Consider the following 70,811-nt stretch of genomic DNA (forward strand, 5'->3'; position numbering starts at 1 on the left):
CTAACAAACCTACTGATTGCTGCGACGCAACCAGTTAGTCGTTGCACATCTTTGAGACAAGTTGGCCGTTTGATACACAGGATTGCCTTGATTTTTTCCGGGTTAACCTCAATGCCTCTGTGAGAGACTATGAAGCCAAGGAGTTTTCCGGCTGGCACGCCAAAGACGCACTTCAGCGGATTCAACATCATCTTGTACCTGCGGAGGTTGTCGAAGGTTTCTGTGAGGTCGCTGATCAGGTCGGATCCTTTCCGGGTCGTGACCGCGATATCGTCGACGTAAGCGTGCACGTTCCGGCCGATTTGGTCCTTTAGGCACCGCTGCATCGTACGTTGGTAGGTGGCACCTGCATTTTTCAAGCCAAAAGGCATAGTAACATAGCAGTAAGTACCAAACGGGGTAATGAATGAAGTCGCCTTTTGGTCGGACTCCTTCATCCGGATCTGATGATACCCGGAATACGCATCAAGAAAACACAGAAGTTCCGCCCCCGTCGTCGAATCAATGACTTGGTCAATGCGCGGCAAGGGGAACGGATCCTTCGGGCAATGCTTGTTCAAGCCGGAGTAATCGATGCACATTCTTAGTATTTCAGTGTTCTTTTTGGGTACAAGGACGGGATTTGCGACCCAATCGGTGTGGATAACTTCTATTACAAAACCTGCCTCTAGTAACTTAGCTAGTTCCATTCCTATGGCGCGGCGCTTCTTATCTCCAAATCGTCGCATAGCTTGCTTCACCGGTTTAGCCCCCGGATTTATGTTGAGGTAGTGCTCAGCGAGTTCCCTAGGTACTCCGGACATGTCAGAAGGTTGCCATGCGAAGATATCCATGTTAGCGCGGAGGAACTCGACGAGCGCGTCTTCCTATTTGGGGTCCATGTTGGCTCCGACTGAAACCTGCTTGGAAGGGTCGCCTTTGATGAGGTCGTGCTTCTTGGTTTCGATCGCGGCCTTGAAGGAGGTCTTCTGTTCAGAGATCTGCTTCTTGGTGGTCTGCATCTCAGTCGGATCCACCGCGGCTCTGTAGCCTTGCAGCTCCTCTCCAGATATCACAGACTCTGCAAAGGCAGCTTCGCTTAACTCGCACTCATGAGCCTTTTTGTAGTCTCTGGATACGGTAATCATACCTTTAGGACCCGGAATCTTGAGCTTGTTGTAGATGTAGCATGCTCTTGCGTGGAACTTGTGGTAGGTGGGCCTGCCGAAGATGACGTGGTAGGAGCTCTTGAAGGGCACAACTTCAAACGTGATCTTCTCTTCGCGGAAATTGTGAGCATCGCCAAAAGCCACAGGAAGTGTGATGCTGCCGAGGGAATTCGCCTTCTTACCTGGAACCACGCCGTGAAACTCAGTGTTGCTGTGTTTGAGCTGTTCCTTGGTGAGGTTCATCCGCTCTAGAGTCTCCAGGTACATGATGTTCAAGCTGGCTCCACCATCCATGAGGCACTTGGAGAAGTCATACCCGTCTATGCGGGGACTTACAACCAAGGCGTAGCATTCTTTTGGCACAATGGCAGGGTGATCCTCCCTATCAAATGTGCACGGGACTTCCGACCACCTGACATACTGCGGCACAGCCGGAACTGTGGCGTTCAGGATTCGGGTAGCTGACTTGGTAGCGCAGACTGTTGGGGTTCCGAGGAAAGTGTGGTAAGCCCCCACGCTCTTTTTCTCGAATGGGTTGGATTTACCTGCGGATCCTACCTTGGGATCCGGCGAGTTATCATCCTCATCCATCGCCTCGGAACTATCTTCCTCTTTGTCCTTGTTCTTGCCCTTGCCTCCCTTGCCGCGTGGGCGGTGCTTCCGGGCTCGCTTGTATCCTGCCTCCGGGTCGTTCTTTAGATCATTGACCCACTTGCAGTTGCGGTTGGTGTGAGTTGACTTCCCTGTAACCGGATCCAGGTGGGCCAGGCAGGGCATGTCTCTGTACTCCTCGTAGGTTTGCGGGGCGCGGGATCCGCCAGCTGTGACCTCAGTGGCATGCTGCTGACCCCTGCCGGCTCCGCCTCCACGGCCGCGTCCTCTTCCGCTTCCTGAACCTCCGCGTTGAAACGCCATGGCGACCATCTCGGATCCGCCACTCTTCTGGTCATCAGGGTTCTTGCGCTTATGGCTGCTGCTGTTGCCGTTATCACGGTTCTTCTTTTGTTGATGTAGGGGGATTGCTGTAGCTGCGAGATCACCGCCTGCGTCATCATCGGCGGCAGTATGATCACTGGCAATGGAGATCATCTCATCCAAAGTCAGCTTGTTTGAGTTAGCCAAACGAGTGAGCGTATGCCTCAGCAATCCTCCCCTCTGCAGTCCACCAATGAAGGCGTACATGGCGGTGGTGTGGTCGACGTTTTCGCACTCGTTCCTGCATGCCAACCATCGTGTGAGGTAGTGTCTTGAGGTTTCTCCCTTCTTACGGATGCGAGGCTTGCAGGTCGCTTGCCGTGGCAGGTCTTTTGTAGGTGCCTCTGAAGTGTTTCTCGAAAGCGGTCTTCAGGTCGAACCAGCAAAAGATGGAGTTCTTCTCGAGGTCACTGAGCCAGATCCGGGCTGGACCTACAAGGTACAACTGGAGCATGCGGCAGGCGATGTTAGGGGTTCCTCCGGCAAAGGTTACTGCATTATAGTAATCCTCAATCCAGGTATCCGGCCTTTCGGTGCCATCATAATGCTTCAGGTTTCCGGGTAGCTTGAGATTCATCCTTGGCTTTGGTTCCTCTCGAATCATCCTGCCAAAGCACTTCGGACCAATGTAGTCGGTTCTGTATTCGTTAAGGCGTTCCCGTGCGTCGCGCGGGCCGTGGCGAGGAGATTGTGAGCGAGAGCGAGATCTCCGGCCGTCGCCTCCGCCTCCACCTCCGCCGCCACCGCTAGGTGGCGGTGAGGGAGACCTGCGAGGTGGTCGGTCCGATTTCTTGCTTCCACCTTCCGATTCTCCTCGGCCTTCCCGGTGCTGGCTCCGGCTTCTGTGGCTGCCTTCGCCATGGCGCTGGCTGCCCTGGTCGTTCCGGCTCCGGCGAGGCTCCGGGTCACGGCTCCGGCGAGGCTCTGGGTTGCGCTCCTCATTCCGACTCCTCCTAGGCTCGGGCTCACGATCGTTGTTCTGGTTCCGGTGAGGTTCCGGCGAGCGCTCCCTGTTTCTGTTTCTTGGCAGCACGTTGTCGCGGATAACAATCCCACCATGCCCTGGGGGCCTGGTGTTTCCGGCTGGACTACGGCGGTGAGGGGGTCGCGGGTAACCATTAGGCAGAGGAGAGGGGTTGCGATATTTGTCTCGTCCAGAGTACATTGCATCCTTTCCCTTTCTTGGATCTGACGAAGGCGTCTTTGACGGAACGGGGATCGGATTTGGGTGTTCCCTGATTTTTCTTCTGCGCTCCGAGGATCCGGTGTGTGATTCATCGTCGCGATGTCGATCGGCGCGAGTGTCCTTCTGCGCGGTAGATACACAGTTATCCGGATTGGATTCTAACCTGCGCGAGGTATCCGCCTTGCTTTGCTGCTGCATTGCTGAAGCGACAAGTTTGCAGAGGTAGTTGATATCAACCTCTTCGTCCTTCTTCTTCAATAGCTCCGCAGCTTTTAGCATGTTGTCCTTTGGGGTTTCCAGCGGCTGCTGCTCTGCGGGCGTGGCGAAGTTGATTCTGCGAGGCGGAATTGCTTCTCTAACGATTCGATCAGCCTCCGCCTGCGCATAAGTCATCTTTACTTCCCACTCTTCCCTCATGCTCTTGACATGCTCGAGTGTATCAGCAATTTCGCGATCCTGTCTGTCGAAGTGGTCCATCAAACTTGCAGCTTCTGCCCTCTCATCCCTTAATGCGGCTGCCGTATTGGCGAGCTTCTTGGCTGTGGCCAGCATTTCCTTTCTAGTGGCCTCTAGAGCCTCCGGATCTGCGGCGTCGCCCGAGGTTATAGGTTTGTTAAGAACTGCTCGTGCAACCATCTCTTCAGGTGACAGGAGTTCCTCCGAGGAAGAATCCCTGCGGGGTCGCTCCCGTGACATTGGAGATCCTTGGCGGGATGGCTGAGGGTCAGATTGGTTGGTTGCCTCTTCGATCAGGTTGTCCCAGTCACGCTACGGTTGCGAGAACCTGCTTAGGCTGGGCGGAGTCGACTTCAGGCTGATCACCGAAACCGTACTCCCCTAGCTTGCGGTTAAACTCGTCAGTATCCATGGAGGGGGTATCTCCGGAAATTGGGCTCAGATTGCCCAAAATCGACTCTTCAACCGGAGTTTCGCTTTCTCCGACAGGCTCAGCCTGATCCGGATCCGCGTCGTTTTCCGGTGCCTCTACCTGCTCAGGACCAGCTCCGTCTTTTTGAGGGGCGGTTCCGGCGGTATGGGCCAAGAAGTGTACGAAGTGGCACCTCTGCTTTTCTAACACCTGGGAGACCCAGGCGGATCTGCATTGGTCTTCCACCGTTGTTTCCTGCTCAGGGGCGGATTGGGTGGGCTTTGAAAATTCCAGATCCGAGGCGGAATCTTCCTTGGGAAGCTCCTGCATCTCAGATCGGATCTTCGCGACAGCGTCCAGCTCTGCGGTGGTCACGTCTGCGTTACTTACCAGTGGGTTTCCGTCGGAATCGACGGTTTCCCCGATGAAGATGTGTATGCCGCCAACTGGGACGATGGAGAGCTTGACGGGGTTTGTCCTAGCCGGAATCCAACACTCATCCGGAGGGACAATCGGTAGATTTCCGGCGTAGAGGACGCGCCCCACAGCGATGGTGTCGTCGTAGCTTCCCATGGCGGAACCCTCCCGGTTCCGGCCTCCAGACGCCACAGGCCCCACGGTGGGCGCCAACTGTAGTTGCCTAATCGACGGTACCCCGGAGGAGGGATCCTCACGAGGGGGAGAAGAAGTAGGGGCCATAGGGCGGAGTGCTCTCGGGACGGTGGTACGCGATTTACCCAGCTTCGGAACACCTGCACGATGACAGGGCCTACTGCTGCTTGTCTGGAATTATCTGGGCGCTTTCGCGTTGTTACAATGAGTTGTGCTTGTGCCTCTAGGGCTCCCGGGATCCGGCTTATATAGGCGCACGGATCTAGGGTTTACATGGAGAGTCCTAGCCGGAATACAAGTTACCTAACTACGGAACAATACCTTGCCGTGTACATCAAGGATCCGCCTTCCTTCTAGGCCGTGCTGGATTCGGATACTTTATGGGCCTCCACGGATCCGGCCTCCTTCGTAGGTCGGTTAAGATCCGGCTCCTCGTTCCTGGGCTGGACTTCATCCTTCACGATCAACAGCAACTGGGCCGCCCGATGGGCCACATGCCACCATCACCATCGGTGGGCCACCCGGGCTTGCCGGATCCAAGCCATGTCGTTGATATACCCATAAAGTATACCCACAACAGTGGCCCAGTCAGGGTAGATGCCATCAGCAAGATAATATGGCCTGTCATATGCATTTCCATTGATCTCATAGCTCACCAGGGGAGCTTTGCCTTGCATGAGCCGGTTGAAAACCGGTGATCGGTGCAACACATTGATGTCATTGTTGGAACCGGCCATGCCAAAGAATGAATGCCAAATCCATAAATCTTGAGATATGACAGCTTCAAGAATGACAGTTTTTCCCTCCTCATGCCCGCTGTACGCACCCTGCCATCCAAATGGACAGTTTTTTCACTACCAGTGCATGCAATCTATGCTGCCAATCATTCCTGGAAAGCCTCTAAACTCGTTGATAGACAGGAGCCGCCTTGTATCCTTAATAGTTGGCTCCCTACAGTAATACTGTCCGAACACGGTAATCACGGCTCGGCAAAACCTGTACATGGCCTCAAGACAGGTGCTCTCACCCATTCGAAGATACTCATCGAATATATACGCATCCATTCCATATGAGAGCATGCAAATAGCCGCGGAGCATTTTTGGTAGGAGGTGAAGCCTAACGCACCTGTTGCATCGCGCCTGCATTGAAAGTAGGGGTCGTAGTTTATGACGCCGCATAGAATGACCAAGAACAGGTCCCTTGACATCCTGTATCGGCGTCGGAACAGTTTTTCCGGGAAGATCGGATTGGTGAGGTGGAAATAGTCCTTATGGAGGCGGGTATGCCCTTCCACTCTGTTGCGCGGCAGGTTTTTGGAGCGCCCCTTCACAGAGCCCCGGTGCTGCGGCCCCGGGTTGGAGGTGAACTCGTGGATCATGGAGGCCACAGTAGTTGCCAATGTCTGCGTCGACTCATCGGACTCCTCGTCGGAAGAGGAGTCGACGACCTCCGCGCGGAACTTGTCCAACATCTACCACATGTCCATCTGCGTGGGTACAAACTGCGGATCAATGGCCGCGCACAATAGCGCAGAAAACATGAGTAAGAAACCTACCGGCGCAATTGACCGAACAGGTCGTGGGCGGCGCGGAAGGGCGGCGCAACCGGGAGTGTTTTGCCCGAAAACAGCCGGCAGGTACGCGGCGGAGCCAAGCTCAAGTACGCTCCTGCTCTCCCGCGCGGCAAGAACGCAGCCGACAGCGACTACTGCGGCGCTGCGACCGGACGGCGGCGGTGGGATTGGGGGTGGTGGCGACGCACTAGGGCAGCAAAGAAGGGGAAAAGAAGCAAATCGAAGCGGTCGATTTCGCTGTCCCTGACTTGCGGGACCAGGTAAGAAATGGAGGACGACCGCCGAGCGTCCGCAGAGACGCAAACCTGGCGCATATTTGGGCCAGGTTTGCGTCTCCGCGGACGGCCCGGTCACTTTGCGTCGCCCCGCTGGAGCAGCCCCAGACGCATTTCCGGTCACGACGGACGAAAAAGGTCGTTGAGCGTCCGTTTGCGTCGCGCCGCTGGAGATGCCCTGACTCTCCCTAAGCGGACCGACACAATAGGTATATCGTTTCCTCTATTATTCTGGTTTTGGGAACCTTCTCGAACCTTGTGGTTTGTTTTTTCATGGTTTTTTTGGTTCACTTGTTTTCTGGTTTCCTTTTTCGCTTTTTTCTTTTTCTTTTATTTTTATTTTAAAAATATAATCAATTTTTTAATTTGAACCTTTTGAAATATTAATTTTTAAATCTAAACATTTTCAACTTTTGAAGATTTTTAAAAACTTATTTGTTTTGAAATTTTGAACAATTTTTGGATTTGAATTATTTTTGGACTTTGAACTTTTTTTCAACTTTGAACATTTTTCGAATTTCCAACATTTCAAAATTCTATGTGCGACCAGGTCGGCACTTGCACCGCGCCGCACACCCCCCCGCGCGGTGTGGGCCTGCCCGGTTAGGCGGTAGGCTTTTGCATTTTTCTGTTTTATTTGTTTTTCTATTTCTTTTCGGTTTCTTGTTCTTTCTTTTTGTGCTTTTTTCTGTTTCTTTTTTTGTAAGATAAAAAATTGTTATTTTTAAAAAATGTGCACATTTGTACAAAATGTTCAACATCAAAATTTTTAAAATTATTCAAATTCTAAAATTTGAAAAGCATTCAAATTTGAAAATTTTCAAAATCTAAAATTGTTCAAGTTTTAAAATTGCTCAAACTCTAAAATTTGTTCAGATTTAAAAATGTACAATTGTTTTTAAATTTAACTTTTTAAATTATTCAAAGTATAATAATGTTAACATTTTTCTAATTTATTCAATTTAACAAAAATCGAGAAACTCGTGAAATGTTTTCTGAAAAATATTAGATTTTAAAAAACAAAAATATTAGTTCAAAAGTAGTTAAAAAAATAGAAAGAAAAAAAGGAAAAGAATCATACCCGTTCAATGGGCTGTGGCCCAACCAACCCTAGCGGACCTAGGGGTGTGCGGCATCATGCAAGGGTGATATCTATACACCGACCAGGTCGGCACCGGCCTGGCGCCACACACCGTGGACACTGCTATGGGTCGACCCATATATCTCGATTTTTTCACGCCCAATTTACGTGATTTTTTTTCTGGTTTTTCACGTTCTTGTCGGTTTTCAAATTTTTTGGTTTTATATTTATTATTTTCAAAATTTAAAAATGTTCAAATATTGTTAAATTTTTTGAAAAAGTTCAAATTTGAAGACGTTGAAATCTGGACAATGTTCAAATTTGAAAAAATTTCAATTTCAAAAAATGTTAAAAAAACTTTAAAATGTTCACATTAAAAAAGGTCATTTTTTTTCAAAAATGTCATTTTTTGTAAATGTTATTTTTTGTTCAAATTTAAAATATGTTCATACACAGAAAATGTTGAAATTTGAAAAAAAATCATGTTATGAAAGAAGTTCAAATTTATGAACACAAAAATAGAAACAACAGGAAAAAAAAGGATAATTCGAAAAAGGCAAAAAAAAAAACTTTGGACCGGCCAACACGAACGGTGGGTGTGCGGCATCCGCCGGGAATAGGAGCTATCATGGGCTGGTTTTGGTGCAAGCAGCTATCTGCTACTAACCCATATGGTAGTTGTCCAATTCCTCGGTAGCCCATGAAGTCCATTTTCCGACTCTGCCACCGCCGTCGGTATCCCATTGTCGCCGGCCAAGTTCCCGCCCCGGCGGCGGCACAAGCTAATCCCCGCTAGCTTCCATCGATCGATCTGAACGTCGATGCAATCCGAGGCGGCTCCAGCAGGAGCGTTGCCGGCGGCGAACCGAGCACAACCGCCCCCATTTGCAACACTCGCTACTCCATTCGAAATTCAGTCGTGGAGCCCGCCGCCGCAAACCCCACCTTCTCCCTGCTCGCGCTCGCTGCCCGTACACCTCTAGAGCGTAGAGCACTACACCTCACTGCGCATATGCTTCAGCCGCGCGGTCTGCAAGGCCGCTCTGGTGCTCCACCGTGGGGTTTCTACTGTTCCACTACACTGTCAGAGACCAAGTAAGGACCCTTTCCTACTTTCTTCCCTATAAAGTTTCTCCTGTTTTAGTATTGCTCGAATTTAGTTTAAGACATTTCAATCTGATAAAGTTGCTATGGATACTGAAGCAGAAATTTCCATTAATTGTAACATATCACCGAATCAGAAGAGTAGCAAAAAAACTAGGCATCTCATGACTGTGGTTCACTCTTTACAAACTGCCCGGTCACAAAAATGTAACCTGACAAACAAACTTGGACAAAAACGGGTATACGTGTAGTATAATCAGAACCTGTAGACTTGACATATACAAGACAACATTGGAATTTACAGTTTTCTCTTTTGTACAGTTTAGCTAGCCAACTAATCCTGCCATCTGAATAAACAGACCAGAGAAGAGAAGCGTGGAACCCTGACTCCGTGTTATGTTTCCGATGGCGGCGGAGCGGGTGCCTGTGTGCTCATCTTGCTCCTCAGCTCCTCAAAAACTTTCATGCTGTCCGCGTCGAAGCCTCCAGCAAACTGTAGAATGGTGAACGGTAAGTTCTTGATTCAACTCTCTGATGTACCTGTAAATGCTCATACTGTTGATATATAAACTTTAGATAGTTGTATACCTGATGAACCCGGAAAGCGAATCTGACACCCTGGAGAAGCAAGAACTCTCTGTTGTGCTCTTTCTCAGTGCCTTGCATTGCATCGAGCTCTGAGGCAACCCTCTCCATATACTTCTTTGCCAGCTGAACTGATGCCAGTTTGATCTACACAAACATGTTAAATTAGATTTTTTATTCAACTCTTGGTGCATGTTCTTACTAGAAACTTGTTCATCTTCATAAGGAATTAATAAACTTATGCAGTGCTCTTTTGAGTAAGGTTGCCAAAATAAGTTCAGTAACAATAGATATAGTCTAGAGAGGCACACCTTGCCAACTTTTCCAGAATCCGATAGCCAGTCAACTGGTATTCCATACTCCTTGTAGCGTGCGCTGGTCATGTCTCTTGTACGAAGAAGTGCATAAACACTCTGCTCCACTCTGTCATAAGCATGGCACGGTTATTTCATCGACACAATGATGTTGTCACAAATATTCTGGAATTTACTAGATATTGCTTATTCTCTCTCGTATTATTTATTGTTTCACCCTGAAGAACTATGCAATTTAGGAGAATACCTAGTTCAGAGGAGATACTTACTTTTCAAGCAGCGAATACATCTTCTTAAGAGCTTCTTCACATGGAACTTTGGGATCGTCGGCAAATGATGTAGCCTTGTTTTCTAATTTTTGCAGATCCGTATACTCGAAAGCAGCCTCTCTTAATGCATCAGTTTTGCTCTCTGGCCAATCAAAATGCTTTAGCACCGCTCGCTCATCAACCTAAAATAAGTTAATTGATGTTTTTAGTTATAGATCATGTACATAATACGTAATGTGGAAAAGTTTGTGGGGTCTTACCAAGAAAGATAACTCCTCATCCAGCCAATGTACAAATGCAACAACATCATCAATGTTCACGAATCTTGCTGCTCGGACTTCACCTGCTAGCGACTCAACAAAATCTCCTTGTGTCTCCACATCAGCTTTGACCTGAAAAATTCCAAGTTTTTGACAATGTTGGTCATTTCTTACATAGAATTTTTACTGACCGATTATAGTGGGCTGCACTAATAATGGATGACATGAATTTGGCAGGATATTTATGCAAGGTGGGCGTTGAAGATACTTACTGCTAAGAGGAACGTTGATCTGTTCTCAATCTCTCCGATCATGTTGCTTCTGTTATCAGAAACATTTGATGTTTTTGATCCCAAAGAAGTTGTGTTCTTAGCTTCACGTTTCATCAGACTCTGGTAGAACTCCACAACCTCCGGAGCACGGTGTACCTTGTCACCACCGGCAACACTCTTGGATAGAGAACCAGGAGGTGGTGGTGGAGGCGGCGGACCACCAGGTCTCCCAGGAGGTGGTGGTGGAGGAGGAGGTCCACCTGGTGGACGTGGCGGCAGCGGTGCTCCGCCTGCAGTGTTGGTAGCTCCTGAAGCAACAGCTGATGCGGTGGGAGGTGGACGGGGGACTCTTGGAGCTCTCTTCTCAATTTGGGCAAGCTTCAACTGGGTTACCGCCAGGGGATTGTTCTGGTTATCACTAGATTGCTCGCCGGATTCAACATTAGCTGCAGGGACCTTCTTCTCCTTTATTTGAGCAAGTTTTGGTGGGAGTGCAGCTCTTGGAGATGGTACTAGAGCTGAGCTATAGCCACCACCGAACCTTTGTGCTCTAGCTTGCTCAGCCTTCTCTTTGACCGCCTTCTCCCGTTCTGTAGCAAGCTTATGCCTGTCTTTGTAAGCGGGATACTTCTCATCAGCAAAACCTTCGACAGTCTTTGACATCAATTGGAATGAAGATGCAATATTCGCGTCATCCATTTCATTGGAATCTTGCTCCCTCTTTCCAAACGTTGTAATGGAGATACCATCTCCTGCATTTCTGATCATGAGAGATTCCAAGGGGCCCTTTGGTTTCTGGCTCCTCTTTGGAGAGCCACTGGTCAGGGACCGTGTCGGCGATGATAAATAGCTGCTGTCATCCTTGCTCCTCCCCCACTTCTTGAGTTTTTGCATCAGATTGGGCCTTTTGCTTAGGAAGCTGTATCTGCTGGAAGAACTGTCAATTGACATAGTGTCGAAGTCTTCGCTTCTGGGGGAAGAAGGTGCAGAAGAAGGAGCACTATCAAGGTCAGTGTCACCCTGGCCTCGTTCAGACCCATATTCCAACATTAGCTGTTTAGCCCTCTCCTGTGATTTTGGGCTAAGCGTCCTGTTGAGGTCACGGGCAGACATTTTTCCTGATGGTATCTGGTAGTTGCGGAGCTCGAATCGCAGACAAGCATTGACCCACCGCAGGTACACCAACTCTTCTACTTCACTGAATCTGTTCATCTGTAGGCCTTCCACTTGCTTTGTGAGGTCCTCATTTGTATGTCGCAAGTTGTTAATCTCATCTCTTGCATGGGCAACCACATCACTCTGCAGGGAGATGATATATCATTAGTACATTATTGGAAAGCATATCATGAAACAAACTATCCAATACTTGATATAAAATTTACTGGCTAGCGTTCTTGTTTTTTAGAAGTCTAGAATTGTTATATGGGTCTGAAATATAAGGCTATTTCTCAATATAGAAAAACACCTCAGCTGACAGCATGTTCTGTTGAACAGGGATGGAAATTGTAATTATCCTGATACTAAGCGGTTCAGTTCTTGTCCTGATGAGAATGTTACAGCGAAAACCATGCCATTATGTGCAAGAGAAGAGTCAAAATTTGCAGTCCTGGTCATGAAACTAATTGATTGGTTTGGTTTCTAGGAAGAAAAAGCAATATAAGAGAGAGCATATCATTTGTGATACCTTTTGCAAGTGAAAACAAAAGCAAAATACTAGTTTTGAACTAAAGACAAGCTAAGAGGATAGGCCTGTACGGATAGAGACAAATCCAGCAAATGTTTCAGAACCACTGCTAGTCTGCCACAAAAACTAGGATCCTCTAGGACCATGCAAATGATTATGCTAGAAAGAACTGCTGCTGAATATTGTGTCGTACTGTCAGTAAATGCGATTTTTCGTTACAAACTTTGCAGAGTAAGATTAATAAAGTACTACTCTCTACCTCTGTTATTTTCCCTTGTGCTGCATCCAGCTTCACCATGAGATCCCTCTTCTCATACAGCAGCTCCTTGTTCTTCCTCCTCAGCTCAAGGACCTCCACTTCCAAATCCTTGAGCTTCTTGAGCTTCCGTTCGATCTCCGCGTCCTTCTTGGCCACCTCCTCTTCCTTGGCCTTCAGCCCCATGACCTGTTGCTTCAGCAGCATCAGCTGGCCTTTCGTCTGGTTCGCCTCCATCTGTATCTGGCGCTGCAGCTCCTTGATCCTGGTCCTCGACGCCTCGAGCTCTTTCTTGGCTGCTGCGCCTCGGACAACGTCCTCCTGCAGCTTCTTCCTCTCTGCCTGCAGCGAGCTGATGGTGATGTTGAGCATGTCGACCTCCACCGTCTTGATCTTGAGCTGCTTCTGCAGCTCGGTGACGTCGGTCTCCTGCTCCTTGAGGCCATAGTACTCCAGCAGCTCTCCCTCGAGCTTCACCTCCCTCTCCTCCAGCTCCTGCACCAGGCTTCGCAGCCTCTCCATCTCGGCCGCGTTGTTCGCCATGTGGGCGTTGTACCGTGACCGCTCCTTGACGTCGAACCTGTCGCTCGGTATCGGGATGTCGATCTCCCCACCCAGCAGGCTCTCGATCTCTGAGAACATGTCGTCATCATCATCATCCACCGATGGAGCCGAGTTGATTATGCCGCTGATCGTCTTAACCTCTTCCGCCTCTTCTTCTTTCTCCCCCTGAAGCAGTCAGACAGAACAGTGAGTACAACAGAGTTTTTTTTTTGTAACTTGCATCTTCTATTTCTGGACTGGAAATACATACATGTTCAGAACCCCGAGCCCTATCCTTCCTCTTGCTTGCTTGGCCATTGTCTGAAACAAGCAATGAAGCAGAGCTTTAGCGAGAAATTCAGACACGAGGAGCCATCAGAGAGAGATGTACGTACCTTTGTTAGGCCCCTTCCCTCTCTTAAGGGTAAACGCCGCGAAGGTTGCTAAGACCACGAATCCCAATCGCACAAGCATGACTCTGTCGGCTCATCACTGTGCCGGCCTCAACCGTCAGGAGGGCAGAGACAGTCAGCTCTGGCTCTGCACATCAGAAAGCTTGCAAAAGCAGAGGTGGGAGGAGGAGCATGTGTGAATGGCCAAGGCGGCTAAACCTTCTCCATATCTCTAGCCTGCAACCGAAGACCACCGGAGGAACATGTGGCTGGCCTTATTCATCCATGCCATGCTGGCACCACAAATGTTTATCCCTAAGCTAAAACAAGCTCGTGTAGCACAATGAAGTCTGAAGCTTCTTTTCTCTCTGTTTGCGTGTGTCCAATAGTGTGGCACTTCTTAGTTAGTAGTAGCTGACAATTTTTTCATATGCTGATGGTGCCAGGACCAGGAGGAGAGCATGTGTATCTTGGTGGGCTTCTCTTTTGCTGTTTCTGTGATGCATAGAAGGCTTGTGTCTTTGGAAGATTGTGGTATGCCGTTGTTTCCTGTGCACAGAAATGGGTGGTGGCTGGTGTGTCTGGGTGAGGGTGAAGGGGGAGTTATAGTCAGATCGATGGTGATGTGTGGATAGGGGAGACGAGGGGAGTTATGATGAGAGGCTCGCACATAGGATGGAGCATTTGCCCTCTGCTGGAATATAATCTGGATAGTTGTTTTAACTAAATCAGTAGTACTGAACTATTCTGATTAATTTGTAAAAGACCGCAGAAAAATGGGCTTGATTGACCTGAGGCATGTTTCGTATCTCAACTATTGCATTTGTCCAGAAAACAATGTGTTTTTTACCTTCATTGGAATAGTTGATAAATCTAGAGGCTTGCATGTACTATGTAGTATTTGGAGCTCAGTAGCTAGTGATTTAACCTGATGAGCGTGCTCAGTAATAATAATATGGTACTTCGTACTATATATATGATATCTTTCTTCTAGGCCAGTACTCTAATAATTGGATTACTTATGTACAAGTTTCTTTTATCCAAAAGACCAAGCAATTGTGTGAGTCATTGATCGCAAGAGTTGAATCTTCGTACATGTGGAAGAGTTTTCCTTATTATGGTCGCTGTGACAACGCAGAAGTGGCATGGTTCTAGGACGCGAATTTTTGGCTCCTGGGTGCGCCAGCACCTGATTTCAACAAATAAAATCGAAAAAAATACTAAAAGTGATTTTAAAAATATGGCATAAATCATGTGTATGGAGTATGTATGTAAGCATGTGCGTGTCAAGTTTCAACTTAAAATATAAAAGTAAGTAGCCTACAGGAAAATAACAAACCGTACTGTTTATATTACGTATACTATTCACAGTATAACAACGTTTGATTTTCACTTTTTTGTGTGGACCACATACAGCCGTATTTTCTTATGAAAATTTTCACAGGTAAGTGTCAATATGAGATTTACGTGAGGGAATTATTTCAATTTTTTTGAACTACTTAAATAACGTTTTTTGAATTTTTTGAAATCAGGTGCGCTGGTACCTAGGTTCACCACCATATTTTCGCATGGTTCTAATGCTAAAATGAATCTCATTTGCAGGTTATTTTCCAATGGGCATACTGGATCCGGTCGTGGTCCATCATTATATAATTCTATAAAGACTGTAACACCACATGTTGTTTTCAGTGGTGTCCTTACAATTGGAGCATATAGCGAAGGATATATGTACCCCAAATGCATTCATGCATGACTTTGTAATTTTCTTTTATCTTACTCTAGCATTTAACTGTTCAGAGGCTGATGTGAAACTTGACGTGAATGTTTGAATTAACGAAAATGCACTTTATAAAAAAACATGTAGGACATATGGGTCTAGGCCGTACATTAATACTTGTAGTTCCCACACGGTTTACCTAGCTAATTAGCTATCAATATACAAAGGTGGGAGATAAGCCTCTACAGCGCACATAGCTTATTTGAACGTGTATGAATGGCTGATTTGTAGCACACGACTTAGTTTCGAAAATCGTGTGCGGCATGCATGGCTTTCACAAACGGTAATTCACAGTCGACCGACTGTATTCGGCTGATAGGAAAAGATCGGTGTTGTTTCACCGTCTGTGTTCAGCTCATTGCGCACACGTTTTTGTTTGGACAAGCAGTATGCTAATTGCTTATATTGCATATATTTTTACCATGATACAAGCATATATACGTGCAGAACCATGATACAAGCATACCTATGCCCAGTTGTACTAACAACACATAATAGTATGATGCTATCATTATATTTGATTGCATGTTCATCCACCACATATACATGCATTTTGACATATGTAATCATTTTTATCTATACAAGAGATGTACACAGTAAATAATTTACTTTTCTTAGTTGCGCCCTTGTCTTCGTGGTTTTGAAAGGATAATGTCTTCATGGTTTTGAAAGGATAATAGCACTACCGGCTGCCCAAGAGTGTGGTGACAGTATAGCCCTCTTGTTGTACCTCGTTTCAACATGAACTCCTTGGAGGAGTTGTTGATTTCCTCAAGTGAGGTGTTAATCTGTACTTCCTCCTCAAGTGAAGTGCAATTCCTAACCACCAAGTGAATACTGCACATAAGTATTATCAATGTGAGAATATATAAATACGAAAAAGCTAGAAACAAATAATGCAAAACAAATGGTTACTGGACTTAATTACCCAGGAATGCGACTGCTAAAAGTAGATCCTCAGCTACACCGAGAAGCAGACAAGCAAGAGGATTTTGCTGCAACTCGGGGACGAGAAGTACTGTCTCCGAAACAAACTATTTGTCACTGATTTTTTGGCAAAATGGTGCCTAAAATCTTTATAGGTTCATTGAATCTTCGACAAGTAATTCGAACCGGAGGGATAAGTGCTCCAAGAGTAACGGGCTCACTGTCTCTCACTCGAACTAATCAAAATGGAGAGCTCAACACTATGCAAGGATGTAAAAAGAAAGAACACCAAAGGTGTTCAAATCCTTCACACTTAAATTCCACCAAAGCAACAAGTGCTAGGAAGGAATTAGAGAGGGAGAACAAATGAGATAATCAACAAATGACTCCAACTTCTAGATCCCCAAGAGTTCCTCTCACTTAGAGGATGAACTGATTGGTGGAGATTGTAGATATAGATCCCCTCTTCCAAATCCCTCAAGAAGATGCAAGAATCATAGGAGGGAAGGAAGAGGAAGCAAGCTTTTGAGGTTCAACAATGAAGTATGAGAGAGAGAGAGAGAGAGTGTGTGTGTAATGGTTGACCTTACCCTCCTCAAGGAGGAAGAAGGGGTATTTATAGTCCAAGCGAGAATCTGCGACCCAAACTGGCGGCAAAATCAGCACAAACCGGCAGACCGAAATACTCGCCGGATTGGTCCTAGTGCAGTCTATCTACTGCGGTACTAGAGTCTGATTCCTTCTCCTTGACTTCTTTGCATGCAGTACTTCGACTCTAGTACTAGCTTCAAGCGCTTACTATCAGGGCTGGGCTGCGCATACAGAGCAGAGCGAACGAAAGTTCCATTCTCTTGACTAGATAGAGCCACAGTAAGGGAAGAACCCGGGAACTCAATAACCTCTAGAACCAAAGGAAGGTCTCCCGGAGAAGTAGGCGACGGTAGAAAGCATTTTTATTACTCCTGTTGAAGGAGGCAGTGGTCCAATTGGCTATTGAAGTCGGTGGATTCTGCCCAGAGTAATCTCTAAAATAGTGAAGCCAGTAGCAATGACTTCGTTTTCAAGCTACTGAAATGCACTTAAATGTTGCATTTTGATTAGCAAATTACACGAGCGATGCGGCGGCCATTAATATTTATCCCTTTAAATTATTGTTTCTATTCGTTGAACCAAGTTGGATCTGTGATACCAGGGTGGTGGCTTTAACAAATAAGCTCCAATTGATCCATTATTGGAGGTGGCCACCGGTGGTAGCCCTTAGGAAGTTCTTAACTGCGCTAATTCACCTCTTATTTCTCTTACAAACCCGCCTCCGTAGGGGCTTCAAGCGAGCACGTTTCGATGTCAACGAAGGTACGCCCAATTAGGGATTGAATTCTCTTAGAATTCAATCAAAAGAGCATAACGTCTTAGCTAAATGTCTGACATAGCGTCTGATCCCGGTGAATTGGGTTAGTTAACCGCACCCTTTGGTGAAGAAGGGGGTATTCCTAGGCACTAGTTATTTTCTTATGTGTAGACTTCGACCTTACAAAGTATGAGTCCGTGCCTTCCTAAGTTGGTCCTTAATTTCCAATGAAGTTTTGATTTTCTCGAGGGACGTAGCAAACTGTTTGGTTGGCTCCGAGCATTCTAAAAATAGAGTCCTGCCTGGACAATGTTGATAACGGGAAATCTCTAACCTCCGTGGTGGGTGTGAAGAAGGGTACAGCTAGAAAGCGAGAGAATATCTTTATGGATATGAGTCTGAGGCAGAAGTCTCTGAATGCGGGCCTGACGAACCTTTTGTACCAGGATCATCACGAGACTCTGAAGTAGTTCGGTCAAGTATAGGAAATTAATATAAGAATGAATAACTTTCTCAATGGTTTATTTTCTTTCTTTTATTTATCTTAATATTCATTCCATTCAGGCCATTCCAATGCTCGCAAGCAAGCACGAAAAAGCTTCTATTTCTAATTCTAAACGGAAACGCCCAATACATCGAAACTCATTATCCATGGAGTCGATAAAAAAAAAAAGTACCTAATCTAAAAGTTGTCTAGCTTTGCATACATCGCTACTTAATCGTTTAGTGGTTATCGATGAAATTACTTCACCATAGAAAAAATATTATGGAAGTATATATATATATTATTGGTTGCTTTTGTTTATGTCCAATTGGAAAAGTGGATCTTCCAAATTCATATGTTTAGCCTAAAGTACATAACTTGTGTTCCTCCCTAGTTCTTGCAAAGCCACCTAATCAAGCCTCACCTCATTTGTAGTTATAACATGTTCAGCTGAAAGCAAACTCCAAATAAAATAGGTTTACTATTAGTAACACATATACTTTTTTACCTTAGCTCTTTCTTTATTGTTCATTGAGCAGTTCAAATGCTTTGATTGCTTATAAGATAATAGGTGAAAATATTCTTCATTCGTTTCTTTTTTGAAATGCAAAATGGCATTCAAATCCATTCTTTCTCATAACTTAAGAATATGTACAGCGCAGAACAGAAAAGAAGGCAGATTTGATGAGTTGTAGGGGCGGACCCACTTCCACTGATTTCTTGCGGGAAGGTTCTATAAGGGAAGAAGAATCAGAGCTGTGACCTGGTAACCTTGATTTCTTTCGGAACGTCATTACGAGAGTAACAAAGAAAGAATAACGTAGATAGGAAGGAGCGAGCCCCAAGGATAATGAATTGGTATGCCGGGTGCTTACTTGAGCAAGAAGCCAAGTCATCGATAATCAAAGAAAGGTGTGAGTGAACGAGCCCAACTTTCCGATTCAAATATGACTCCTTTCCACTTTCAACAAATAGAGAAATCTCCGCTAGGCTAGCAGTGGGTAACCAACGTAGTGCCCCATTCGTTCCATGACATCCAATCAGTTCTCCTCGGATTCCAATCCAATCTCCCAATCAGTGATAAATAGACGGTCGGATGAGATCTCGAACGTTGTCCCTACCTACTGAGGAATCCAAAGTGTACGTAGAAAAAGAGAGTGTTGGAAATGCATCGAGGAGAACTTACCTTGTGAGTCACTACTCCGGCACTGGGCAGGAATACTACTAGCGAGGCTTATAGGCGGCTAGTTCTTAAAGAAATCTGTCAGCTATAACCTAGCCTATTGAATCTGGTACGCCCGAAGCACGAAACTAGATAGGTAGCCCTACCTACGACTAGAAAAGTATCGTATTTTTTTCTTCCAGTAAATCTGCAACTCATTCCTTCCATTATGGAATATCATTTTGAGTGTATTTTCCCTCTAAAAAAAAGCTTCGCCCTCACTTCACTGAACTTATTGGAAATGCCTAGGACAGAGTTCATTCACTTGCCCAGCAGCCCTACTCCTCATAGTTGATCCGAATTTCTATCCCTGATTGAGTCAATCAGGAAGAGGAAGACTTGATAAAAGATGAAAAGAAAGGATTGATTACCTTTTTAAGTCAAGAAAAGAAAGGAAAGGGCTATTTATGAGTTTATGTAGATGAAGTTTCAGATTCTTGGATGAGCGGAACATCTTTGAGACAAATCATCTCTACCCGGGTACATAGCTTCATCCAAACCATGGATCCACGAATTGTTGACTCGCTCTAGAAAAGAGCTTCGTAGTTGGGAGCTCTGAACCGATGATCGATATGGTTTCCTAGGATGAGAACTATGGTTTACTACTTGGCAATAAGAAAGTTGTTTTATCTTTTTTGAACTTTTTGAGGTGTTTTGCCTAGTCTGAATTTCCCCTTCTTCTATTTGATCAAGATGGATAGCAAAAAAGCATGAATAGGCCTACTGGGATGGAAGGAGAGAAGGACTGAACGAGAAAAGGAAATACCTCTTTGTTTACCTTGGAATGAATTGCTCAACTACTTAGGTAACGAAACGAAACGTTCATCTACGATCTTTCTTAATTAAGAAAAGATAGGACTGTACGGCAGTTCTCGTTAGTAGATTCGCAGAACAGAAGAAGAAGTTCACTCTGACTTGCGCACTACAAAAAGGCAGCCAACAACTTCGGACGTACTCCGTCTTTCGAGCCTCTGTTTAGCTTCAAAAGATAAGGCGCTAGTGCAACGAACGCTGCTTTGGTGCGTCCCACCCCAACTAACTAGTGCTTGACTTGACTTTCCCCCGCGCCCTATCCAATGAATAAGGAGAAGGCCGGCCTATCAATGACCGAGCCAGTCTGATCTCCTTTATACTTACCTCAAACAACGAGCGAAGTCGAGATGTTGATGAGAAAGGGGCGAGTCTCAAGGCCAAAGAGTGCTCTTTGAAGGTACTATGCATCCTTACGAATACAAGAGTGGTTTTTTTTGTTTTGGGTATAGCAGGACTTGAACCTGCGACCATTAGGTTAAAAGCCCAATGCTCTACCAACTGAGCTATACACCCGATTTTACAAGAAGGCTTGGTGCGGAAAAGAAAAGAGGGCGGCCTGGCCCCTTTTCTTCTTATCATATCACAAGGGCGCGGCTCTGTATGGGGCTCGTACTGTGGAGCAAGTCTGGGAGTCCTTTCCACTCATTGAGGATTCTATCTAAAAAAGAAGGTCAACGGGGGAGACTACAGTAGCTCGAACTCAGACTATCTACGAAAAAGGTAAAGTCGTCTTTCCTAGGGTTCGACCGAAAGGAGCTGTGTTCTATGGTTTGACGTTGTGGAGGTCCAGCACTCTTCTAAACGAAGAAAGAGGGGATTCGCGCTACCTCCTACTCCTACAGAAGATCGATTGGCGCGAACTTCCGATCGATTCCTTATTCATTGTTGCCGACCCTTACATCATCATAAAGAGAATCAAGATATCCCAAGAACCCAGCGGCGGGATGAATGACTAGCGCTCAAGAACAAGCAAGGGATGTGATCGAGTAGGTTCCTCTCTATTTAGATAGACCCCATCAACATGGCCATTCCCTTCTCCTGGTAGCAAAAACCCATTAGAGGTTTGATTCTCAAAAGAAAACAGACCAGAAACTCGAAACTATTCCTACTCGCCAGGTGGCTTTATCATGGGAAGCTCGAAGAAAGGTTTATAGGAAGCTCAAGGAGAGATCTTTATTCGGAGCAAGGGATCCTTGTTCGAAGCAGGCGCTAATAAGCAAAACAAGAAAGGGTTGGATGGATGGTGCATCCTTTATCTTTCTCCCGCGCGATTCAACTAAAGACTGGGCCGGTTTGAAACCGACACTTTGGTTTCCTCGTCGGATTGAGTCCATCAGGCTGGAACTATTCCATTTTCGTTGAAACAACTCTTTTAGCAATTCGGCGGCACCAGGCAATTCTGGCGGGCTGTCGGTTTCTGGGGCAATTTGGCCAGTCGTCAAACTTCAGTTTTCTTGAAAGAACTAAACTTTCACAAATTTCCTGAACTCCGATTAAGATGAAACCAATTTGGTTGGAAAGATAATAGAGCCCCCAAAAAATTGGAATATTAGGAATCGACGTAGGATATTTTTACACAGTTTTAGAAGTGAAACCTCTCCAAACTAAGAATCGGTAAAAATATCCAAACTCGAAAATGCAATAGACGATGCGTATGATTTCTATTTTAGTTGAACATGTGATTGTTGGAAAGCTAGCAACAAGCTCAAAAACCTCACACCGAGAAGCAACAAGAATAAGGGATGCAAAGTATGCAAAGAATTGAGCTCCCTAAGATGATGTGATCAAGTTACCCAACTGAAAGCCCATGTTGATAGTGTGACTATCTATCCTATAAACCGGTCTCTCAACAACCACCTTTAAAAGGAAAATCTAGCAAATCTACACCTTTGCCTTGCGCATTTCTCTTGATCCAGATGATGATGCTTCATGCTTCATCCAAGCGGAATGCACCACTTGATCATCGTTGATTCATGAAGACTCACAATTTGATTTGCCCCCCACCCCCCATGCACCACTATGGGATAGCTTCATCAAGGCATAGTTTCACATGTCCATTATCACCAAATTGTCAACAATCTTGAAGCATGTGACCTTCTCGAGATGCTTATCTTGAAATTGCCCTTCTCAACCTTGATGAACATCATCACTTGATGTCATCCTACACATGGGCTATATGAGATCTTGCTTTTGATACATGCCCATAAAGATACCTAATCTACATAGACAACACAAATACACATATGATGTATTAGTTCACAAACCATAATTGATAAGGCTTATCATGCCACAACGTTAAAACACATGAACATAACTAGCATGATTTAGGGATTGGTATTTCAGATGGCGCTGACTCAAAAAGAAACCTAAGAGATGGAAAGGCTTAATCTCCAGTAGTACACTTAGATCACATGATCCAATGTGGTATAATCTTTATGCTTCATGGGTTGACCAACTTGAATCTTATCTCTGCTCTTGGTCTTGGTCAACCTTGTATCTCTTCATGCTCTATCATAATATCTTGATCATCCATTGCTTAACACATAAGCTAGATCATGGTTAACTTGAGGTCCACATAAGAAGTTCATCTTCATTTATTCTTCTTGATCATATCATATTCTTCTCTTCAAATCGATGATCTTGATTTCAATACCCAAGGTATATCTTCATCTTCATGGCATCCACACTTGATCGAATCCAACACATGAATTACAAGAACTACCTATGCAATATTTCTTCATATAAACTCAATGAAAATATTAATCAATAAAAATTGTCATTAATTATCAAAAACACACGTAGGGGCAATGTACCTTTATAGTTATATGTAGTCAATTGACGAAACCTCAGGGGTATACAATAAATTCTTTTTCTAATTTTCAGGAAAGGTCTTTGGCTTGGTTCGGTTTATGCGTGTAGCGGGAAATGCTACACTGGTCGAACTGGATGGGAGCCCATATATGTCAACTAGTGTTTCTCATTGGAGACGTGGCTTGTGCAATTTTTCTCTCTCTATGCAAGTGTTTTGGATTGGAGGTGGCCTAATAGTTACATGGCCCATGACTTCGTCCGTCTCTATTTAGGTTGCACACAAGTTTTCACGTCTAAATTCAACCATCAATTTGACCAATTAAAACATATCATTAAATTCGTATAGAATAATTATTTTATCGACATAATTTTTATTGCATTAATATGTAGTATATGATAAATTATTGGTCAAGGTTAAAACATCGTCCATTGGGAGGGAGGAGTAAAAAGCAAGCTGATTCATCAACCCAATTGCAAGTATGATGGTTAAAAAAAGAAAAATCTAGCAATCTCTTGCCTATTGACAATGCTTGAATACAAGCTCTCCATGTCAAACCTTGCCCCTCCATTGAAGGCTCGCGCAGGTTCTTGAGAAGCTTTCTGAATTCTTTGTTGATGATAAAGCAATGTCCGGAGATGGATGTTGCTAAAGGAGAAAAAAATGATCATTTTGGAGACCCAAGGGTTTAAAATTAAAGAACTGGGGCATAGCAAAAAAGAAGGACATGAACCAGACATGGATACCACTTGAAATGGGGAAGGCAAAGTTGAATGTTAACGGGTCCTATGACAAGGCTAATGGATTAGGTGCGAGGAATGACGCTGAGAGACCACTTAGGCCAGATGATCTATGTTGCATGTTGTCATCTTGAGCAGTGCCGTGATGCCACATAAGCTGAACTTATGGCCATTGAAGTGGGTTTGAAGCTGGTGTTACATTGGGCGAACATGGAGCTCACTTTGGAGACAGACTATGCAGAGGCCTTTGAACTGATCAAGGAAAGGACACCAAACTTATCGGTCTATGCCTTCAGAGTAATGCAATTAGTGATTTGATCTGCGAAAGGAACACTAAAATAGCTAAAATTGGCAGAGTAGCAAATGGTGTTAGCCATGAGTTAGCTAAGGTAGGTAGAACTATTTTTTTTTGAGAAACACAGTACAAACGCAGGCGCTCACATACACGCGCATACACTCACCCCTATGAACGCACACACGCACACCCTACCCCTATGAGCACCTTCGGAAGACCGAGCCGGCGGATTGGATCTTGAAATTGACGAAGTCACCACAGGCGCCTCGCTGTCGACGGGAACGTCGCCTCCCACTGAAAGAATATTCCGCCTTTATGAGACACACAGATGTCAAACCTGGGGTTTGAACTCTGGTGGGCTGGGGGTACAACCACCCTCCTAACCACCCAACCTCAGGTTGGTTCTCTAAGGTAGGTAGAACTATGAAATGAACTTCACATTGGTTTGCAGATTTTCCTGTGGAAGTTGCAAAAGCCAACACCCATGATTGTAATTCTACCTTGATTTAATATAACTACTCCCCCCCCCCCCCCCGCAAAAAAAAAGTAGGCGTGTCAAAGCAGTCCGCATAGATGGCGATGGATAATTGAACTTTTAAAAAGAGCGTAAACTAAAATTTAGGAAGAAGGAGGCAGTTTCGGACGTGTGCCCCAGTCGCTCCATTCAAACGCCGCCTTGCCCACGTTCCGGCCACCCCCAACCGCCCACTTGCCGGCACGCAGACCACCGCACCGGCACCGCCACCCTCCCCGCGCGCCGCGGCCACCTGCTTCCCCCGCCGCGCGAGACGCGCTCGCTCCGCCCCCCGCCTTCCCCGCCGCCCAATGCGCGGCCCCGCCCGCGGAATAGGCAGCGGTGTATGGGCGGCCGCGCCCGCTCCCTCATCCGCTGGCTCCGTCACCACCGCTCCCGCCGCGTCTCCTCCTCCTCAGCCTCATCCTCTTCCTCCTCCCACCTGACCAATACAACCACCACCGCCAGCACCGACCTCCGCGCCCACTCGCAACCACCCCAGGTTGACGACGCCGACGTCCAGTGGGAGGTCGCCGCCGGGGGACCCGACTCCGACCCCGAGGACTACATTGTGATTGAGGAGGAGAACAAGGCGGGCGGACTGCGCGTCGTTGTGCCCCGCGCGCCCGTGCGCACCAAGCCACCACGCATGGATCCGGGCAAGAAGGTGCGTTCTTGGCCCTGCTTCTTTCGCCCCTGCCTCCTTCCCCTCCACCCCTCCGCCCCGTGATCTTGTCTGGATAACTTCGCGCGCGCGCTGCTAGTTCAATGCCGGTTCCCCCACCGATCTCTCTCGGTTCAACCCTCTCCCGTGCTTACAGGCGTGATCCACCGCGCCTGAACGGGGGGAATCCGTCCGATCCCAATGTGTTTGCTTTCTTGCCAGTTCTTGCGGATCTGCTTGGCCAAAACTGTAGTACCGAATTTCATACGGCATCCAAAGGCCAATTCTTGGATCATTGTTAATGCCAGTACTGTTAGCCTGTGCAAACTGTGCCACCCAATCACATCAATGCGCCCGTGACGGCCTAATAAAGCGCGGCAATTAGGACACATTATCACGGGACCCCTGCCTTTTGCTGTTCCCGTCTCATCTGAGACCAGCATGATGCAGGCTACAAGAGGTTATGCCTTTTCTTTTGCAATTATTGCTTGTTGCTGCTTTTGGACGAATTCCGTGGTGCAGCATTTGCCACCTTTGCTAGATAGTAGTATGAGATTAGTAAGTACTGATTTTCAACCACGTCGCAGTTCTATCCAAACCCAGCAGGGGCCAGAAACTGTCTAGTAGTTTTTCAGTTGTGTGCATGTCTTCTGATTCTGAGCCCAGACTTTTATGCCCATCAGTATCATTTTTGGTAAGGCCAGCAGTATCATTATTGTTTTTGGGTGAGGCCATCCCACCGATTGGAATGTTCTATCTCTTATTTTTCTCAATACATTTTACCAACGGCAGAGAAGTATGTTACTAACACTATCCAGCGCTCTGAACTAATGGTGCAAATATGCGCTTGCTTCTTCCTTTTCAGACCTCGGAATCCGAGTTCTTCACAGAGTATGGTGAACTAAACCGGTATCAGGTCAGCGAGGTTATTGGCAAAGGGAGTTATGGTGTTGTTGCCGCTGCCATCGACACCCAGACTGGTGAGCGTGTGGCGATCAAGAAGATCAATGACGTCTTTGATCATGTCTCCGATGCCACCCGCATCCTTAGGGAGATCAAGTTGCTTCGGTTGCTGCGCAGCCCGGACATAGTTCAGATCAGGCACATTATGCTCCCACCTTCGAGGAGGGAATTCAGGGACATATATGTAGTCTTTGAACTGATGGAGTCGGATCTCCATCAGGTAATTAAAGCGAACGATGATCTCACACCAGAGCATCACCAGTTCTTCTTGTATCAGCTGCTCCGCGGGATGAAGTACATTCATACAGGTGGTTAAGACTCCACAAAGGATATTCATAATAGTTCACTAGACTTTTTCCATGCGATTTCACTGTACTGATCGTTTGCTTACGTGATGGTTTTGCAGCGAATGTTTTCCATCGGGATCTTAAGCCAAAGAATATTCTAGCGAATGCTGACTGTAAGTTGAAGATTTGTGATTTTGGCCTTGCCCGTGTTTCATTTAATGACGGGGCTCCATCAGCCATATTCTGGACGGTAGCCATTTTAGTAATGTTGAGTAGATGGTATTTATTCCGAGCATCCAAATATATGTTTCTTATGATTTTGCATGCCTTCTCCCAGGACTATGTGGCAACTAGATGGTACCGTGCTCCAGAATTGTGTGGCTCATTTTTCTCAAAGGTAATGTTACTTTCACCCCAACTTCATACTACCAACAAGGATACCCAGGCTATTTCATGAAAAGGAAAAAAACAATGACCATACTGTAGATTTTCTTCCATAATTGTTATATTACCATGATACGTGTCGATGCAAAAGAGCAATACTAGTTGATTTTGTTAATTACGTATGCTTATTAATTTCCATGTGTGCAACCTGTCATAACTGCTAGTACAGTTCTCAATTGTCGGTTCAATCTGTCAAGATCTGTAATTTTGTATGTTGTTCTTCCGATCTTAAAAAAATGGTGTTTTTTTCCTGTTCTTTCATATAATCATAATATTGAATTTAGAGGCGTGGTGTGGGTGCTAATATGAACTTGGTGATGCACTTGGTTCTAATTTCATGTGTCTGCATGTTTAGCAAATGCTAAAAGAAGCTGACTGTTGACTTTGAATTTTGCAGTACACTCCTGCAATTGATATTTGGAGCGTAGGATGTATATTTGCAGAAATGCTCACAGGGAAGCCACTCTTTCCAGGGAAGAATGTTGTGCATCAATTGGATCTCATGACAGATCTACTTGGGACTCCTTCAGCGGAATCCCTCTCTAAGGTATATTAACTCCGCACTAGTTAGCAGCAAGTTAGGAAAGCATTTGGAGTTATATATTTTGCTACATATGTGGTTTTATCATTTTCTATGCTAGGCGTTACTTTCAATTTTCATATATTTTCCTTACATGAGAATTACCTGCGATGCCAACCTTGCATCATTAAACCTTGCATCATTAATTCACGTACATGGTTACATATTTTCCAAATATGTGAATTTCCTGCAAAACCGCCAACCTTGCGTTGGTAATCTGTACATGGCTATGAATTATTATTTCCTTATTCCATTTCTTATGGATTTTTAGTTACTGAGCAGTACCTACAGGATTTGGAACGAATTGGCATCAATATCAGCACAATCTCTTGCTATCTTTTATATTTTTTTGATATAAAATGGAAAGTTAATTGTGAGGAAACCAGGTCTTTTACACCATTTTACTGAATGCTGCAGATACGGAATGAAAAAGCTCGGCGATACCTGAGCAATATGAGGAAAAAGCCTAAAGTTCCCTTAACCAAAAAGTTTCCAGGCATCGATCCTATGGCTCTCCATTTGCTTGAGCGTCTTCTTGCTTTTGATCCTAAGGATCGGCCAAGTGCTGATGAGGTAGGAATGGCTGAGACCAATTTCTGTTCACCTAAAGATGTATTACAGCTTTGAAAATGTTGGGTAAACTACTATTCTCAATACTGAGATATGAAAATATTCTTCAAGGCCCTGAAAGACCCATACTTCACTGGATTAGCAAATTCTGAGCGTGAGCCCATAACTGAGCCCATCTCAAAATTTGAGTTTGAGTTCGAGAAGAGAAAATTGGGCAAAGATGATGTCCGAGAATTAATTTACAGAGAGGTACCATTACTCAGTTATTTTGTGGAGATATACTAGAGCTGCTTCGGTCTCTGTAGTTTACTAACAGTCTGTTAGTTTTTTTTATTAGATTTTAGAGTACCATCCTCATATGTTGCAAGAATACCTACGTGGAGGAGACCAGATGAGCTTCATGTACCCTAGGTGAGACCACTATTTTCCTTCACAAACAAGATTCACTAGTGCTGAGAAATTATGATGACTATGCTTTACTTCTTTTTCATACACTTAATTATGCTAGTTATATTATGATTGTTTGAGGATATACTGCAAACTCTGATGTGTATGCATGTATGTTTACACTTGACAGTGGGGTGGACCGTTTTAAGCGACAGTTTGCTCATTTGGAAGAGGGTGGTGCAAAGGGTGAAAAGTCCAGTCCACAGTTGAGACAGAATGCTTCTTTACCAAGGCAATATGCTTTCACTGAAACTTAACTTTATACTTCCAAGGCAGTATTTCTGTCTGTAGATTGCATATGGAGACTTACGATGAACAAGATTATTTGTGTTCTAACCCATTTTTCTTTCATTTGACAACCTAAATGTTGACCAATGGGGGAAGGATCCCTCCCTTGGCTATACTTTGTTAGGTAGATGAGATCTCACCAGCGATTTTTTTCATGCGGATAGCACCCCGTTTAGTCCGCGTACTTTACCTGCGACTCGAACCCAGATGTCCCGGGTGAACACCCTTATATATTTTTCCGAAAAGATGAGTTTGTTTGGACTAGGCGGGATATGCAATTCGTTACGCATGTAAAATATGCATAGATGCAGTAGCTTTCAATTCCATATTCTGTGTATATTTTTTCTAATCTTTGAGGTTGACACAGTAAACCAAATAAAGACTGTTGTAGTATTATTATCTATTTTTCTATTGGAAAATTGGAAGTTGCCAGAGTTTTAAATCAAATATTTTTGGACACTGAACCTGATAGAGATAAATGTTTCACATATTTCAATGTTGATATATATAAATTTTAGTCATCCTACAAATAGGATTTTTTTTGTAACTAACAATTCTTGCATCTTGTCTCAGGGAAAGAGCAATAGGCAATAAGCATGGGGACAGTGAATACCAAGTCAAGCTGAATGCAGGTGAGAAGGCAGGACACGCATCAGTGACAGATGGAATAAGCAAACCCCAAATGAGTGCTCGAAGCTTAGTGAAGAGTGAAACCATGAGCGCTTCCAAGTGTATAGGTGAAATAAAAAATAAAGATGTAAGTTCAGTTCATCCTTCGTTCCCACACTACTTATATGTTGTTATGTTTTTTCCTTACTTTCTTTTGCAAGAAATTTGACTTTCTTTTCTGATGGAAATTGCCGATATATTTGAATTCCATACTTTAAGGCTGTTTACATCCTTTATCCCTTTAGAGTGTTTGTATTACGATATTATTTTGACAAAAAAAAAAAACAGCCAACACTGTATTTCATTACGACTACAAGGAGTAAAGGGCACAAAGCTGTACACGACCAACAAAAGAAAGAGAGAAACAAACCAAATGCAGAAAATAATATTAAAGATTACAAAGTCCCCAGGCCTCCTCTCCCATTAGACTATTTCTTTAATGATCTCACTTGAACAGGATCTCTTCAAGATATCTCTATCTGATTTGAAGAATTTATTAGTTGATGCTGCAATTTCCATTCTTCATTTTCCAGGATGATTCAGAGAACTTGGATGAAGGCGACGACGTCTCACAGAAGATTGCTCAACTGAAAACCTAATTTTCGAAGGTTACACAAGTGGTCAGAGTATATACTATGTACAACAGCATGTCTATAGGTGCTCAAGATCAGAATGATCTTTAATTGAAGCCAAGATTTCTATACAGACAATAAGACCATACATCTCTGATGGTAACTTTGTTGTACTGTAAATTTTCTACTCGTTTTTGTACTTTGACAAGAACCATGTCTAACCGACAAACTAGCTCCTTGTCCTTTTCTTGGAGGAGCTACACGAGCATGTACAATTTTGTCAGTGTGAAGTACCCTGCCCCTATATTCTGTTCATATGTTATTCCTTGATCTTGAAACCTTCTGCAATCAGAAATATCTTCGTCTCTGTTATCTATACAAATGATCGTATAGAGATGCTCTTGGCATCTGTTTGTCAAATGTTTCTCCTGTTTTCCAAGATTACTTGTTTCAACTAAGTTGTGGTTGTCTACAGACATGAAGTGAGGATGACTCTACATCAATTTGAATTTTAAAGTATACATGTGACATTGATATATTTCTTGTTGCAACATGACAGATTGATCTTGTACATAATTGTACTCCTACCATTCTAAAAGACACATTAGGGCCAATGAACAATAAGTTGGCAAATAAACTAAATCTTTTTTGTTAAACATATTACTATTTTGGTGTTATAATGGGATATCATGTGCACTGTCCATGATACCCCGTTATAGTAGATCATGGCTTTTGTTTCTACGACAATGCAACCTGTAGCACATAGTACATAGGGGTGCTTGCAGTTATCTTATGATAGACATTAAAAGTTTTCTAAATTGACAATTTGAACAACTTAATGCTTGTGAAAGAAAGAAAAATCATTAACCATCATATGCCTGAAAAAGAATGCACTATGGCTGAACTATGACAACCAAAATAGTGTTTTTGGGCCGTTCACCTTTTTTCTTATTGTAAACATTTCTTGTAATCATGGCACTAGAGATAGTTCTGTTATACGGTCAATGAAGCATAAGAGATTGTTCGCGCATTTGGCATTGCTGTGGATTGCAATGATTTTGTTGGCTCTACCTGGTTTTTGTCTATTCGGCATGCTAATCGCTAAGCATAATGTTTGTTTCCCTATAAATAAAAGCTCAGAAATTCTATTTTCAGCTGAAGTTTCTTTCCATCTCTGTCTTACGTGATGAAAAGACTACGAATTATGTACGAACATTTGATGCCCAACATGTGAGAACATTCCCTCTACAAGATCAGTCATCCTTCATAGCAGCCCAAGAATTATGTAGTAGACCAGGGCGATCGGAAGAGCTATCAGCATGCCGAATATGACCCTGTAGTGGAAAGGAAATAAGTAAATAATCAGGTTAAATGAGAATTAATTTGTAAAAATCGAGCCACATTCTAATTGTGAAAAAAAATGAGATGGTTGTTGAATGGCTTACCCGGTGCAAAGAACGGCGGCATGGAGATTATACTCCTTGGCGAACACGAACGGCACGATCCCCTGTGGCAGAGCCGCCTACGTAGCAGCACGTAACGCAAAATCGTGAGACAAGATTTGGCACGCTCTGCCCGGCAGGCGACACGTACGTACGTACCTGGACAATGGCGATGCGCAGCAGCGTGCCCCGGAGGCCGACGGCGACTGAGGCGACGGCCATGACGGCGGGGCCGGCGAGGAAGCGGACGGCCATGGTGGACGCCGCGACGGTGTTGCCGCAGGCGATGATCTTGGGCTGCATCGCCATGAACAGTCCCAGGCTGAACATGGCCATCCCCAGCCCCGTGTCGGAGAGGTTGGAGATGGAGTTGGCCACGATGGTCGGCATGGTGATGTGGAACCTGCAGTAAAGAGATTTCAGCTGATTGATCCGTGAGATCGTCCGAGGATCCACTGAGATATTCAGTTACCGGAACTCGATGAGCGACCAGGTCAGGCCGACGACGCTGGCGTACGTGTTGGGGTTCCGGATCAGCCGGCGCCACACCATTGTCAGGATCAGCCGCAGCATCACGCCCGCCGGCGGCATCGCGCCGCCGCTCTCCCCGCCGCCGCCGTCCTTGGCCGGCTGATCCTGATCCGTTTCCGTCGTGCCGGATTCCAGCGTTGCCAGCGCCTCCTGCCCGGCCGCCTCGGACTTGACGCGCTGCCCGCCCGGTAGTTTGGTGGAGCCGACGGACGGCACGTCGGATGGGGCGAGCCGGCGGCCGCTCTCCCTGGCGCCGCTGCGGAACACGGGAAGGACGCTGACCTCCGACGCGCCGGAGCCGCCGGAGCCCCACTGGAACATGTGCAGGTTGTCCCTGGGGTCGTCGACCGGTGTCACGGCAGCCGCCGACCTTGGCCGCGGCGCGTTGTAGTCGTCGAAGCTGGCGGACGGCCTCGGCGTGTGCTGCCTGGACGAGTTGAGCGAGAACAGGTCCGCCGCGCCGAAGCTGGACATGCGCACCGCCGGCGGCATCAGCGCGCTGGCGCCGCCGCCGCCGGTGGTGGCGGAGAAGTCGCCGTGCGTGAAGCTGGATCCCCTGGGCGTGTTGTTCCGCGACGAGCTGACGGAGTAGATCTCGACGCCGGTGAGGTTCGACGGGCGCGGCGACAGGACCGACCGGCGGGAGAGCGACGCCGCGGTGGACCGGCGCACGACGGACACGCGCAGGCTCCCGTCGGGCGCCACCTCGGCCCGCGCCTCGGCCTGGCTGCCGTCGAGCGACACGACGTCCGGGTCGACGCGCACCGCCGCCACCGCCTCCGGGAACCTCCCCGCGATGAGCAGCCGCGCGGCGCGGAACTCGAAGAGGAACAGCAGGAGCGTGTACCAGATGATGCACTGGAGCACGACGAGCTGCACCATGAGGTCCCCGGCGTGCGCCCCGTACATGGCGACGAGGAGCGGGATGCCCATGATGAGCGTGTTGGGGAGGGTGGAGAAGGAGAAGAGCGTGATGGACCAGTCGAGCCCGGGCCCGCCGGCGGGGAAGGAGAGCGGGAGGCGAGACCAGACCGCCAGCGCGGCGAGGATGAGGAGCTTCTGGAGCGTGTCGGCGGCGACGAAGCGCAGGTCCATGGCGTAGAGGTCGCTGCCGGAGATGACCTTGAAGGAGAGGAGCGGCACCGCGAAGACGGCCACGAAGCGGTTGATGCCGGCGCACTGGTCCGGGGTGATGACGCCCCACCACCGCACGGAGCCGTAGGCGAGGATCATCGCCACGTACAGCGGCACCACCGCCGCCAGCACCGTGTACAGGTCGTGCCACGATATCATGGCTGCCTGCCTGCCGGACGTCCGCGACGGCGACGACGGATCAGGCGATCGATCACCACCGCGTAGTGGAAGGAGGACTGAGGAGCTCGATCGGCGGCGGTGATCTGTGTGGAGTCAGTTGCATGCAGATCGCGCGCGAGTGATGGCCGGAGGAGCTCCTTGGATTCGGGGGAATGTGATCGACCAGTCCGTGCGGCCGTTCCCTTTATATAGGCGTCCGAACCGCCGCCAAATACCGTGGGCGAGCAGCATGCACGGTTTTTAATTTGGTAAAATTGGCAAGCCCCTTCGCAATCAAAACCCAAATCAGGAAACGATCGCGGCAGATTTTGCACCAAAATCTTGCCGGAAATTACCCAACGTGCAGAATAGGAAGCTTTATTTGTACGCGCGACAGGGATGAGGTGTCAGATCGAGGCATATATATATGCACCAGCGCCTACACGTGCACCGTACGCGTACCTGAAACGCACTTCAGTTACATACCTTGAGGCCGTCCGGTCAGTTTATACAGGGGCTCAGCAGCAATGTCACACCATGAAGTTGACCTCCGCGCACGCGCATTTCTGAGGTGTTGGCACAATGCTCCATATATAGGCCCTCACATTTTTGTATGTTTTGCAATCTTTTCAAAGTTATAGAACATAGTATGGCCGATTGATATGCAACAAAAGGTACGTTTTGCAATCTTTTCAGCACGTTATTATCGCTTATTTAACATATATGGTTTGTATCTACCAATATATATATAGAGGATACTGTGGATCATGTATGTGCCCATCTTTGTTCAAGACTTCTCATTTACTGCGTTAAATTTGTTAGTAAAGCACTGTAGATATGGCGTGCGGATGTTTGGAGCAAGTGCAACATGGAGCCCGTTTTTAACAATTCAAAAAAAAAGGCGTCTTTTATTTTAAAAAATTCTGAGCAAAAATTGTAGCAACACTGGCAACATGAAAAAAAATCTGTACCTTATATTCTAGGCTGCACAAAAGTGGCAGAATCTGACATCTGAAGTGGTGAAAAGTGCAAAATTTGAAACCTTCAAATTTTGACTTTTTGTTAAGCCCGGAATATAATGTATTTCGGGTTGAGATTTTATAGGTTGGTAGAATACATCATTATCTACGTCTAGACTTTATGTTGTTTTTTTAAAATAAGAAATCATGGTTTCAATTTTTGAAAAATAAAGGACTCTATATCGCCTAAGCTCTAAAGTGAATTTTCGCTTAGATATGTGAAAATACAAGATGGAGCAGCTAGATTATGAAGGGTTGCAGCCTTGACCAAAGAAGTTGCAAGCGGATAATTCTCGTGTTAACAGAAACTAGCAAGTCGACTCGTGCAAGCTACATATCTCGAGCAAATATTGTCAAGACTCGTGAAAATCTTTTCATTAAGTGTTCTAGATTGTCTGAATGGATATTGATATGGGGTTTAGCGTTATGTCTTTACTTGACATCTTTGATGTCTTCTTCTTTTTATTTCCTCAATTATGCAATTTCTCTAAAAAAATGATGATTTATGTCTAAATCGTACCATGAATTCTTGCGCGGTGGCACGCCGGGCACCTGTAATTAGTATTCACCATGTTGGTGATATATTTTCCCGATTTATTCATCTGTAGTTTTGCATAAATCGTTGCATAGAAATATAACATCATAGGATGTCAATATTTGTTTGCTACAAACACTATATGCATGTATACCTTTTTTGCCCATGTGTGAGTTGTGACTAACTCACATTGAATTTAAAATCATGCCAATATAGATATATGCATGCATGAAATGGTAAGATACCAAAAAATTGTAGACCCGCACTTCATACACTACCACTAATCATGTGCAATATATGATCGTGCATGTTATGTACTCCTAAACTTGCAGAGAAAACTTATTGGGGAAGAGATATGGAGTCTCTCCCAACAACTATTTTATCTGCTCAACTCTAATTATTTCACTATTTAATATGTGCCTATAGAAGAAGAGCTCTATATGTTTATTTTGTTCATGATGGAATTAATGAAAAAACAAACACTATACACATACACCACGACTGTTTCACACATCAACATGACACGATAGGACCTAGGACTCTAGGAGATGTTTTCTTGCATTGAGAAATACATTGTTGGGCCCAGCGGAGCACACACAATTTACATGTCGAAGCTTATCTCCTTGCCTCTGGCTCGTCTCTTATTTTCACGATCCGATTGCTTCTTGTTCCTTTGGTCAATGGTCTGCCGTGTTCTTCACCATCTCCTCAAAAAACCGATGTGGTCGAGTGTGTTTCTTGCGTGGCCATCTCCTCCATCCCGTTATGATGTCATAGCCACCTTCTCTTTATTGCATAGAGAATGTCCCTCAAACAATACCCAATCAAACATGATTATGAACGTCATGGTAAATTGAAGGCAGCATGATCACAACTTATTTAGGAATCATGGCATTGCATTCTACCGCTCATATACTCCCCCAATATTCTAAGCACTATGCAACAAGTTCTCTCCTATTTGATTTATGATGAGTTGGAAGTGACAAGCTCGAGTGCAATTTTTGGAAGTGATCAACGCATATGAATTTGTCCATGAGATCAGGTTCTACCTCGACCTCGCTCATTTATACCAATTATTTTTACTTGTTTAAGACTTATTTATAAGATCATAATTGGTTTTTTTACGCAAAACAATTAGCCACATGAATATGCCACTACGATTAAAGATGCTATATACGTAGGGGTTACCTTAATCCATGAAAGTACACACACACACACTAAATTTTAATTTTAATTTGCATTCTATAAAGTTGTGTTATTTGTTTTGAGACAATTTTAAGGATACGTTTTAGTTCAACTGAATCTTCCATCAATCTAAAAACATAAAGAAAACAATCACATTCCTTATTGGATTAATTTGTATGTTTAGATGTCACTACAAGAAAAGTTGCCATGGCCGACGAAGTTGAAGTCGCGCCGTGGTTGTTGGTGTACCATGGCCGACGATTTTTGGTCCCTCCGTGGTGCATGTCAAAAAAAAAAAATTTCTCGTTTTTGAGGCCACCTAGCCCGACGAAAGCGGCCAAAACGTCGCGTATGGTGGCCCGGGACGTGGTGCATCTCGAAATCTCGGGTTCGCCGGCCGAGTCAACGCAAATCCGCACCGCCGAGGGATGTAGGGCCCAGATGGCAGCCTCTCTGGCATTGTTTTTTTTCTCGATCGCGCCATCTCGTTCAACGTTCTCCGATCGAGCCGTGACCGATGCAGGATCATGGGTCCCGCATGTCATCCTCTATGAACCAAAATTCTTTCTATTCTTGGATTTTTTTGACCCCCTGATTTCTGGCTACTTCCTTTTTCTTTTGATCCCTTGCCGCCTTGGAAACGTTGAGACCGCTGCTGCTAAATGGGACCCGCATGTCATCCTCTATGTGCAATCAACTTTCTTTTCTTGGAGTTTTTTTTGGCACCTCAAATTTGGTCACTTGCCTTTTTCTTTTGATCCCTTGCCGCCTTGGAAACGTTAAGACCGCTGCTGCTAAATGGGACCCGCATGTCATCCTCTATGTACTATAAAAATTTCTTTTCTTGAATTATTTTTGACACCTCATATTTGGTCACTTGCCTTTTTCTTTCGATCCCCTGCCGCCTCTCAAACGGTGATACCGCTGCTGCTAACTGGGACCCGCATGTCATCCTCTATGTACTATAAAACTTTCTTTTCTTGAATTATTTTTGGCACCTCATATTTGGTCACTTACCTTTTTCTTTCGATCCCCTGCCGCCTCTCAAACGGTGATACCGCTGCTGCTAACTGGGACCCGCATGTCATCCTCTATGTACTATAAAACTTTCTTTTCTTGAATTATTTTTGGCACCTCATATTTGGTCACTTACCTTTTTCTTTCGATCCCCTGCCGCCTCTCAAACGGTGATACCGCTGCTGCTAAATGGGACACGCATGTCATCCTCTATGTACTATAAAACTTTCTTTTCTTGAATTATTTTTGGCTCCTGATATTTTTTCACTTGTCTTTTTCTTTCGATCTCATGCCACGTTTGAAACGTTGAGGAACCTGCAGGCTCATGGGACCCGCATGTCATCCTCTATGTACTATAAAAGTTTATTTTCTTGGTTTTTTTCACCCTCTGATTTTTGGCAATTTCTTTTTTCTTTTGAACCCCTGCCGCCTCTTAAACGGTGATACCGCTGCTGCTAAATGGGACCCGTATGTCATCCTCTATGTACTATAAAACTTTCTTTTCTTGAATTATTTTTGGCTCCTCATATTTGGTCACTTGCCTTTTTCTTTCGATCTCATGCCACGTTTGAAACGTTGAGGAACCTGCTGGCTCATGGGACCCGCATGTCATCCTCTATGTGCTATAAAAGTTTATTTTCTTTATAATAATTTATACCCTCTTATTTTTGGCTATTTCCTTTTTCTTTTGATCCCTGCCGCCTTGGAAACGTTGGGTAAGGCTGCGACTCATGGGACCCGAATGTCATCCTCTATGTACAATCAACTTTCTTTTTCTTTTGATCTCAAGCCGCATTTGAAACGTTGAGACCGCTGCTGCTAAATGGGACCCGCATGTCATCCTCTACGTACAATAAAGTTTCTTTTCTTGGATTATCTTTGGCTCCTGATATTTTGTCACTTGCCTTTTTCTTTCGATCTCATGCCGCCTTTGAAACGTTGAGTAAGCTGCTGGCTCATGGGTCCCGCATGTCATCCTCTACGAACAATAAAAGTTTCCTTTCTTGGAGTTATTTTTTACCCCTAATTTACGGCTATTTGCCTTTTTCTTTTGATCTCCTGCCCCCTACGAAACGATGAGGACATTTGTTGGCAGGTCGGTCCCACATGTCATCCTCTATGAACAATAAAAGTTTCCTTTGATGGATTTATTTTGAACCCCTAATTAATTTACGGATATTTCCCCTGCCGCCTTGGAATCGTTGAGGATCTTTGCTGCCTCATGGGTCCCGCATGTCATCCTCTCAGAACGGTAAATGTTTATTTTCTTGGATTTTGTTGACCAAACGATTTTTGGCTTATTTTTCTTTCGATCACGTGCAGCCTTTAAAACGTTGAGGACGCTGCTGGCTCACGGGTCCCACATGTCAACCTCTATGAACAATAAACGGCGAGGATCTCGCTTGCCTCATGGGTCCCGCATGTCATCCTCTCGTAACGAAAATGTTTCTTTTCTTGGATTTTTTACCAGTGATTTATGGTTTATTTTTTCTTTCCATCCCTGCCGCCTTTAAAACGTTGACGACGCTGTTGGCTCATGGGTCCCCGATGTCAGCCTCCCCGTACAAGAAACATATGATATCTTGATTATTTTGCAGACAATAAACAATGTATTGCGCTCTGAGCTATTTCAAACGGATAATTAAATCTTTATTTTTACACAAACAAACTTATATGTTGAATCTCCTTGTTTTTTTGTCTTTGCGAAGCATAGGATTTTCCTGTTTTTTTAGAAAATTCGGAACTTTCCTTTTTTGGAGTGGGCTAAAATTGTACGAGTCAAAAGGCCAAGCAGGATAGTTCGAAGGCCCAGATGTCCAGATGCAGCCCAATTGAAATCTTTCTTCTTGGATTTTTTCACCCCACGATTTACGGCTACTTCATTTTTCTTTTGGTTCTGTGCCGCCTTGGAAACGTTGAGACCGCTGCTGCAAAATGGGACCCGCATATCATCCTCTACGTACAATAAAATTTCTTTTCTTGGATTATTTTTGGCTCCTGATATTAGGTCACTTGCCTTTTTCTTTCGATCCCGTGCAGCCTCTCAAACGGTGATACCGCTGCTGCTAATTGGGACCCGCATGTCATCCTCTATGTACAATCAAGTTTCTTTTCTTGAATTATTTTTGGCTCCTGATATTTGGTCACTTGCCTTTTTCTTTCGATCTCATGCCACGTTTGAAACGTTGAGGAACCTGCTGGCTCATGGGACCCGCATGTCATCCTATATGTACTATAAAAGTTCATTTTCTTTGTTTTTCTTCACCCTCTGATTTTTGGCTATTTCCTTTTTCTTTTGATCCCATGCCGCCTTGGAAACGTTGAGTAAGCTGCTAGCTCATGGGACCCGCATGTCATCCTCTATGTCCATCAACTTTATTTTCTTGGATTTTTTTTGACCCCCTAATTTCTGGCTACTTTCTTTTTCTTTTGATCTCAAGCCGCATTTGAAACGTTGGGACCGCTGCTGCAAAATGGGACCCGCATGTCATCCTCTATATAAATAAAGTTTCTTTTCTTGGATTATCTTGGGCTCCTGATATTTTGTCACTTGCCTTTTTCTTTCGATCTCATGCCGCCTTTGAAACGTTAAGTAAGCTGCTGGCTCATGGGTCCCGCATGTCATCCTCTACGAACAATAAAAGTTTCTTTTCTTGGAGTTATTTTGTACCCCTAATTTCTGGCTATTTGCCTTTTTCTTTTGATCTCCTGCCCCCTTTGAAACGATGAGGACGCTGTTGGCAGGTCGGTCCCACATGTCATCCTCTATGAACAATAAAACTTTCCTTTGATGGATTTATTTTGAACCCCTAATTAATTTCTAGCTATTTCCTTTTTTCTTTGATCCCCTGCCGCCTTGGAAACGTTGAGGATGCTGCTGCCTCATCGGTCCCGCATGTCATCCTCTCGAACGATAAATGTTTTCTTTTCTTGGATTTTTTACCAAGCGATATTTGGTTTTTTTATTTTCGATCCCTGCCGCCTTTGAAAAGTTGACGACGCTGATGGCTCATGGGTCCCCGATGTCAGCCTCCCGTACAAGAAACATGTGATATCTTGATTATTTTGCGGACAATAAACGGTGTATTTCGCTACGAGCTATTGCAAATGGATAAATTAAATCTTTATTTTTACAACTTATATCTTGAATCTCCTTGTTTTTTTTTGGCGAAGCATAGGACTTTCCTGTTTTTTTTGAGAAAAATCTGAACTTTCATGTTATGGAGTGGGCTGAAATTGTACGAGTCAAAAGGCCCAGAAGGATAGTTCGAAGGCCCAGATGTCCAGATGCAGCCCAATTGAAATCTTTCTTTTCTTGGATTTTTTCACCCCACGATTTACGGCTACTTCATTTTTCTTTTGGTCCTGTGCCGCCTTGGAAACGTTGAGACCGCTGCTGCAAAATGGGACCCGCATGTCATCCTCTATGTACAATAAAGTTTCTTTTCTTGGATTATTTTTGGCTCCTGATATTTGGTAACTTGCCTTTTTCTTTCGATCTCATGCCACGTTTGAAACGTTGAGGAATCTGCTGACTCATGGGACCCGCATGTCATCCTCTATGTACAATAAAAGTTTGATTTCTTGGATTTTTTCACCCTCGATTTTTGGCTATTTCCTTTTCCTTTTGATCCCCTGCCGCCTTTGAAACGTTTAGTAAGCTGCTGGCTCATAGGTCCCACATGTCGGCTTTGTATGAACGATAAAGCTTTCCTTTCTTGGAGTTTTTTTTTGACCCCCTAATTTCTGGCTACTTTCATTTTCTTTTGATCTCAAGCCGCATTTGAAACGTTGGGACCACTGCCGCACAATGGGACCCGCATGTCATCCTCTATGTACAATCAAGTTTCTTTTCTTGGATTATTTTTGGCTCCTGATATTTGGTCACTTGCCTTTTTCTTTCGATCTCATGCCACGTTGGAAACGTTGAGGAACCTCTTGGCTCATGGGACCCGCATGTCATCCTCTATGTACAATCAAGTTTCTTTTCTTGGATTTTTTTTGGCACCTCATATTTGGTCACTTGCCTTTTTCTTTTGATCCCCTCTGCCCCCTTTGAAACGTTGAGTAAGCTGATGGCTCAAGGGACCCGCATGTCATCCTCTATGTCCATCAACATTCTTTTCTTGGATTTTTTTTGACCACCTAATTACTAGCTACTTTCTTTTTCTTTTGATCTCAAGCCGCATTTCAAACATTGAGACCATGCTTTGCAAAATTGGACCCACATGCCATCCTCTATGTACAATAAATCTTGGATTATTTTTGGCTCCCCGATATTGGGTCACTTGCCTTTTTCTTTCGATCTCATGCCACCTTTGAAACGTTGTGTAACCTGCGGGAAAATGGGTCCCGCATGTCATCCTCTACGAACAATAAAAGTTTCCTTTCTTGGAGTTATTTTTGACCCCTAATTTCTGGCTATTTGCCTTTTTCTTTTCATCCCCTGCCCCCTTTGAAACGATGAGGACGCTGTTGGTAGGTCGGTCCCACATGTCATCCTCAATGAACAATAAAAGTTTCCTTTGGTGGATTTATTTTTGACCCCTAATTAATTTCTGGCTATTTCCTTTTATTCTTTTGATCCCCTGGCGCCTTGGAATCGTTAAGGATGCTGCTGCCTCATGGGTCCCGCATGTCATCCTCTCAGAAAGGTTAATGTTTCTTTTCTTGGATTTTGTTTACCAACTGATTTTTGGCTTTTTTTCTTCTTTCGATCTCCTGCCGCCTTTAAAACGTTGACGACGCTGCTGGCTCACGGGTCCCACATGTCAGCCTCTATAAACAATAAACGTTGAGGATCTTGCTGCCTCATGGGTCCCGCAGTCATCCTCTCAGAATGATAAATGTTTTCTTTTCTTGGATTTTTTTTACCAACTTATTTTTGGTTTTTTTTATTTTCGATCCCCTGCCGCCTTTGAAACGTTGACGACGCTGCTGGCTCATGGGTCCCCGATGTCAGCCTCCCCGTACAAGAAACATGTGATATCTTATTTTGCAGACAATAAATATTGTATTTCGCTCTGAGCTATTGTAAACTGATAAATTAAATCTTTATATTTACATAAACAAACTTATATGTTGAATCTCCTTGTTTTTTGTTTTTGCGAAGCATAGGACTTTCCTGTTTTTTTTTTAGAAAAATCCGAACTTTCCTGTTTTGGAGTGGGCTGAAATTGTACGAGTCAAAAGGCCCGACAAGATAGTTCGAAGGCCCAGATGTCCAGATGCAGCCCAATTGAAATCTTTCTTTTCTTGGATTTACGGCTACTTCATTTTCTTTTTGTCCTGTGCCGCCTTGGAAGCGTTGAGACCGCTGCTACAAAATGGGACCCGCATGTCATCCTCTATGTACTATAAAACTTTCTTTTCTTGGATTTTTTTGGCACCTCATATTTGGTCACTTGCCTTTTTCTTTCGATCACCTGCCGCCTCTCAAACGTTGATACAGCCGCTGCTAAATGGGACCCGCATGTCATCCTCTATGTACGTTCAAGTTTCTTTTCTTGGATTATTTTTGGCTCTTGATATTTGGTCACTTGCCTTTTTCTTTCGATCTCATGCCGACTTTGAAACGTTGAGGTTTCTTTGGCTCATGGGTCCCGCATGTCATCCTCTATGAACAATAATAGTTTCCTTTGTTGGATTTATTTTTGACCCCTAATTAATTTACGGCTATTTCCTTTTTTTCTTTTGATCCCCTGTCGCTTCTCAAACGGTGATACCGCTGATGCTAAATGGGACCCGCATGTCATCCTCTATGTACTATAAAACTTTCTTTTCTTGGATTTTTTTGGCACCTCATATTTTGTCACTTGCCTTTTTCTTTCGATCGCTTTGCCGCCTCTCAAACGTTGATACAGCTGGTGCTTAATGGGACCCGCATGTCATCCTCTATGTACATTCAAGTTTCTTTTCTTGGATTATTTTTGGCTCTTGATATTTGGTCACTTGCCTTTTTCTTTCGATCTCATGCCGACTTTGAAACGTTGAGGCTGCTGGCTCATGGGTCCCGCATGTCATCCTCTATGAACAATAAAAGTTTCCTTTGTTGGATTTATTTTTGAGCCCTAATTAATTTCTGGCTATTTCCTTTTTTTCTTTTGATCCTGTCGCTTCTCAAACGGTGATACCGGCTGATGCTAAATGGGACCCGCATGTCATCCTCTATGTACAATAAAGTTTCTTTTCTTGGATTATCTTTGGCTCTGATATTTGGTCACTTGCCTTTTTCTTTCGATCTCATGCCGACTTTGAAACGTTGAGGCTGTGGCTCATGGGTCCCACATGTCATCCTCTATGAACAATAAAAGTTTCCTTTGTTGGATTTATTTTTTACCCTACTTAATTTACGGCTATTTCCTTTTTCTTTTGATCCCCTGCCGCCTTGGAATAGTTGAGGATGCTGCTGCCTCATGGGTCCCGCATGTCATCCCCTCAGAAAGGTAAATTTTTCTTTTCTTGGTTTTGTTTACCAACTGATTTTTGGCTTATTTTTTCTTTCGATCTCCTGCCGCCTTTAAAACGTTGACGACGCTGCTGGCTCAAGGGTACAAGATGTCGGCCTCCCCGTACAAGAAACATGTGATATCTTGATTATTTTGCGAGACAATAAACAGTGTATTGCGCTCACGAGCTATTGCAAAGGGATAAATTAAATCTTTGTTTTTACATAAACAAACTTATATGTTGAATCTCCTTGTTTTTTGTTTTTGCCAAGCATTGGACTTTCCTGTTTTGGAGTGGGCTTAAATTGTACGAGTCAAAAGGCTTCCAGCACGATAGTTCGAAGGCGAGATGTCCGGATGCAGCCCAATTGAAATCTTTCTTTGCATGGATTTTTTGACACCCCGATTTACGGCTACTTCCTTTTTCTTTTGATCTGTGCACTTTGGAAACTATGAGACCGCTATTGCAAAATGGGACCCACATGTCATCCTCTATGTATAATAAAAGTTTCTTTTCGTGGATTATTTTTGGCTCCTGATATTTGGTCACTTGCCTTTTTTCTTTCGATCCCGTGCAAAATGGGACCCGCATGTCGTCCTCTATTTACAAAAAAAGTTTCCTTTCTTGGAGTTATTTTTACCCTAATTTGTGGCTACTTCCTTTTTTTTTGATCCCCTGCCGCCTTTGAAACGTTGAGGACTCTGCTGGCTCATGGGCCCCACATGTCAGCCTCTGTGAACAATAAACCTTTCCTCTGTGAACACTAGCATTGACGAACTGAATGTGAACATGCGTTACAGGCTAGTAAATTTTGTCAACCAATTGCTAGCTTACGTATATATCACTAGTAGTACATACATCGCGAAAGCATTAGAATATTAGACCATGTTCACAAGAATAACATCAAGTCTGAACTACATTAACGAGTGATAAAATATATTGTTCAGACCAGTACAAAATATAGGGAGTTAAACTAACACTATGCAGAAATTGGCCCATCTCTTGCATATATCCCTCTAGCAAAGGGATCAGCCACTGACAAGTCATGTACCAACCAGCTAAGAACACCGTCCGAGCTGAACTTATCTAAGGATGGTAAATATCCAAACTGAAAATCAACATCTCTATAAGCGGTGTTCTTCAGGTCTAGCTGCTTGAACTGGGTATCCCACCAGATCTTCTTGTGATGATATCTTACACCAAAATTCATTACTTTGAGCATTCTAGTGTTCTGTATAAAGAACCTGGAGACAATAACATCATTTCTCCTTCCTCGGTAGTCGAAATCGAAATTTCTTTGAGGTGGAGATCAAGGCATTCAATGGGACAGTGGCTCATTATGCGGCACATGAACCTTATTGCCGGTTCTATAAAGCTGCAAAGAAGTCAAATTAAGTAGTCAGTACAATAACAAAGTACTTCATAGCTATCAACTAATGAATATCTCAGGTGAGTTGAATCATGTGTTAATTGAGGACCGTGGAACAACATAATCCCCTGACACGTTCCAATTTGATAGATGCACTTTTTTACATCTGTTATTGTCATTGTAAAGTTGGGGAAAGGTTACCAACATGGGAAACTCCAATCCGCAACTAGTTGCGGGTGCACCCCATTTTTCTTTTGACACTTCCAAGTTTCCAAAAAAAATGTAAACTAAAAGTCTGGACATACATTGTGTTCTATCATGTGCTTCTGTGAAGTTTCATCCAAAAATATGATAATATGTGATCTACACAAAAAAAAGAACAAAAGATGTGTAAATAGTAAGTCACACTATTTACATATGTCTTCTCTTTTTTACACAGATCACATATTATCATGTGTTTATATGAAACTTCACAGATGCACAAGATACAACACATTGTATGACAAGAAGTTTAGTTTTGAACCAACATAATATAACTCCATTGTGGATGTTCTTCTAGTACAATTGTTCAACTGATCTAGGCTAATAACAGGTTAACTCCATGTAACTCTACAGTTTTTGCTCATAGTGGTAAACAGTTAACAACAACGAATTTACCTGGATATATAGCTTCTCCGTGCAGGGAAAGCATCTAAGAAATGCAAGTAGTTGATCCAGACGAGGGCCGTCAGATTTTAGAACCAAGTTCTTCAACTTTGTGCCTGAGAGAATTTTCCAAGCTTATGGGCATCATCCTCTACAGGACAATGGTACATATGTCAAAAAAAATAACAAAAATGTGAGTTAATTCAACAAGAAGAAGGCTGTTCTACCAAAAAGTTTATGCGTCCAATAACAAGTTGGCAGCCAGGGTACGACGCAAAGCCCAACACCATCAACTTTGGTGCGTTGGCGACCTGGATTAGTAGTGGAACATCATCAACGCATATGACCAATCTCTCGAGGCAAGATGCATCCATAATTTGCACCGTGTCTAACTGAATAAGTTCGGTGGTGTTGCGTTTCCAATAGCTAGCCACACTAATTGTACGAAGATTTGGCATTTCAATGTTGAGTTGGGTGAACCCGTGGACCCCCTCAAGGTGAAGTGCCTCGAGCACAATGCAGCGGGTGAACAGGCGGTCGATGTTCGTCGCCTTACAGATGTAGACGTTATAGAGCAAGAGCCTTTTGAGTTGGGGGAAAAGAAGCATGGAGTTGGCATGAATCTCGGGCAAATAGCAAGTAGAAATGCTGACAATGCGCAGCGTGGGCACGCAGCGTGGGCGCGCAGCGGAACGCGGACAGCGGGAAGGAGCGCATCACTGTTCCAGCATCAAATCTGAGGTTCTCGACGCAAGATAGGGTGCTGGACCGGAACCAGTTGTCGAGCGTGGTGTCGACCTTGCAAGTGGTTCTGAAGGGGTCGATTGACACGCTTCTGGCGGGGCCAGGGTGAGCGGCGAGGATACTGGAGACCGCGGCGATGCGTTTGTGGTTTTGCTTGGCGAGTTGGTCGTCGATCTCGAGGTTAAGTGGGACGGAGTGCCAGAGGTGGCGCCACCGTTTGGAGACCAAGGTTGTGCTTACAGCGGATATAGTGGGCAGGTGGGAGATGATGATGTGGAGAATCTGGTCCGGTAGGCGGCTGATGAGGTCGTTGTCGCCGACGAGGAGGTTAAGTGGGACGGAGCGCCAGAGGTGGCGCCACCGTTTGGAGAGCAATGTTGTCCTTACAGCGGATATCATGGGCAGGAGGGAGATGATGATGTGCAGCATCTCGTCGGGGAGGCGGCTGATGAGGTCGAGGCTCGACGGAGGCTCTTCCCGATCTGGCTCGACCCGCCTTCGGGAGTTGAGCGGCTCCGCCTCCATCTGACACGGCGGCGACACACGCAACACCGCAGTCGTCTGCTCGAAGTGTGTAGCAGGTAGCGGAGCGGATCTGCTGGACAGGGGAATAGGCGCAGCGGCGGTAGTGAGGACAGAAAGGTACTCGGCGGTGGATTTAGGTGGATGGCGGATGCAAGTGCGCTGGGGGTTTTTGGAGGAGACGGCAAGCGCTATGCAAGGAACTATTGCGGCGGGCGGCCAGCCGGGGTGCCTGAGGAGAGAAAGGTATACTACTAGTACTAATGATGCGGTGCGGCGTTTGCGTCTCCCTTCCCCACGCGTGCAGCCTTCACATTTCACAAGACGTGCGAGTTTTTCAACAGAGATTATCAAGTGGAGAGACTTTCCCAATGCAATTGTCTCTCCACTTGATAATCACTCTTGAAAACACCGAGAAGATGGCGGTGAAGAAGACGGAGAGGCAAGGAAAAAAACAATATGAATTGAAATCAAATATAATACGGGCGTTCCTTCTCTCTCTGGTCTCTGCTGCACTTACTGCACTTTTTGTGGTGCAGGCGTGTGACCCGAGAAGAAACTAATGTACTGTATAGCCGTCCCTTGCACGCCGTGTAGCTGTATTTTGTCTCGTCAAATCAGCTCGGGACAGTTTCAGCAGAGTTTTTTCTTGCCATCATCATAATAGGCGAACATTACCACGGGCACACGGTAGTGCACATCCAACTTCTACTACTCAATCCTCCATATGCTGCACAAACCACCACTTTAACTTTTTCTTCGCAGTTTTCATGATTTTTAGCAGTTTCCACCATGTGGTGGTCTAATCTGTTGTAATTTTTACCACTTGGTCATCTGATCAGTTATTTTGTCATGTCGATAGCAAAATCAACAAGTGGATGCCAACTTTTTTGAAGGGCTACTCTCTAAAACACAGTTTGCATTATGGCATGTTTGGTATTTTCCCTAGGTAGTACATCCAAAAAAAATTGACTACATGCTTTTATTTGCCTATTTTAAGCACCTTTTACCATGATTTCAAATTTAGGTCAAACTCACGGGGGCCATAGGATGCACGGCATTTATTTGGCAATTGTTTCAGTATGGCCAACTAGTTAGGCCTCCTTTGGTTCATAGGAAAAGGAAAATCATAGAATTGGGATGTCATGTCTACTTGAATCCTATGGGAATCGTGCTCCTTTGATTCATATGATTGTCATAGGAATTATGTTGGATTTGGTTCTTATGGGAAAAATTCCTATACAAGTCATTTGATTCATAGGAACTATTCATATAGGAATCTTGTAGTGCAAATCTTATAGGAAAAAACCATTAGCTAATACCTCATGGAAAAGTTCCTTTGCCACAATCAAAGACACATCATGCCGAAGTTTTGTTCTAGGACATGGACACGTTCAAACTAATCATGGTAATAGATGATACAACATCGCACACATAAATAGACGACATGTCTAAAATCATACATTTTTTGAACACAGAAATGTCCCGAAGGACAAGGCGACACTGCTTTTATATTATGATGATGACGGTGGGATTACAGACTGCAAGCTAGGAGGACCCTCCAAGTAAAAGGAAACTACAGACAAGACATCCAAAAGTACAAAAAGAACTCTAGTTCTAGAAAAGGAAACTCCATCCGGTCCTTCTCCACCGAGTAAATATTCTCTTACTTTGCATCTCAAACATTTCCCTGACTTTGAGTCCCTGAACGCGCGCTAGTACACTCAATAAAGACAGAGAGAGAGAGACGCTGAGGAGGACTTTGAGTTCTAGTACCTCACCTGCCCGAAATAAGTACGCTGGCAGCCTGACCTGCCCTAAGTACGTCCGGTCAAATCGATGCCTTGCCTTGCACGCCGTCTGCGCGCATCCATGTCTTCCCGATGAAATTGTCAGTCCAATAAAATCGGAAATTTAATTCGGCTATTGGGCGGATATGCTACCTCGACCCAAAAAAACATATTTTTAATTTTCAAAAAATTCTAACAAAAAAATCCGCATGTACTTCTCGATAATCTATGTGTGTTCGTGTAGTTTCGTGAAAAGCCGATATTTTTTGTGGTTGATGTAAGAAGACAAAAGCAAGTACTCCGTATTACAAACAGCTTTATTTTTAGCAATAAATTTTATCTTTTTTACATAGCCCAAACGACAATTTAGTTTTTTATGGAAAGACTTTATGCGCTCTTAGCATGTGAAGATGAAAAGATTAATTTTTTGTTTGGAATTTTTTTACATTTCAAAATATATAGATGTTGCAGTTCAAACTAAAGGGAGCATACGCAACCAGGAGCCAAAACATCCTCCCCCAAAAAATATGATTTGTTTTCTATTTGCGACGCTTCCGCGATGCCTATCACATGTCTGTATAGCCGCAGCTAGCACCATCGAGCACGCCCCAATGCTCTGTGTATTGTCTTGTCAATTCAATGGTCAAGGTAATCTGACCAAAAGATACGTCTTGGAGTACGCATGCGCCTTATTCCTTGAAATGGAGGTAGTGTGGCCCAAATGCGAAAAGTGTTACTCCTCCTATTCTAGTATACCATACTATGTATTACTCAAAACAAGTTAGAAGTTATGTCAAGTATGACTAGTGTAAATAAACCCTCTGGCATTAAGAGTATGTTACAAGTTCGGATCATGATGAACAAGTTAAATGTAATCTTCAAAACGTACAGCTATGTCAAGTATGACTAGTGCAAATCAACCCTACGGCATTAAGAGAAACATCAAATAGTACAAAACACCTGAACAAAAACGAAATTACAACAAAATCCTTGAGATGCCCTTCGTCTTCAACCTCCAGACCGTGTCGACAGCACCATGGCCGACACTAATCCAACCCAGGAAGCCAGAATCCTAGGATAAGCAAGCTCGGAAGGTAGGTGGCCACGGAAGCTCTAGCACGTACCAATTCAGCACGCGCGAGGGCCCGCCCAGCATCTCAATCGGCACGGTGTGAAGCCAGTCCTCGTCTCGAGCTCTCTCGAAGCGTGAGAGCTCGCCGGATTCTCTATCGAGAGCAAGAATGAAGTTTCCGAGCCCACCGAACACGTACCACTGGAAGAAACGGGCGTTGCACCCCACAAAGAGGATATCCGACGGGCCTGTGTGCGTGGCGTGGAGAGGCACGATGGCGCCGGAGGAGGTCCAAGCGTGGCCACCAGGGCCAGGTGAGAACACGCAGGTCTTGCAGATGCCGTCATGATAGATCAGGCACGTCACCCTGTAATTTGACAGACTGATGCGCGCCGCAGCGTCCTCGCCATGGAGGGCGGCGCCCAGGAACAAGCTTACGAATGTTGTGTGCGAAACAGCAGGGGGTGGAGGGACCGTCACGTACTGACCTGCCAGGGGATCGCAGACGACGAGACGTGAAGGCTGCTCGAAAGGCTTTCCGTGTTCGGTGTGGTCGAAGTCCGCAAGGAGTAGGAGGCCGCCCCGAGAGTCGGCGAGCTCCAAACTGAGGTCGCCGTTTGGCGCCCATGGGAGGAAGTCGAGCGCGAGATTATTTGCGGCGACCCCGGCCCAACATGACGAGGAAGAGGGAACGAAGTGGGGCAGCAAGCCAGACGGCCGATAGTGACAATGGGAGAAGCTGATGTGGTAGTGGCCGGCAACTATGGAGGATGGCGCACCGTGGCGAGCGGAGAGGACACGAAAGTCCTCCGCCGCGATGACCTTGCGCCAGCTCCTGCAGGCGAACGCGGCGCGGACGAGATCCAGAGGCGAGGTGAGGCGCAGGAACACCAGCCCGAGAAGTTCATCCGGGATGGTGATGTCTACGCCCCCTCCTTTTCCTGTAGACAGTGTTGGGCCTCCAAGAGCAGAGGTTTGTAGAACAGCAACAAGTTTTCCCTTAAGTGGATCACCCAAGGTTTATCGAACTCAGGGAGGAAGAGGTCAAAGATATCCCTCTCATGCAACCCTGCAACCACAAAGCAAGAAGTCTCTTGTGTCCCCAACACACCTAATAGGTGCACTAGTTCGGCGAAGAGATAGTGAAATACAGGTGGTATGAATATATATGAGCAGTAGCAACGGTGCCAGAAAATAGCTTGCTGGCGTGTAGTTGATGGTGGTAGTATTGCAGCAGTAGTAACGCAGTAAAACAGTAAACAAGCAGCGATAGCAGTATTTAGGAACAAGGCCTAGGGATTACACTTTCACTAGTGGACACTCTCAGCATTGATCGCATAATAAATAACTCTTTCTCATATGTGCTACATACACTCTTTTGTTGGATGATGAACACATTGCGTAGGATTACACGAACCCTCAATGCCGGAGTTAACAAGCTCCACAATAATGTTCATATTTAAATAACCTTAGAGCATAATAGATCATTGCAAAATAAACCAAGAACTAACATAGTGCACACACTGTCCACATTACGCTATGAAGGAGGAATAGATCACATCAATACTATCATAATGATAATTAACTCCACAATCTACAAGAGATCATGATCATAGCCTACGACAAGAACCACATGGTGCACACACTAGTCACCTTTACACCATGCAGGAGGAATAGACTACTTTAATAACATCACATGAGTAGCACACAACTAGTAGCGATACAAAGCTCATCATATGGATCTCAATCATGTAAAGCAGCTCATGAGATCATTGTATTGAAGTACATAGGAGAGAGATTAACCACATAGCTACCGGTACAGCCCCGAGCCTCGATGGAGAACTACTCCCTCCTCATGGGAGCAGCAGCGGTGATGAAGATGGCGGTGGAGATGGCAGCGGTGTCGATGGAGAAGCCTTCCGGGGGCACTTCCCCGTTCCGGCAGCGTGCCGGAACAGAGACTCCTGTCCCCCAGATCTTGGCTTCGCGATGGCAGCGGCTCTGGAAGGTTTCTGTGGGTTTCGTCGAACGCATCAGGGTTTTCGCGACGGAGGCTTTAAATAGGCGAAGAGGCGGCGCAGGAGGGTCAAAGGGGTGCCCACACCATAGGGTGGCGCGGGCCCCCCTGGCCGCGCTGGCCTAGGGTTTGGTGGACCTGTGCCCCCCCTCTGGTCCTTCTCGTGTGTTCTGGATGCTTCCGGTGAAAATAGGAACCTGGGCGTTGATTTCGTCCAATTCCGAGAATATTTCGTTACTAGGATTTCTGAAACCAAAAACAGCAGAAAACAGGAACTGGCACTTCGGCATCTTGTTAATAGGTTAGTTCCAGAAAATGCACGAATATGACATAAAGTGTGCATAAAACATGTAGATATCATCAATAATGTGGCATGGAACATAAGAAATTATCGATACGTCGGAGACGTATCAGCATCCCCAAGCTTAGTTCTACTCGTCCCGAGCAGGTAAAACGATAACAAAGATAATTTCTGAAGTGACATGCCATCATAAACTTGATCATATTGTAAACATATGTAATGAATGCAGCGATCAAAACAATGGTAATGACATGAGTAAACAACTGAATCATAAAGCAAAGACTTTTCATGAATAGTACTTTCAAGACAAGCATCAATAAGTCTTGCATAAGAGTTAACTCATAAAGCAATAATTTATAGTAAAAGCATTGAAGCAACACAAAAGAAGATTAAGTTTCAGCGGTTGCTTTCAACTTGTAACATGTATATCTCATGGATATTGTCAACATAGAGTAATATAATAAGTGCAATAAGCAAATATGTAGGAATCAATGCACAGTTCACACAAGTGTTTGCTTCTTGAGGTGGAGAGAAATAGGTGAACTGACTCAACAATAAAAGTAAAAGAATGGTCCTTCAAAGAGGAAAGCATCGATTGCTATATTTGTGCTAGAGCTTTGATTTTGAAAACATGAAACAATTTTGTCAACGTGTTATCACCAGAATTTGACCGAGTCAGAGGTGGGCCGCGATCAAGATGGACTTGAAAATATACATGGAAGAAATATGTAAATCGGCCTTTATATGCAAAGTGTGGGCTAGTTGGCCCGTGTATCTGTAACATATTAGGATACGTGTCGGTTAGTTAGAGTTTTACCCGTGCACGGTTAGGTGCACGCCTAAATTAGAAAGTCCCCTGGACTATAAATATGTATCTAGGGTTTATGGAATAAACAACAACCAACGTTCAACCAATCAATCAATCTCGGCGCATCGCCAACTCCTTCGTCTCGAGGGTTTCTACCGGTAAGCATCATGCTACCTAGATCGCATCTTGCGATCTAGGCAGCACAAGCTTATGCTCGTTGTTCATGCGTTGCTCGTACTGAAGCCTTTTTGATGGCGAGCAACGTAGTTATCATAGATGTGTTAGGGTTAGCATTGTTCTTCGTATCATATGCTGTCGTAGTGCAACCCTTGCATATCTATCCGCCCTTACACCTATCTTAGGTGTAGGGGCGGCACCCCGCTTGATCATTATTTAGTAGATCCGATCCGTTACGATTGCTCCTTGTTCTACAAGGATTAGTTTAATATCTGCAATAGTTAGGCCTTACAAAGGGGGGGAGGATCCAGCGGCACGTAGGGTGTCGTTCGCTAGTCCTAAACAGGATGTTCCGGGGATCAACCTCGTGTTGGTTTTTAGGCCTTGTTTAGGATCGGCTTACGATCACCGTGCGTGGCCGCGAGGCCCAACCGTGAGTAGGATGATCCGATTATGCGGTGAAAACCCTAAATCGTCGTAGATCTCATTAGCTTTATCTTGATCAAGCAGGACCGCCATATATTCGTGCACCTCGTACGAATCATGGGTGGATCGGCTCCTTGAGCCGATTCACAGGATAACCTGAGAGCCGATCGAGGCTCGTATTTAATGTTTACGTGTATGCCATGTAGGAAACTAAGCGAGGCATCTCCATCACCTTCCTGACCAGGTATAGGTCAGGTGGCACGCCCTTGCACCAGCATCGGACGTGTGACCAGAAGGCTTTGCGGGCCGTCGCTCGGAGGGACCAGGGCCAGCCGCAGCCCTAAGTTGTTCCCGGCTCTACTGTGTTGCCCGTCGCTGCCCGCCGGTGGGTTTTGACCGCAACACATTCTAGCACGCCCGGTGGGACAAGCTTCATCATCAACCACATCGCCATCTACATCTGAGATGGCGGACGGCACGCCAGTCACGTACGAGGATCTGACCGACGAGCTCAAGAAGAAGTATGACGAAATCAAAGTCATCCTCGAAGCCGACCTCATCGGCTCTTTTCACAGAACCCGTTCCCATGGCGTCAGATGGAAAGGGTTCTCACCTGAAGGTGCACTCGATGGGATAGACCTCTCTGCCCCGCCAGAAGAACGCACCAGGTCCCTGCGGCAGGAGATCAATTACTTGGTGGCTCACTCGTTACACCGCCACTCTGAGAACCTGGTAAACACGTTGGAGCGCGTCGCTCTTCACGTGATCCAGGAGATCATGAGGCACCAGTACTCGCCGTCAGGACCAGCTCTCGGGACGCATCAAGGAGAGTTGCCACTCCAGTCCCGTCCACCGCTGCCATCTGCGTTGGCAGCACCAGAAGTGCCGAATTCACCGGCATTCGTCGTCTACAAGATCGGCGGTGACCCTAGTGACTGCCAGTTCTTGCATGAGGCGCCTAAGGAGATCCCTCACGGGTACACGTGCACGTATGTGCCAGATTGCGTGGCGGGCGCTCACCAACCAGGCCACAACATCAGGGACTCCTGGGAAAACAGGAGGGACGTCAGCGACAGATCTTGAGAAGCAGATGTGGCTAACTAAGTACGCCACCCCGACGAACCTCCAGAGCTCAGCTCCTGCAGTTGGCTCAGAGCTGGAAAAGCAAACATGGCTGGCTAAGTACGCCACCCCGGCGAATCTTCAGAGTTCAACTCCTGCAGCCAGCACCGCGGATCAGATCAGTACCATACTGAGAGACCAGTTCGGCATGGTGCCGAAAAGGAGGGCAATCGGCTATTCCAAGCCGTACCCCGACGAGTATGAATTGATCCCGCTACCACCTAAATATCGGCTCCCTGATTTCTCCAAATTCAGCGGATCAGATGGTTCCAGCTCCATCGAGCATGTGGGCCGATATTTGGCACAGCTAGGACCGGCCTCAGTGTCGGATCAACTACGCGTGAGGTTCTTCTCACAGTCCCTCACGGGATCGGCTTTCGGGTGGTACACCTCGTTGCCACCAGACTCGATCCGGACTTGGAAGCAGTTGGAAGAACAGTTCCATATGCAGTATCACTCAGAGGTTTCCGAGTCTGGCCTTGCCGATCTAGCACAGATACGTCAGAAGCGTGGAGAAACCGTGACAGAATACATCCAGCGCTTCAGGAATCTTAGGAACCGATGTTATTCGGTTCGTGTGACTGAAAAGGAAGCAGTCGAGTTGGCAGTAGCGGGCCTTGCAGCACCGCTCAAGGACATGGCCACCCAAGCAGACTACCCCTCATTGGCGCATATGGTTCAGAAACTGTCGGCATATGAACAGCGCCACCCGGACTTGTACCAGGACAAATTCAAGCGTGCAGTAGTCCTGGTCGAGGCAGAGGAAGACGGAGTTTCTGCGGGAGACCAAGAGGTAGCAGTGGCTGAATGGACTCGGGGGGCAACCCCCGTGTCCTGCAAATGGGTAAAGCCACCAGGCCCGCCCAGGGGGTTTGATTTTGACGTGACCAAAACTGAGCAAATCTTCGACCTCTTACTCAAGGAGAAGCAGTTGAAGATACCCGAAGGTCTCAAATTCCCCACGGTACAAGAGCTGAACGGAAAGCCATACTGCAAATGGCATAACTCGCTCTCCCATGCCACCAACGACTGCAGGGTTTGGCGTCAGCAGATCCAAATGGCGATAGAACAAGGACGTCTGATTTTCAACCAGTACGCCATGAAGGTCGACACCCAACCTTTCCCCGCCATTAACATGGTGGAATGCACTTACCCTGAAGGTTGCCGGCCAGGATCATCGTTCATTATCAACATGGTGGGACTTGGACACCACGCTGGCAAGGATGGAGACGAGGGCAGCTGCTCTCGTAGCAAGGACACAGAGGAGGCCGCTCCACGCGATCGGCTCCGTCATGATGGCAAGCGCTACGTCGCAGAGGGAGAAGTGAAGAACATAAGATATCAGTGACCCCTCTCTGATCACCTCCTCAACAAGTATGTGAGTCAGTATGACCAACGCCGACGATCCAGCAATGATGGTGAAAGAGATCGTCTGGCTAGAGAAGCCAGAAGACATCGTCGGCATGATCGCGATGAGGAGGAGCACGAGCGCCGTGCCAAGGGAAAGGCAAGGGAGCGAGACGACGAGGACAAGCACTGGGACTGTCCCTTCTTCAGACACTGCTGGGATTCAGGAATGAATCGATTGCCCACAATCGGCAACTGCCCAGAATGCAACCAGAAGAAGAAGGAGGCAGCCAACGTGTCCGTGTTCCAATGCTTAGGACCTCTCCCGCCTCGAAGCAAACGTGCTGAGTCCCCTCGGATGGAAGATCTCGAGGATTCAGAAGACGAGGGAGAAGAAGAAGACAGGTACCACCGGCCAAGGTGGTGCCCTGATGGACTCAGCCGTTCCCAAAAGCGTAGGGTTCAGCGATTGGCTTGGAAGAAGCCGAAAGGTTATACCTGCACACGCTAAGGAAGGCGCGACCTGATCTGGCTGCGAAAATTCAGCGAACCCTGGACGAAGAGGGTCGACCACGGAAAATGGAGTGGCGCCCCAAGCAAAGGAAAGCCGATGATGAGACATCGGCTGGCACAAACATGGTGCTCGTCCTTCCAACGGAGTTTAGTGTTCCACGATTACACGATGCACTCGAGGTGGACGACAGCAAGCGCATCAACATGATAAAGTCAGAGGTTGGGCTGGTCTTATCCACCGGCCTGACCATGTAGCTGAAGCAAAGCAATGAGCAAACGTGGCGAGGCTGATCCTTGTGATCGGCCCCAAAAGTCTATGAAGGGACAGCGCAATGCCTTCATCGAACGCTTCAATCAGTATGGAGGCCGATTCCAGCAATCGGCCAAAATTATCTTCACCACATGTTCTGCTTGTGTTCAACATCGATTTGTTGGGCAGTGGTCACGTCAGCGGATGAGGGTCAGCACGGATCCTAACGAAGCCGACGTGCAAATACGGTGCCTAGGCTAACCACAAAGCCGATATCTGCAGTTACCTGACAGATTCGGCTCGGGGGGCAATCATCAGGTGAGCAGGTGCAGATGAACATGTGTGCAGTGAAACATTGGGGGCCGATAGGAAAAAATCGGCCAGCAAAATTTTTTTTACAGCCGATGCAAGGGCATCGACTTTAGAACTAAGAAGCAAAGCCGATGCACAGCCATCGACTCTAGAACAATTACACGGGACCCACCAGATATGCGCTCAAGGCTCAGATTTGCGCCAAGATGGTTTGGCTTCAAGGGCTTCTGTTTCCTTGGAGGGAATGTGTAATGAGAGCAACCTCGGTTGCAACGAGCCGACGACCCTTTGCGACAGTTCAGCGGTAACATCATTTGGCATGCAAGACATCGGCGTTCAATTGGAGAAAGCTGATCAATGGGGGCAAGTTTGGCTAACTGTTCCTGGTGGCTGTCTCAGATTACCAGATTACCTGGGGTCAAACCCTTTTCTGTTGTATCAATGCATCCTCGCTGATGTTCTCGCCTTGATTAAGGCTCGGGGGGCAGCTAATTTGGTAGATGCTCTATTTTCGGGAGCCGACTGGAGTTGCATCGGCTGACCCTGCATCGTGGCCTTCTCCGAAAGTGCCGAGCCATTTGCAGAAGAAGACTGCTAAGGCTATGGAGTGGAGCTGGAGAGGGAGGCCGTCATCTTTTACAGGGTTTGGACCGTCCTGTTACTGCAAGAAAGGGAAGGAGACTGGATTCTCAACATAGCCGATGAACAGTCATCGGCTATAGGATTGCAGAGTATCAAATCACAGTCTGAATTTGGGAAGTGCTTGACTGACGGTCTAATCAATATCTGAGTCCGGCTTCATGGGCGTCTAAAGAAAAGAAAAGGGGATATAGCGGAAATTCAATGCTGCAGCAGTTTCCGAGGAAGTGGTGCCTAAAAAAAAACTGCCAGGTCACGCGGAGAAGCTGAGAAGGCAAGGCATCATGATGAAGGATACTGCAACGGTTCTGCCACGACATGACCCAACGAAGGAAAAGCAGAGTGATTTTGGAATTATCAATTCCAAAACCAGGGGGGCATGTGTTGTTGGGGGGATGACCCCCGGTATGCCAAAGGCATGCCAAACCGGATGGTTTGAGCCATCAGGATACCGGTTACATGTTCATGCCGGAGTCTAAGATAGGCGTTTGGCTGAACAGGCTAAGCCGGTATCCTCAGAGGAGGGATACCGGAACCGGATAGAAAAGGTACCGGGCCACCGGAAGGAAGAGCTTGTCGGCAAGGCTGGTCAAAGATCCTCTCCAGAGCTAGAAGACAAAGATGAGCTAAGCAAAGTAGCTTTAAACGAAGGGCTGACGATAAAGAAGAAGATGACGAAGAAAGAAGCCGGAGGACGTTAGCCTCCCTGATTAAAGAAGACCCCGGTGTCATCTATGATTAAAGTAGCTTTGTAAAGTAGCCTTGTAAAGTAGTTTGTCCAGTCAAAGATGCCATTAGGGTTTCTTGCACTGTAAGCCACCCTCTCCCCTATATAAGGAGAGGGGGCAGCCCTCCTTCACGGGCGCGGAACACAGAGAGGAACACAAACCTGTAACTTGTGAGAATCAATGAACATAGTGATCTAGAGCGAGTTCTTCCTGGTGTCTGTCTTCTTCAACCTCTGGCCTTGGCCAAGTTCTTGAGGAAAACCATCCGGAAGTTCATCCCACCTGATCACAAACCCTCCCCCGAATCCTCTAGCGTCCATTCGGCCCCAATCTAAGCCATCCTATGGCATCTGTCTGTTCACCACGATGACAGTTGGCGCCCACCGTGGGGCTGGAAGTGGCGCTTGAAGGAGTTCACATTCGGGCGGGCATCCTCGAGGTCGCCGGCGAACGTACGGTGTCCGCGCTCGTGCAGCGCATCTACGCCATGGACTTCATCAACGACAATGCGGGCTGCTTCGCCAACGGCGGCATCTTCCCCAAGAACGGCCGCATCATCAAGTTTGGCAGCCACCGCGTCTACTTCGGCACCGTCCCTGTGCGCCAGCGCCTCTCGCCGGTGCTGGGGGCACCGGACCCGCCAAGATGGCTCTGTGCTGGCCGCGCCGCCGGCAGTGTCGAGGTAATGATGACCGGTGTGGTTGGTGCAGGAAAAGAGGCTGTGGGTGAAGGTGCTGGTCGTGCGGTTTCGACCCGTGCGGCCAAGCCACCGCTGGAGCGCGACGCAGGCGCAGCGGGAGCATCATCCGCGCCACCGGAAACACCGCTCCAAGCGGCGATGAACGTCCTCGCCACTCCCATCGCGCAGAACGTCGATCCGGCAGCGGCTCAGGCGGAGCTGGAGGCGCAGCGCCAAAAGGTGCTCGAGAGCGGCAAGGACATCATCCGGGCGCAGCGCGAGCTGAACCTTACCCTACGTGAGTACAACGCTGCCCATGGCTTTGCTTCTGTTAGCGCGCATGCTGCTAGGATGCCGGAAAACCGGCTAAAAGCTCGCAACCTAGATCAGGATTTGCGCAAAGAAATTCTTACCGGCAAGAGTACCTCTGCATCTGTTAGCATCGTGGAAAAACCCAAGTACAGTAGCCCGGATAAAACTATAAAAGCTGCTAAGGCTGCGGTAGAGCTATGCGAGTCGCTTTCCGGAGATGCTTTGGCAAAACAGCAAGAGCGTGTTAGAGAGCTGCTAGAAACCATTGAGCAGCAGAACGCTGAGCAGCTGGCTAAGCTGAACAAGGCCGCGGCCTCAAAATCCACGCGTTCAACAAAGAATGCCGGAAGCAAGTCCCATGGGCAGGCTTCGTCCCCCCATCCGGACAGAAGAAGAGAAAAAGAAGTGAATGCGCAGCAGATGACTGTGTATGATCCGGTTCTTGCCGGAAAGCAACAAGCCGGGCAACATGATGCCGGTAGAAAAAGCCAAGGGGCAGAGCGAGGCTACGCCAGAGGAGGCTACGCCGGAAACAATCATGCCGGTAGATATGAGACCGGGCAAAATTATCGAGCTGCAAGGGCAGCGCACGATGAGGAGGAAATAGATCCCCCAAGGTACCGGCAGGCAAGGGCCGCGGTACCGGAATGTTATGATGAAGCTGATTCTGCAAGACCAGCAGCATACCGGAACCCATTGGGGGAACGTTTGGGAGAGAGATACTTACCGGAACGGGATGCGAGGCACCGTCTGGATAGAGTGTACTTGTCAGAAATGATCGAGGAGGAAGGTCCTCCAGGCCCAAAGTGCTTTGGCCCAAGGATCATGAGAGAAAAACCGCCGGTTCGCAACTTTATGTTGCCCCGTGACACAAAAACATACGATGGCACTACGAAGCCGGAAGATTGGCTCGCGGATTACGTGACCGCGGTATACGTCGCAGGCGGTGGAGGAACCGTAGCAGGAGGAGGAAATCAGCGTTGGGCCGTGAGAATCATACCATCATTCTTGGTTGGACCGGCAAGAATCTGGCTAAACAACTTGCCGGCAGGAAGCATAAACGGCTGGTTGGATTTTGAGGAGGCTTTTGTGAGCAATTTCAGCAGCACCTATCAAAGGCCAAACAGGCCGCAGCAACTTGCTCTGTGCGTACAGCGCGCAAACGAAACGGACCGGGATTATCTAGCCCGGTGGAACACTACAAGGAACTCCTGTGAAGGGGTAATCGAGGCACAGGCCATTGCTTGGTTTAGCAGTGGGTGCAGAAGAGGCTCACCGTTGTGGCAAAAGCTGCAGCGGAACATGCCGACAACGTTGGCAGAGATGATACGGGTGGCGGATAGTTATGCGTTGGGAGACCCAATGCAGCCGGCAGTGCAACCTGAGCTGGAACAGCTACGCCAAGAGCAACACCGGGATAACCGGAATAACAAAAGAAGAGAAGATTTTCCGGATCGAAGGTACGGTCCGCAGCAAGTTGCTGCTGTGCAGGAAACTACGAGGCCAGCGGCGATCGGAGGCAAAGAACCGGATCGCAGCCATGGGCGGGTCCTAAGAAACAATGGGTGGAAAAGAAACCACAGGTCCGAGAAAAGAAACTGGCAAGAACCCGCAAAATACACCATGGAAGCTGCCATGGACCAACCATGCCGGTGGCACACACCGAATCCGGCACACCCGTCAAACCACCTGACGAAGGATTGTACCTGGACAAAATACTTGATGCAAAAGGGAGCGGTAAAAGATGCACAACCACCACAAGACATGCCGCGGCAACAACAGCTACCGCCGCCACCGCCACTTACCGGGGCAAACGCCTTACCGGTGCAGCCAAACCGGCAGCAATACCAGCAAGTTAACCGGGTGGAGCAAAACGATAACCAACCACCTCCACCAGCACCTTTAGGCCGGAATGTTTATGAAGACCCGCATCTGTGCTGTGTTGTTTTTGTCACTGAGCCAACAGACAGGCAAAGTATGCATCGCCGCTCCATGGAGGTAAACGCTGTGATGCCGGCGGTTCCCAAATATATGATGTGGTCCAATCAAGAAATTACCTGGTCATCTAAGGATCACCCCAAAATCATGCCGAATCCGGGTGGATATGCTCTTGTTGTGGACCCAATCATGAAAGGGCCGCAAACTCGAGTAAAATTCAACAAGGTGCTGATAGACAATGGCAGCAGCATAAACATCATGTACAAGCATACCATGCATACGCTGGGCATAACAGAAAACATGCTTCAGCCAACGCGCACAACGTTCCACGGAATCGTTCCGGGCTTGTCCTGCGCCCCGATAGGAAAAGTTCGGGTGGACGTAGCATTTGGAAGCCGTGACAATTGCCGGGTTGAAAATGTTGAGTTTGAGGTGGTGGATCTAGACAGTCCCTACCATGCATTGCTGGGGAGATCGGCATTGGCAGCCTTCATGGCCACAACTCATACGGCTTACCTCAAAATGAAGATGCCGGCACCTCGTGGACCCTTGACTGTGGTGGGAAACTATAAGGTCTCGCTGGAAACTGCATCTGCCGGATCAAACCTAGCGGAATCGCTGGTGATCGCGGAGGAAAAGAAAAGGATGCAAACAGCTGTTGCGCTGGCTCAGTCGTCACAGTTGAGCTTAGCGGCAATGAGTGGAAACTTGGGCTCACCAGCATTCAAGCCGACGAATGAAACAAAGGACATTGTGCTGGATCTGGCTTACCCAGAGCGCACCGTTCGCATCGGTGCCGGACTCGATCAAGCATAGGAAAGCGCGCTCGTCAGCTTCCTCCGTGAGAATCGGAATATCTTCGCCTGGTCAACTGATGATTTGGTGGGTGTTTCGAGGGAGCTGGTTGAGCACTCTTTAAACGTCCGGAAAGATGCCAAGCCGGTGCGGCAACCACTGCGCCGGTTTGCTGAAGATAGAAGGAAAATCATAGGAGAAGAGGTGACAAAACTGCTCGTTGCCGGATTCATTGTGGAGGTCACGCACACAGAGTGGCTGGCCAATCCGGTAATGGTCGAAAAGAAAAAAGATGAGAACTTGGAGGCAAAAGCTCCAAAGGTGTGGCGCATGTGCATTGACTACACTAATCTGAACAAGGCTTGCCCAAGAGACCCTTTTCCTTTGCCATGAATCGATCAAGTGATTGATTCAACTGCTGGGTGTGAGTTGTTGTCCTTCCTGGATGCATATTCCGGTTTCCACCAGATTCCCTTGAAAAAGGAAGATCAAATAAAAACTGCGTTCATTACCCCGCACGGGGCTTATTGCTATATTACTATGCCTTTTGGTTTGCGCAACGCCGGTGCAACGTACCAGCGCTGTATGCAAAAATGCTTGTTTGATCAAATCGGAAAGAATGTGCAAGTCTATGTAGACGATATTGTGATAAAAACTAAGGTAAAGAACACCTTAATCGATGACATCCGGCAAACATTCGATAACCTAAGACGGTTCCGGATGAAGCTTAATCCGGCAAAATGCACCTTCGGTGTCCCTGCCGGCAAGTTGCTAGGTTTCCTGGTATCAAGCCGGGGCATTGAAGTCAATCCGGTAAAAATCCGGGCGATAGAAAGAATGGCTGTCCCTCGAGAGCTAAAAGATGTGCAAAAATTTACCGGAAGCTTGGCATCGCTAAGCCGGTTCGTGAGCAGATTGGGAGAAAAAGCCCTACCACTCTATGCTCTCATGAAAAAATCTGACACGTTCGTCTGGACCCCTCAGGCAGACGCAGCGTTTAAGGAGCTCAAAACAATGCTAGCCACAGCACCTATATTGGCTTCACCACTAGAAAGAGAGCCTATGCTATTATACATAGTGGCAACAAACCGGGTTGTGAGTGTAGTGGTTGTAGTTGAAAGAGAAGAGGAAGGAAAAACCGTCCAGAGGCCGGTATACTACCTGAGCGAGGTGCTCTCCCTCTCAAAACAAAACTACCCTCACTTCCAAAAAATGACTTATGGCGTGTACATGGCCGCCACAAAACTCAAGCATTACTTTGAGGAGCACCCCATGAAGGTGGTGAGTGAAGCACCAATCTCCGACATCATGTGCAACAAAGACGCCAGCGGCCAGATTGCAAAATGGGCAATCCAGATATCACCATACGTGCCGGTATATGAAAGAAGAGATGCCATAAAATCACAGGCTTTGGCTGATTTCCTCGTTGATTGGGCGGAGATGCAATACAAACCGCCGGATCAGAGGGTAGAGTACTGGAAAATGCACTTTGATGGATCCAAACTGAAAGAGGGCCTAGGTGCCGGTGTGGTACTTACTTCGCCTAAAGGGGATCACCTCCGGTATGTTTTGCAAGTGCATTTCAGGGCATCGAATAATGTCGCTGAATACGAAGCTTTGATCCATGGGCTTAAGGTCGCAAAAGAAATCGGTGCGCACTGGATCATTTGCTATGGAGATTCAGATCTTGTGGTACAGCAGTGTTCCGGGGATTGGGATGCAAAAGATGCCAACATGGCATCATACCGGTTTCACGTGCAAAAGATTGCCGGATTCTTCGAAGGGTGTGAATTTCACCATGTGCCACGCGCAGAAAATGAAGCCGCGGATGCTTTGTCCAAGCTGGGCTCATCTAGGCAAGAAATTCCTCCCGGAATAGCTTTGGCTCACTTAAGAGCACCATCGATCAAACCGAGTCCGGAATCGGAATCAATTTTCGTACCGGAATCACATGTAGTACCCATGGATATTGATGAAGGAAACCCGGGGACTGTACCGGCAAACTCGGGGACTGTACCGGCAAACTCGGGGACTGCTTCGGTAAGCTCGGGGACTGCTGTACCCATACCGGAAGAAATGATGCTGGTAGATAGCATGGAGATAGATGCACCGGTGTTTTTGGTTCGAGAGACACCGTCGTGGGTTAAACCTATTAAGGAATTCCTGATCAACGGCACCTTGCCGGCTGACGAAAATGAGTCAAGGAGGATACAAAGAAGGTCCAAAGCTTATACATTCATCAATGGTGAAGTCTACAAGAAAAGCGTTACCGGTATCCTTCAAAGATGTGTGGAACCGGAAGAAGGAAAAGAAATGCTTGAGGAAATTCACCAAGGAGAATGCGGGCATCATGCTTCATCAAGGGCGCTGGTAGCAAAAGTATTCCGGCATGGGTTCTATTGGCCCACTGCTTTGGAAAACGCTGAGGATTTGGTAAGAAAATGCAACGGGTGCCAGAGGTACGCCAATCAAAATCATACCCCAGCATCCGGTTTAAAGACAATACCATTAACATGGCCGTTTGCCGTTTGGTGCCTCGATATGGTTGGCCCATTCAAAACTGCAAGAAGCAGCATGACTCACATCTTGGTTATGGTGGATAAATTCACCAAGTGGCTAGAAGTGAAACCTATCGCAAAATGTGATGGGCACACAGCGGTGAAGTTCTTAAAAGATGTCATTTTGCGGTATGGATACCCGCACAGCATCATCACTGACAATGGAACCAACTTTGCTCAAGGTGAGTTCAAAAGGTTTTGTGAGGACAAGAACATCCGGTTGGATTTGTGCTCAGTGGCACACCCACAAGGCAATGGCCAAGTGGAAAGAATGAATGCTTTGGTACTTTCCGGTATCAAACCTAGACTCATTGATGCAGTGGAAAAGTCACCGGGATGTTGGCTCGATGAGCTACCATCGCATCTTGTGGAGTATAAGAACAACTCCAAACCGGTCTACCGGATACACTCCTTTCTTCATGGTTTATGGAGCAGAAGCGGTCATACCGACTGACATCATTCATGATTCACCAAGGGTACAACTCTATACTGAGCAAGAGGTCAAAGAGGCCAGAGAAGATGATGTGGACTTGCTAGAAGAAGCAAGAGAGCTGGCTTTGGCAAGAACAGCCATTTACCAGCAAAACCTAAGACGCTATCATAACCGAAAGGTTAACCCGAGAGTTTTCCGGGAAGGAGATCTTGTGCTTCGCCTAGTGCAGCGCACTGAAGGCCGGCATAAGCTTTTGCCACCATGGGAAGGTCCCTTCATTGTAAGCAAGGTGCTTCACAATGATGCATACTACTTGATCGATGCGCAGGAGTGGAAGAAAGGAAAGGCGGACAGGTCCGGAGAGGAGAGCAAGCGTCCATGGAACGTAGCTCTGCTGCGTCCTTTCTACTCTTGAAGTGATGGTGTAAGAAGTTCCTTTTTGTACCTTATATGCTATGAATAAAAGATGCCGGAACCTTGAATGAATCTCGGGGACTACCCCAACAAGGTTGCATGTAACTTGTTTATTTTTTCAGTTTACCGGTTGCTTATTGAATGTTTTTTCTTTTCGGTTTAGTAGTGTGCTAAATCCTACCGGAGTCTTCGACTCTGCTGCTGTCCGCAAACCGGCTTCATGGCAAGAAAGATAAACCGGTAGGGGATAAGCACATGAACTGCGAAGAGGAACAGCAGGAAAGAACAATCCAGAAAATTTAACTAACCCCGGTTTAACCGGTTTTTTGCAAAATTTCGAAGTTATTTCTCAGTTCAAGAAAATGCTTGTTTGGTGAAAGAACCTTGTGCTCATACGCCAAAGAACGCCCAGAGAAGGCAGGCAGAGCCAGGGCAAAAGAACCAAGTATGCATCGAATTGGATGCGGAGACGATTTGGAAATCTTTGCGGTGCAAGATAAAAGCAAAACCAGAAGCAAATATGCTAAGGCAAACTTAGAAATACTTAGCTACCGGTATAACTTACCGGCATAAAATGTTGTACGGCAACCACAAGCAGACTTAAAGTTTTACATCATAAGCCCCGGCATACCGGGGCAGAATTTAACAGAACATTGTTTTAAGGCACGCAGGGCCAAACAGCATGACAAGGCAAATCTTAAGGCAGGTAATCAGGCAGCGGGGGCATCAGGTGGAGCGGCACCAGTCTCAGCGTCTTCAGGGGGAGCAGTGCTGGCCTCGGGAGCTTCCGGCGGCACGTCCTCAGCAGCCTCATCTTCATCTCCCTCGTCTTCTTTTTCCTCATCGCTGAGGTAGTCCTTGACACCAGGAGGGGGAGGGATGAAGGTGCGGACCTCGGCATACTCAGCAAGCCGGTAGGCCCGGTCCTGCCGCTTCGCGGTGAGCGCCGGATCCGTGTCCGTGGGAGCATCTTGGCGTACGCCTTGAAGGGCATCCAGATTCAGATCAGGGTACCAGGAGCATGCGGAGCGCAGCGCCGTGTCAGCTCCGGCACGAGCCGCGGAGCATTGCCACTCGCGAATCCGGTGCCCGGCATCCTTGAGCCGGTTGGCAGTAAGCGTGATGTTCTCCGGCAGCTCCTCCTCAGGCCACAGCACCTTGAAGATTTGGATGGCGGCAGCTGGTAGGTCGGCAAGGAGCCGGTCGACGCAGCGCATGTGTTGGACTCGCGCGGAGAGGGCGACAAGATAGTCGTACCCATCCCAGTGCGCATCCATATTGGGAAATTCCCGCGCCACCCGATCCTCCCTCACCTTCTTCACGGCGTAGACCTGGGATTCCGGGAAATGCTCTACAGGAAGAAGGAAAAAGCATAAACACAAGACACCGGAAAAAAGCATGTCGGAAGAACAAGGAACGAAGGTACATTTTCAACAGGAGAAAGCTTATAAGAGAAAGAAGGGGCAAGGCAGGGACTTACGGAGAGCCAGCGCGTCAATCTTCATAACCAACCGATCGTATTCCCGGTGATCAGTGGTCATGGTATCAATGAGGCGCTCCGCTGCTTTCCGCGCTTTCCTCTCCTCCTCCAGCTCTGCCGTTAGTACGGTGTTGGAGTTCGTGGAGTCCTCCACGACCTCCGCCAACCTGGCCTCAGCCGCAACCCGGGCATCCTTGAGAGCTTGCTCGTGCTGGAGCGCGGCTTGCATAGCCTGTTCCTTCAGCTCCCTCAACGCGGTCTTCTGGGCGTCCAGTGCCTCGTTGTGCTCCTTGAGAAGCTGCTCTTTCTCGCCTAAGTACCGGAAAGAAAGGTTTTAGCAAGCGACAATAGATGAAATGAAAAAAGGAACGGGTTAGCCGAAAAAGAAAGGACGGTACCTTGAAGCTTGGTAACCTGGGCCTTAAGGGCCTCGATGGTAGCTTCCGGAACAACTGTTAAACAAAAGGATGCGTAAATATCAAAGAAGGAAACATTCCGGTGAAAAGATGCCGGAGGGGAAAGAAACAAAACAAACCTTGGCAGTGGCTGTGGGCCTCGGCAAGGTCCCGATGCTCCCACAGAAGCTCCTCAAAGAGTTGCTTCCGGGCGTCAGCAGTGCTCTGGTCAAATTAAGATGGTTGTGAGAAAGAAAGAAACAAGAGATCTTAACCCGAAACTCGGGGACTGGCTATGCCGGTTTCGCGCGTTTCTAGTTGAAGTTTCGCGCTAAGAGCTACGCTCTCAACACGAAACTCGGGGACTGGGAGGATAGACAAGATCCGGAAAGAAAAGAAACCGGCATCAACAAAAATACAAGAGGTCTAGCGAAACTTACCACCACATTGCTGGTGGCATCGTACCACGCACTGTCAAACTCCTTCACGGCACGTTTAAGCCGCGTGAAGTGTTCTTCAGTGCACCGAGGCCCAGCAGGTGCAGCGGCGGAAGGCGGTCCTTCCCCAAGCCGCGGGTGGATGCAGAGATATCCGCATCGTTCCACTTTTGGGCGTAGGGGAGAAGGTGCCCCAGGTCCTTGCCCGCGCGATTCAGCGTAACGATCCGGCCTAGGACGCCGGAAGGTTTTTCCGGGACAGCAGCAGCAGCAGGACCGACGTGCAGCACCACGTCCCGCGAGCCGCCTGAGGCGTCGCCCTCCACAGCCTTGCCACGGGAAGCCCCGGGCTTGAGGAACTTGGTGATCTTGGGGGTTTCTGGCGGCGCCGTTCGCTTGGCCACGGAGGGTCCTTGGCTTGGCGGCGGTGTCGGTGTGGCCCCAGGAGGAGGAAAAGATACCGGCGCGGAAGTATCCGGCGCGGTGGGGGAAGAGCTTGACTGCTTCTTCTTTTTCTTCGGGGGAGGAGGAACCAGAGGTTCCGCCTGCCCGGCATCTGTCTGGCCGGCGCCGATGTCTTGGGCTTCTGGAGGGGAGGTGAAGTCCTCCTCCGCGCGGTGATCAGGAGGTGTTGGGGCCGCGCGCCCCGAACTTGTAGTGCCTCCCGGAGGGGAGGCAGAGGTGTTGCCGGCACCAGATGGTGCCGGACTTGAGTGAGGAGGAGGAGTCGAGGTCCTTGCGGAGCCGGCAGAGCCCTCCGGCTTCGAGCCAAGCTCAAGCGCAGGGCTGAAAGAGAGAAAAAAAGAGAACAAATTGGAAAAAGCAACCGGAAAAGAACTTGGTGGAAACAGAGAGACCATAAAAAGAAAAGAACTTACCCGGAAGAAACCGGCATCCGCTTCTGGTTGTAGCGCTTGGTGCTAACCTGCTTCCCTCCAATGACTTCTGTTCGAGGGCGTTTGGCAGGAGGAGCATGGCTAGGGCCGGCGCCAGCAGCCGGAGGATCATTCTTCTGGCCTTCGGCCACAAGTTTGTCCAGGAATTCATCCCCAACCTCAGCCTGCAGGGGAGCCACGTGCTCATGGACCTGTGGGTTGACGTTGGCTGAGGGAATGTCTACAGAACAGAAATAACAAAAGAATATAAGAAAACGAACAGAAAGGCTACCTCGAGCAAGATCAAGTCATCAGACGAACCAGCTGGTTCCGGCGGAGACTTGCCGAGGCGAGAAGCTGGAGTCCGGCCCATCCTCAGATCCAGCCAATGAATGACGGGATCCGGATCGTACTTGTCCAGAGGCCTCTTCCGGCAAGGGCCTCGTCGGTCTGAGTCAATCCGGGGGAAGCGGGCCTTAGCCTGAAAACAAAGGAAAAAAGGGAGATTAGTCGCAAGTATGAAAGTTACCGGTAATACGACCCGAGCCGCATATTTTCTTACTTCTTGGGACGGAGGATTTCTGGAGCTGAGAGGGCAAAGGCCCCACTCCCAGTCATCCGGCATGTCCGTTTGGCAGATTTGGCTAGCCTTCAGGACCACATCAGCCTTGCTCAAGGGCAAGCCGGTGATCTTGGTGGGATCACCGGGGCCGTACATCTCACTAATCTTGTGAGCGCGCTGCTGAAGGGGAAGCACCCGGCGGCAGATGAAGGCGCGGATGATATCGTCGGAGCAAACGTCGGTGTCCTTCATCAACTTCAACATGAAGCGTACCACCCGGTTCGTCTCGTTGTGATCCGTACCAGGGTTGTACTACCAGTTGATCTTGGCGGGCGGCGCCGGGTTGAACGCCGGCAAGTTGATGAGGTCGACGGCGCCCTCGTTCTTCACGTAGAAGAACGTCGTCTGCCACAACCGGCAAGACTCGAGGCCGTTGAACTTAAAAAAGGGGCTCCCTTGGCGGGAGCCGATGATACAAGACCCGCATTGAACGGGGGGTTTGGGCTTGGGAATGTCCTTGCCCGGGACCGAGTTGATCCGGAGGGAGAAAAAGCGGGCAAACGTCTCACGAGCGGGACGGATGCCAATGTAGCCCTCCATGAAGGCCACAAAACAAGAAAGATAAAAAACGGCGTTGCCGGGAAGGTGGTGAGGTTGGAGTCGATAGAAGTTAAGGAATTGGCGAAAGAAATCAGAGGCAGGAAGGCCGAAGCCACGCTCAAAATGAGCAAGGAAAACAACGACCTCACCGGGTTCGAGCACCGGTTCGATCTCGTCACCTGGAAGCCGGCAGATGACTCCTTCCGGAATCCTCCTAGACCGGTAGAGCCAGTCAATCTCAAACTGAGTCACGTTGGAACCCCTCCAGGCTCCGCGTGTCTTATCCTTTCCGGAGGCCCGGCTAGATGTGCCGGCCTCTTGGTCTCGGCTAGATGCCAGATCCATCCGGGCCAGATCTTCGGTTAGCCCGTCGGAGGTGCTACTACCTTGGTTACTAGAGGTAGCAGCGGGGAGAGACCCTTCGCTGGACATATGGATCTAGGCGGCACCGGAACCTATCGGAAAACAGTTTTCCCCAAAGAGACCCTCGCGCGAAGATCTACGAATAAGAGGAAAAGCAAAATAAAGAAGGGATAAATACTCTACCGCCCCCAAGATCTGAAATGCAAGAAGAAAAGGGGTAAAAGCGCATCGGGCCTAACCTGAGGCGGCGGAGTCGCGGAGGAAGAGGTTCGCCGAAGAGACGGTGAGCCTGCGGTAGCCAACGACCACCGTCGACGGCGAGGCGGAGAAGCTTGCGAAGAAGCGCGAATGCAGCGGGCGCGGTGAAGGTGCTGCTGAAGATTCCCGCACAGCGAGGTCCGGTGGAAGCACGGCGTAAGTTCGCCGGGTGCCGGAGCTTGAACGAGCGACGACGGACGGAGAGCGGCGGTAGCGCAAAGGCAAGGAGCACTGTGCGCGGAGGATGAGGAATGCGAAGAAGATGAAGAAGAAGGGGCGGTTGTGCTTATAAAGGAAAGAGAAGGTGGGCTGAAAACCGCTGGGCCGCGGCGGTTCACCTCGCGGCCCGCGGCGGTTCGCACCATGGGCCGCCACGTGGCGGAGAGGTACACGCGAGATAATGGGAGGCCACACGGAGGCACACACGGGATCCAAAACGGCTAGTGGGATCCGCAGCGGTGCATTAAATGGGCGCGCGGGAGTCGAAGCGAAGTGACAACTGACACTGGCGCGTCAGTCACAGTGCGCATGTCCCCGTCGCACGCGGGGCCCAAGATATTCTCGACTTCACCGAGGAGGCGTCAAATGACTAAGGTACCGGAAGATAAGATACCGGAGAATGACTTGAAAAGAAAGATAATGAAAAT

At 47.0% G+C, this 70,811-nt stretch overlaps 3 protein-coding genes and 1 non-coding gene across 5 annotated transcripts; 1 reads left to right on the forward strand and 3 right to left on the reverse strand.

Moving 5' to 3' along the window:
• Nucleotides 1-8,912: 8,912 nt before the first annotated feature.
• On the reverse strand, nt 8,913-13,771 carry LOC127299072 (protein CHUP1, chloroplastic). The gene is made up of 9 exons (XM_051328969.2): nt 13,402-13,771; nt 13,278-13,327; nt 12,467-13,192; nt 10,524-11,822; nt 10,252-10,383; nt 9,992-10,173; nt 9,720-9,831; nt 9,412-9,555; nt 8,913-9,316 (listed from the first exon to the last, which is right to left on the reverse strand). The coding sequence occupies exons 1-9, from the start codon at nt 13,478-13,480 to the stop codon at nt 9,218-9,220; spliced, it is 2,823 nt and encodes a 940-aa protein (XP_051184929.1). The 5' UTR covers nt 13,481-13,771; the 3' UTR covers nt 8,913-9,217.
• A 6,638-nt stretch (nt 13,772-20,409) lies between these two features.
• Nucleotides 20,410-20,482, reverse strand: TRNAK-UUU (transfer RNA lysine (anticodon UUU)). The gene has a single exon. It is a non-coding gene; the product is annotated as a tRNA-Lys (tRNA).
• Nucleotides 20,483-24,527: 4,045 nt separating this feature from the next.
• LOC127299070 (mitogen-activated protein kinase 17) lies at nt 24,528-30,126 on the forward strand. 2 transcript variants are annotated; one of them, XM_051328966.2, is made up of 11 exons: nt 24,528-24,994; nt 25,857-26,262; nt 26,361-26,491; nt 26,579-26,638; nt 27,083-27,232; nt 27,683-27,838; nt 27,947-28,084; nt 28,173-28,246; nt 28,413-28,514; nt 29,144-29,327; nt 29,773-30,126. In XM_051328966.2, exons 1-11 carry the CDS (start codon nt 24,674-24,676, stop codon nt 29,836-29,838), a joined length of 1,788 nt encoding a protein of 595 aa, XP_051184926.1. In that variant the 5' UTR covers nt 24,528-24,673; the 3' UTR covers nt 29,839-30,126. The 2 variants fall into 2 exon arrangements, with proteins under 2 accessions (XP_051184926.1, XP_051184927.1); XM_051328967.2 differs by lacking the exon at nt 24,528-24,994 and adding an exon at nt 25,584-25,685.
• An 863-nt stretch (nt 30,127-30,989) lies between these two features.
• Nucleotides 30,990-33,237, reverse strand: LOC127299071 (probable auxin efflux carrier component 3b). The gene is made up of 4 exons (XM_051328968.2): nt 31,726-33,237; nt 31,413-31,656; nt 31,257-31,333; nt 30,990-31,145 (listed from the first exon to the last, which is right to left on the reverse strand). The coding sequence occupies exons 1-4, from the start codon at nt 33,075-33,077 to the stop codon at nt 31,076-31,078; spliced, it is 1,743 nt and encodes a 580-aa protein (XP_051184928.1). The 5' UTR covers nt 33,078-33,237; the 3' UTR covers nt 30,990-31,075.
• Nucleotides 33,238-70,811: the final 37,574 nt, after the last annotated feature.

Source organism: Lolium perenne, chromosome 1 (genome assembly GCF_019359855.2).
Source record: "Lolium perenne isolate Kyuss_39 chromosome 1, Kyuss_2.0, whole genome shotgun sequence".
Classification (NCBI taxonomy): Eukaryota; Viridiplantae; Streptophyta; class Magnoliopsida; order Poales; family Poaceae; genus Lolium; species Lolium perenne.

Bases quoted from the DNA above. Each gene is read 5' to 3' on its own strand.
- LOC127299072 (XM_051328969.2), bottom strand. From the start codon at position 13,480: ATGCTTGTGCGATTGGGATTCGTGGTCTTAGCAACCTTCGCGGCGTTT. The intron at 11,823-12,466 runs GTAGAGAGTAGT...ATCTCCCTGCAG, and splicing joins CACAAGGGAAAATAACAGAG to AGTGATGTGGTTGCCCATGC. The intron at 10,174-10,251 runs GTAAGACCCCAC...AACTTATTTTAG, and splicing joins ATGAGGAGTTATCTTTCTTG to GTTGATGAGCGAGCGGTGCT.
- LOC127299071 (XM_051328968.2), bottom strand. From the start codon at position 33,077: ATGATATCGTGGCACGACCTGTACACGGTGCTGGCGGCGGTGGTGCCG. The intron at 31,657-31,725 runs GTAACTGAATAT...TCTTTACTGCAG, and splicing joins TGGTCGCTCATCGAGTTCCG to GTTCCACATCACCATGCCGA. The intron at 31,146-31,256 runs GTAAGCCATTCA...TTTCCACTACAG, and splicing joins GCCGCCGTTCTTTGCACCGG to GGTCATATTCGGCATGCTGA.
- LOC127299070 (XM_051328966.2), top strand. From the start codon at position 24,674: ATGGGCGGCCGCGCCCGCTCCCTCATCCGCTGGCTCCGTCACCACCGC. The intron at 28,515-29,143 runs GCAATATGCTTT...ATCTTGTCTCAG, and splicing joins CAGAATGCTTCTTTACCAAG to GGAAAGAGCAATAGGCAATA. The intron at 29,328-29,772 runs GTAAGTTCAGTT...TTCATTTTCCAG, and splicing joins GTGAAATAAAAAATAAAGAT to GATGATTCAGAGAACTTGGA.